We start from the raw sequence: 72,089 nt of genomic DNA, 5'->3' as shown, positions 1-72,089 counted from the left end.
AGAAGGGGTAGGACAAGAGCCAGGAAAGGGGATGGAAAAGGAGAGAGGAGGGAGCAGGGAGAAATTACCAGAATTCAGAGAAATTGATGTTCATTGATCAGGTTGGATGCTACTCAGACAGAATCAGAATTAGAATCACTTCATTGCCAGTATATGAAACATACCTCAATTGATTGATTGCTTGTGTCTTACTTTTAGCTCTTGTCATTAAAATTCTCAGAAGTATATCTTAGTGATATGACTCATTAAACTTATGGTCCTATGTAATTCACTTTCTATTGCTCCACGTTTCTTAGGAAGAGTGATAAATATTGATTTTTTCATCATTTCTGGTATTTTTCCAGTTTCATAAACATCATTGATTAAATCAGTAAGTTGTTCAATTCCATAATTTTCATGGGCGATAGTTTGTTCTATTACTAATTCATCAGGACATGCTGCCTTTCCTTTCTTCATCTTATTTATTGCATTACAAACTTCAGGTTTTAAAATACTTGGACCTTCAATGTTTTTCTTAATTTCTGGTTTTCAATCTCGATCATCTTCAAACAATTCCTGAATATATTCAGTCCTTCTGTTCATAATCTCATCTTTTTCTATGATAATGGTACTGTCCTATGCTTTCAAATATCCACCTGAAGAACAGAGGAGCTTTTTACCAGTGATATTCTTGATTTGATGATGTAACCTTTTTGGATCAGTAATAGGGATTCTTTCTATTTGCTCACATTCCTGGTTTAACCATTCTTCTTTGGCTTTTTGACATAAGCTTTTAACTTTTTTATCTAAGGACTTATATTTTTTAGGATTTTCTTTCTTCCGTATCCTTTCTTCCATTAGATTTTTAATTTCATCTGCCATCCATTTATTCTTTGTGTTTTTTTCTTTTTTAGGAATCACTGATTTTGCTGATTCTACCAAGGCATCCTTTAGAGAGTTAAGCTTCATTTCTACATGATTTCTATCATCTCCAACAGATTCCATTTCTAGACTTTGAAATCTATTCCTTACCTCAATTGTAAGTTTTTGTCTTAAGTTTTCTTCTTTAATTGATTGCGAGTAGTCAAGGGATTGTTCAGGTTTTTGCTTCTTTAGTTTTTTAAGTTTTACTTTTACATGACATATTAAATTATTTATATTATTATTATATTATATTATTATTTACATGACATTTTATATTATATGTCAATGATTTGGATGACAGAATTGATGGATTTTGTGGTCGTGTTTGCAGACAATATGAAGGTATGTGGAAGAGCAAATAGTGTTGAGGAAGCAGGGAAGAATTAGACAGATTAGGAGAAAATTAGGCAGCAATGTGGCTGACGGAATACAGTGCATGGTCATGCACTATAGTAGAAAGAATAAAGTCTTAGACTACTTTTAAATGGGGAGCAAAATCAGAGGTGCAAAGGGACTTCGGAGTTCTTGTGCAGGTGCGAAGGGACTTGGGAGTTCTTGTGCAGGATTCCCTAAGTATTAACTTGCTGGCCGAATGCAAGGTTAGCATTCATTTCAAGAGGACTGGAATATAAAAATAAGGATGCAATGCTGAGGCTTTATAAGCTATCGGTCCAACTGCACTAGGAGTATTGTGAGCAGTTTTGGGCCCCTAATCGAAGTAAAGGTGCATTGGCATTATAGAGGTTCAGAAGGATGATTCCATGTATGAAAAGTTTAACATATGACTCACTGGAGTTTAGAAGAATGAGGGTGGATCTCATTGAACTCAAGGAAGAGTGACAGAGTGGATGCCTCCTATGATGGATGAGCCTAGGACCAGAGGGCACAGCCTCAGAATAGAGTGAATCTGTGGAATTCATTGCCACAATCATTGGGTATATTTAAAGTGGAGGTTGATAGGTTCTTGATTGGTAAGGTCGTTAAAGGTTGCGGGGAAAAGGCATGAGAATGGGGTTGAGAGGGATAATAAATCAGCATGATGGAATGGCAGAACAGTCTCAATGGTCTGAATGACTTAATTCTGCTCCTGTGTCTAATGGTATTATTACAATTGGCCATCCCCATCATTGTGTCCCAATGAGGAAATCAGTGCTCGAGGTGAACTGGAATGAGGGTGATCGGGGAATGGATTTTCAGTATACAGCAATTTCTTAAAATTCATTCAGAATTAGATTTTTTGAATTATGGTTTAGATTGGTACAGATATTCACAAACATATATGCATTATAATGATTAAACATTTGAGTTTGCTTTATAATTAAGAGAACTAATTTTGTAAAATGTTTAACAATGATTTCAGAGCAATGTTTCAACCAGTGTGAGACATTTGGTAAAATATTATGTGATGAACACTATTTAAAGCATTTTGTAATACTGTCTTATGTACAGAATGAATAATAATAACAAAAATAGTTGAATAGCATCTCATCAAGTGATTGTGCTTACATACAAGAAGGAAAACACGGAGATTCTGCAGATGCTCGAAGTCCTGAGCAACACACACAAAATGGTGGAACTAGCGGGTCAGGCAGCATGTATGGAGAGGAATAAAGAGTAGACCTTTCAGGATGAGACCTTTTATCAGCATTGGAAAGGAAAGGGGAGGAAGCCAGAATAAGAAGGTGAGCAGAGGGAAAGGAGTACAAGCTGGAAGGTAATAAGTGAAACCATGTGAGGGGGAAGGCAGGTGGATGGGGGAGGGAGATGGTGAGAAGGGGGAGGGGGAATGAAGTGAGAAGGGGGAGGTAGTGAGAAGGGGGAGGGGGATGAAGTGAGAAGGGGGAGGTAGTGAGAAGGGGGAGGGGGAATGAAGTGAGAAGGGGGGAGGTAGTGAGAAGGGGGGAGGTGATGGGTGGAAAAGATAAAGGGCTGAAGAAGGATTTCAATAGCAGAGGAGAGTGGACCATGGGAAAAGGGAAGGAGAAGGAACATCAGAGGGTGATGATAGGAAACTGAGAAGGGGTAGGACAAGAGCCAGGAAAGGGGATGGAAAAGGAGAGAGGAGGGAGCAGGGAGAAATTACCAGAATTCAGAGAAATTGATGTTCATTGATCAGGTTGGATGCTACTCAGACAGAATCAGAATTAGAATCACTTCATTGCCAGTATATGAAACATACCTCAATTGATTGATTGCTTGTGTCTTACTTTTAGCTCTTGTCATTAAAATTCTCAGAAGTATATCTTAGTGATATGACTCATTAAACTTATGGTCCTATCTAATTCACATTCTATTGCCCCACGTTTCTTAGAAAGAGTGATAAATATTGATTTTTTTCACCTCTTCTGGTATTATTCCAGTGTCATAAATGTCATTGATTAAATCAGTAAGTTGTTCAATTCCATAATTTTCATGGGCGATAATTTGTTCTATTACTAATTCATCAGGACCTGCTGCCTTTCCTTTCTTCATCTTATTTATTGCATTACAAACTTCAGGTTTTAAAATACTTGGACCTTCAATATTTTTCTTAATTTCTGGTTTTTCACCTCGATCGTCTTCAAACAATTCCTGAATATACACAGACCTTCTGTTCATAATCTCATAGAAACCATAGAAACCATAGAAAAACTACAGCACAGAAACAGGCCTTTTGGCCCTTCTTGGCTGTGCCAAACCATTTTCTGCCTAGTCCCACTGACCTGCACACGGACCATATCCCTCCATACACCTCCCATCCATGTATCTGTCCAATTTATTCTTAAATGTTAAAAAAGAACCCGCATTTACCACCTCATCTGGCAGCTCATTCCATACTCCCACCACTCTCTGTGTGAAGAAGCCCCGCTAATGTTCCCTTTAAACTTTTCCTCCCTCACTCTTAACCCATGTTCTCTGGTTTTTTTCTCCCCTTCCCTCAGTGGAAAAAGCCCGCTTGCATTCACTCTATCTATACCCATCATAATTTTATATACCTCTATCAAATCTCCCCTCATTCTTCTACGCTCCAGGGAATAAAGTCCCAACCTATTCAACCTTTCTCTGTAACTGAGTTTCTCAAGTCCTGGCAACATCCTTGTAAACCTTCTCTGCACTCTTTCAACCTTATTTATATCCTTCCTGTAATTTGGTGACCAAAACTGAACACAATACTCCAGATTCGGCCTCACCAATGCCTTATACAACCTCATCATAACATTCCAGCTCTTATACTCAATACTTTGATTAATAAAGGCCAATGTACCAAAAGCTCTCTTTACGACCCTATCTACCTGTGATGCCACTTTTAGGGAATTTTGTATCCGTATTCCCAGATCCCTCTGTTCTACTGCACTCCTCAGTGCCTTACCATTAACCCTGTATGTTCTACCTTGGTTTGTCCTTCCAACGTGCAATACCTCACACTTGTCTGTATTAAACTCCATCTGCCATTTTTCAACCCATTTTTCCAGCTGGTCCAAGTCCCTCTGCAGGCTCTGAAAACCTTCCTCACTGTCTAGTATACCTCCAATCTTTGTATCATCAGCAAATTTGCTGATCCAATTTACCACATTATCATCCAGATCATTGATATAGATGACAAATAACAATGGACCCAGTGCTGATCCCTGTGGCACACCACTAGTCACAGGCCTCCACTCGGAGAAGCAATTCTCTACTACCACTCTTTGGCTTCTTCCATTGAGTCAATGTCTAATCCAATTTACCACCTCTCCATGTACACCCAGCGACTGAATCTCCCTAACTAACCTTCCATGCAGGACCTTGTCAAAGGCCTTACTGAAGTCCATGTAGACAATATCCACTGCCTTCCCTTCATCCACTTTCCTGGTAACCTCCTCGAAAAACTCCAATAGATTGGTCAAACATTACCTACCACGCACAAAGCCATGTTGACTCTCCCTAATAAGTCCCTGTCTATCCAAATGCTTGTAGATTCTGTCTCTTAGTACTCCCTCCAATAACTTACCTACTACCAACGTTAAACTTACTGGCCTATAATTTCCCGGATTACTTTTCGATCCTTTTTTAAACAATGGAACAACATGAGCCACTCGCCAATACTCCGGCACCTCACCTGTAGACAGCAACATTTTAAATATTTCTGCCAGGGCCCCTGCAATTTCAGCACTAGTCTCCTTCAAGGTCCGAGGGAACACCCTGTCAGGTCCCGGGGATTTATTCACTTTAATTTTCCTCAAGACAGCAAGCATGTCCTCCTTTTCAATCTGTACAGTTTCCATGATCTCACTACTTGTTTCCCTTAATTCCATAGACTTCATGGTAGTTTCCTTAGTAAATACAGATGCAGAAAAAACTATTTAAGATCTCCCCCATTTCCTTTGGTTCCGCACATAGATAACCACCCTGATCTTCAAGAGGACCAATTTTATCCAGTACAATCCTTTTGCTCTTAATATACCTGTAAAAGCTCTTTGGATTATCCTTCACTTTGACTGCCAAGGCAACCTCATGTCTTCTTTTAGCCCTCCTTATTTCTTTCTTGCACTTTCTTGCACTTCTTATACTCCTCAAGCACCTTATTTACACCGTTTCCTATACATGTTATACAACTCCCTCTTCTTCTTTATCAGAGTTGCAATATCCCTTGAGAACCAAGGTTCCTTATTCCTATTCACTTTGTCTTTAATCCTGACAGGAACATACAGACTCTGCACTCTCAAAATTTCTCCTTGGAAGGCTTCCCACCTACCGATCACAGCTTTGCCAGAGAACAACCTGTCCCAATCCACGCTTTTTAGATCCTTTCTCATTTCTTCAAATTTGGCCTTCTTCCAGTTCCTCAACCCTCGGACCAGGGACTATCATCTTTTTCCATGATAATGGTACTGTCCTATGCTTTCAAACATCCACCTGAAGAACAGAGGAGCTTTTTACCAGTGATATTCTTGATTTGTTGATGTAAGCTTTTTGGATCAGTAATATGGATACTTCCTATTTGCTCACATTCCTGGTTTAACCATTCTTCTTTGGCTTTTTGACATAAGCTTCTAACTTTTTTATCTGAAGAGTTATATTTTTTAGGATTTTCTTTCTTCCGTCTCCTTTCTTCCATTACATTTTTAATTTCATCTGTCATCCATTTATTCTCTGTTTTTTTTCTTTTTTAGGAATCACTGATTTTGATGATTCTACCAAGGCATCCTTTAGAGAGTTAAGCTTCATTTCTACATGAGTTCTATCATCTTCAACAGATTCTATTTCTAGACTTTGAAATCTATTCCTTACCTCAATTGTAAGTTTTTGTCTTAAGTTTTCTTCTTTAATTAATTGCGAATAGTCAAGAGATTGTTCAGGGATTTGCGTCTTTATTTTTTTAAGTTTTACTTTTACATGACATATTATATTATTTATATTATTATTATTATATTATATTATTTACATGACATTTTATATTATATGTTAATGATTTGGATGACAGAATTGATGGATTTTGTGGTCGTGTTTGCAGACAATATGAAGGTATGTGGAGGGGCAAATAGTGTTGAGGAAGCAGGGAAGAATCAGACAGATTAGGAGAAAATTAGGCAACAATGTGGCTGACGGAATACAGTGCATGGTCATGCACTATAGTAGAAAGAATAAAGTCTTAGACTACTTTTAAATGGGGAGCAAAATCAGAGGTGCAAAGGGACTTCGGAGTTCTTGTGCAGGTGCGAAGGGACTTGGGAGTTTTTGTGCAGGCTTCCCTCAATATTAACTTGCTGGCTGAGTCAGTGGTAAGGAAGCCAAATGCAAGGTTAGTATTCATTTCAAGAGGACTGGAATATAAAAATAAGGATGCAATGCTGAGGCTTTATAAGCTATCGGTCCAACTGCACTAGGAGTATTGTGAGCAGTTTTGGGCCCCTAATCGAAGTAAAGGTGCATTGGCATTGTAGAGGTTCAGAAGGATGATTCCATGTATGAAAAGTTTAACATATGACTTACTGGAGTTTAGAAGAATGAGGGTGGATCTCATTGAACTCAAGGAAGAGTGATAGAGTGGATACCTCCTATGATGGATGAGCCTAGGACCAGAGGGCACAGCCTCAGAATAGAGTGAATCTGTGGAATTCATTGCCACAATCATTGGGTATATTTAAAGTGGAGGATGATAGGTTCTTGATTAGTAAGGTCGTTAAAGGTTGCGGGGAAAAGGCATGAGAATGGGGTTGAGAGGGATAATAAATCAGCATGATGGAATGGCAGAACAGTCTCAATGGTCTGAATGACTTAATTCTGCTCCTGTGTCTAATGGTATTATTACAATTGGCCATCCCCATCATTGTGTCCCAATGAGGAAATCAGTGCTCGAGGTGAACTGGAATGAGGGTGATCGGGGAATGGATTTTCAGTATACAGCAATTTCTTAAAATTCATTCAGAATTAGATTTTTTGAATTATGGTTTAGATTGGTACAGATATTCACAAACATATATGCATTATAATGATTAAACATTTGAGTTTGCTTTATAATTAAGAGAACTAATTTTGTAAAATGTTTAACAATGATTTCAGAGCAATGTTTCAACCAGTGTGAGACATTTGGTAAAATATTATGTGATGAACACTATTTAAAGCATTTTGTAATACTGTCTTATGTACAGAATGAATAATAATAACAAAAATAGTTGAATAGCATCTCATCAAGTGATTGTGCTTACATACAAGAAGGAAAACACGGAGATTCTGCAGATGCTCGAAGTCCTGAGCAACACACACAAAATGGTGGAACTAGCGGGTCAGGCAGCATGTATGGAGAGGAATAAAGAGTAGACCTTTCAGGATGAGACCTTTTATCAGCATTGGAAAGGAAAGGGGAGGAAGCCAGAATAAGAAGGTGAGCAGAGGGAAAGGAGTACAAGCTGGAAGGTAATAAGTGAAACCATGTGAGGGGGAAGGCAGGTGGATGGGGGAGGGAGATGGTGAGAAGGGGGAGGGGGAATGAAGTGAGAAGGGGGAGGTAGTGAGAAGGGGGAGGGGGATGAAGTGAGAAGGGGGAGGTAGTGAGAAGGGGGAGGGGGAATGAAGTGAGAAGGGGGGAGGTAGTGAGAAGGGGGGAGGTGATGGGTGGAAAAGATAAAGGGCTGAAGAAGGATTTCAATAGCAGAGGAGAGTGGACCATGGGAAAAGGGAAGGAGAAGGAACATCAGAGGGTGATGATAGGAAACTGAGAAGGGGTAGGACAAGAGCCAGGAAAGGGGATGGAAAAGGAGAGAGGAGGGAGCAGGGAGAAATTACCAGAATTCAGAGAAATTGATGTTCATTGATCAGGTTGGATGCTACTCAGACAGAATCAGAATTAGAATCACTTCATTGCCAGTATATGAAACATACCTCAATTGATTGATTGCTTGTGTCTTACTTTTAGCTCTTGTCATTAAAATTCTCAGAAGTATATCTTAGTGATATGACTCATTAAACTTATGGTCCTATGTAATTCACTTTCTATTGCTCCACGTTTCTTAGGAAGAGTGATAAATATTGATTTTTTCATCATTTCTGGTATTTTTCCAGTTTCATAAACATCATTGATTAAATCAGTAAGTTGTTCAATTCCATAATTTTCATGGGCGATAGTTTGTTCTATTACTAATTCATCAGGACATGCTGCCTTTCCTTTCTTCATCTTATTTATTGCATTACAAACTTCAGGTTTTAAAATACTTGGACCTTCAATGTTTTTCTTAATTTCTGGTTTTCAATCTCGATCATCTTCAAACAATTCCTGAATATATTCAGTCCTTCTGTTCATAATCTCATCTTTTTCTATGATAATGGTACTGTCCTATGCTTTCAAATATCCACCTGAAGAACAGAGGAGCTTTTTACCAGTGATATTCTTGATTTGATGATGTAACCTTTTTGGATCAGTAATAGGGATTCTTTCTATTTGCTCACATTCCTGGTTTAACCATTCTTCTTTGGCTTTTTGACATAAGCTTTTAACTTTTTTATCTAAGGACTTATATTTTTTAGGATTTTCTTTCTTCCGTATCCTTTCTTCCATTAGATTTTTAATTTCATCTGCCATCCATTTATTCTTTGTGTTTTTTTCTTTTTTAGGAATCACTGATTTTGCTGATTCTACCAAGGCATCCTTTAGAGAGTTAAGCTTCATTTCTACATGATTTCTATCATCTCCAACAGATTCCATTTCTAGACTTTGAAATCTATTCCTTACCTCAATTGTAAGTTTTTGTCTTAAGTTTTCTTCTTTAATTGATTGCGAGTAGTCAAGGGATTGTTCAGGTTTTTGCTTCTTTAGTTTTTTAAGTTTTACTTTTACATGACATATTAAATTATTTATATTATTATTATATTATATTATTATTTACATGACATTTTATATTATATGTCAATGATTTGGATGACAGAATTGATGGATTTTGTGGTCGTGTTTGCAGACAATATGAAGGTATGTGGAAGAGCAAATAGTGTTGAGGAAGCAGGGAAGAATTAGACAGATTAGGAGAAAATTAGGCAGCAATGTGGCTGACGGAATACAGTGCATGGTCATGCACTATAGTAGAAAGAATAAAGTCTTAGACTACTTTTAAATGGGGAGCAAAATCAGAGGTGCAAAGGGACTTCGGAGTTCTTGTGCAGGTGCGAAGGGACTTGGGAGTTCTTGTGCAGGATTCCCTAAGTATTAACTTGCTGGCCGAATGCAAGGTTAGCATTCATTTCAAGAGGACTGGAATATAAAAATAAGGATGCAATGCTGAGGCTTTATAAGCTATCGGTCCAACTGCACTAGGAGTATTGTGAGCAGTTTTGGGCCCCTAATCGAAGTAAAGGTGCATTGGCATTATAGAGGTTCAGAAGGATGATTCCATGTATGAAAAGTTTAACATATGACTCACTGGAGTTTAGAAGAATGAGGGTGGATCTCATTGAACTCAAGGAAGAGTGACAGAGTGGATGCCTCCTATGATGGATGAGCCTAGGACCAGAGGGCACAGCCTCAGAATAGAGTGAATCTGTGGAATTCATTGCCACAATCATTGGGTATATTTAAAGTGGAGGTTGATAGGTTCTTGATTGGTAAGGTCGTTAAAGGTTGCGGGGAAAAGGCATGAGAATGGGGTTGAGAGGGATAATAAATCAGCATGATGGAATGGCAGAACAGTCTCAATGGTCTGAATGACTTAATTCTGCTCCTGTGTCTAATGGTATTATTACAATTGGCCATCCCCATCATTGTGTCCCAATGAGGAAATCAGTGCTCGAGGTGAACTGGAATGAGGGTGATCGGGGAATGGATTTTCAGTATACAGCAATTTCTTAAAATTCATTCAGAATTAGATTTTTTGAATTATGGTTTAGATTGGTACAGATATTCACAAACATATATGCATTATAATGATTAAACATTTGAGTTTGCTTTATAATTAAGAGAACTAATTTTGTAAAATGTTTAACAATGATTTCAGAGCAATGTTTCAACCAGTGTGAGACATTTGGTAAAATATTATGTGATGAACACTATTTAAAGCATTTTGTAATACTGTCTTATGTACAGAATGAATAATAATAACAAAAATAGTTGAATAGCATCTCATCAAGTGATTGTGCTTACATACAAGAAGGAAAACACGGAGATTCTGCAGATGCTCGAAGTCCTGAGCAACACACACAAAATGGTGGAACTAGCGGGTCAGGCAGCATGTATGGAGAGGAATAAAGAGTAGACCTTTCAGGATGAGACCTTTTATCAGCATTGGAAAGGAAAGGGGAGGAAGCCAGAATAAGAAGGTGAGCAGAGGGAAAGGAGTACAAGCTGGAAGGTAATAAGTGAAACCATGTGAGGGGGAAGGCAGGTGGATGGGGGAGGGAGATGGTGAGAAGGGGGAGGGGGAATGAAGTGAGAAGGGGGAGGTAGTGAGAAGGGGGAGGGGGATGAAGTGAGAAGGGGGAGGTAGTGAGAAGGGGGAGGGGGAATGAAGTGAGAAGGGGGGAGGTAGTGAGAAGGGGGGAGGTGATGGGTGGAAAAGATAAAGGGCTGAAGAAGGATTTCAATAGCAGAGGAGAGTGGACCATGGGAAAAGGGAAGGAGAAGGAACATCAGAGGGTGATGATAGGAAACTGAGAAGGGGTAGGACAAGAGCCAGGAAAGGGGATGGAAAAGGAGAGAGGAGGGAGCAGGGAGAAATTACCAGAATTCAGAGAAATTGATGTTCATTGATCAGGTTGGATGCTACTCAGACAGAATCAGAATTAGAATCACTTCATTGCCAGTATATGAAACATACCTCAATTGATTGATTGCTTGTGTCTTACTTTTAGCTCTTGTCATTAAAATTCTCAGAAGTATATCTTAGTGATATGACTCATTAAACTTATGGTCCTATCTAATTCACATTCTATTGCCCCACGTTTCTTAGAAAGAGTGATAAATATTGATTTTTTTCACCTCTTCTGGTATTATTCCAGTGTCATAAATGTCATTGATTAAATCAGTAAGTTGTTCAATTCCATAATTTTCATGGGCGATAATTTGTTCTATTACTAATTCATCAGGACCTGCTGCCTTTCCTTTCTTCATCTTATTTATTGCATTACAAACTTCAGGTTTTAAAATACTTGGACCTTCAATATTTTTCTTAATTTCTGGTTTTTCACCTCGATCGTCTTCAAACAATTCCTGAATATACACAGACCTTCTGTTCATAATCTCATAGAAACCATAGAAACCATAGAAAAACTACAGCACAGAAACAGGCCTTTTGGCCCTTCTTGGCTGTGCCAAACCATTTTCTGCCTAGTCCCACTGACCTGCACACGGACCATATCCCTCCATACACCTCCCATCCATGTATCTGTCCAATTTATTCTTAAATGTTAAAAAAGAACCCGCATTTACCACCTCATCTGGCAGCTCATTCCATACTCCCACCACTCTCTGTGTGAAGAAGCCCCACTAATGTTCCCTTTAAACTTTTCCTCCCTCACTCTTAACCCATGTTCTCTGGTTTTTTTCTCCCCTTCCCTCAGTGGAAAAAGCCCGCTTGCATTCACTCTATCTATACCCATCATAATTTTATATACCTCTATCAAATCTCCCCTCATTCTTCTACGCTCCAGGGAATAAAGTCCCAACCTATTCAACCTTTCTCTGTAACTGAGTTTCTCAAGTCCTGGCAACATCCTTGTAAACCTTCTCTGCACTCTTTCAACCTTATTTATATCCTTCCTGTAATTTGGTGACCAAAACTGAACACAATACTCCAGATTCGGCCTCACCAATGCCTTATACAACCTCATCATAACATTCCAGCTCTTATACTCAATACTTTGATTAATAAAGGCCAATGTACCAAAAGCTCTCTTTACGACCCTATCTACCTGTGATGCCACTTTTAGGGAATTTTGTATCCGTATTCCCAGATCCCTCTGTTCTACTGCACTCCTCAGTGCCTTACCATTAACCCTGTATGTTCTACCTTGGTTTGTCCTTCCAACGTGCAATACCTCACACTTGTCTGTATTAAACTCCATCTGCCATTTTTCAACCCATTTTTCCAGCTGGTCCAAGTCCCTCTGCAGGCTCTGAAAACCTTCCTCACTGTCTAGTATACCTCCAATCTTTGTATCATCAGCAAATTTGCTGATCCAATTTACCACATTATCATCCAGATCATTGATATAGATGACAAATAACAATGGACCCAGTGCTGATCCCTGTGGCACACCACTAGTCACAGGCCTCCACTCGGAGAAGCAATTCTCTACTACCACTCTTTGGCTTCTTCCATTGAGTCAATGTCTAATCCAATTTACCACCTCTCCATGTACACCCAGCGACTGAATCTCCCTAACTAACCTTCCATGCAGGACCTTGTCAAAGGCCTTACTGAAGTCCATGTAGACAATATCCACTGCCTTCCCTTCATCCACTTTCCTGGTAACCTCCTCGAAAAACTCCAATAGATTGGTCAAACATTACCTACCACGCACAAAGCCATGTTGACTCTCCCTAATAAGTCCCTGTCTATCCAAATGCTTGTAGATTCTGTCTCTTAGTACTCCCTCCAATAACTTACCTACTACCAACGTTAAACTTACTGGCCTATAATTTCCCGGATTACTTTTCGATCCTTTTTTAAACAATGGAACAACATGAGCCACTCGCCAATACTCCGGCACCTCACCTGTAGACAGCAACATTTTAAATATTTCTGCCAGGGCCCCTGCAATTTCAGCACTAGTCTCCTTCAAGGTCCGAGGGAACACCCTGTCAGGTCCCGGGGATTTATTCACTTTAATTTTCCTCAAGACAGCAAGCATGTCCTCCTTTTCAATCTGTACAGTTTCCATGATCTCACTACTTGTTTCCCTTAATTCCATAGACTTCATGCTAGTTTCCTTAGTAAATACAGATGCAGAAAAAACTATTTAAGATCTCCCCCATTTCCTTTGGTTCCGCACATAGATAACCACCCTGATCTTCAAGAGGACCAATTTTATCCAGTACAATCCTTTTGCTCTTAATATACCTGTAAAAGCTCTTTGGATTATCCTTCACTTTGACTGCCAAGGCAACCTCATGTCTTCTTTTAGCCCTCCTTATTTCTTTCTTGCACTTTCTTGCACTTCTTATACTCCTCAAGCACCTTATTTACACCGTTTCCTATACATGTTATACAACTCCCTCTTCTTCTTTATCAGAGTTGCAATATCCCTTGAGAACCAAGGTTCCTTATTCCTATTCACTTTGTCTTTAATCCTGACAGGAACATACAGACTCTGCACTCTCAAAATTTCTCCTTGGAAGGCTTCCCACCTACCGATCACAGCTTTGCCAGAGAACAACCTGTCCCAATCCACGCTTTTTAGATCCTTTCTCATTTCTTCAAATTTGGCCTTCTTCCAGTTCCTCAACCCTCGGACCAGGGACTATCATCTTTTTCCATGATAATGGTACTGTCCTATGCTTTCAAACATCCACCTGAAGAACAGAGGAGCTTTTTACCAGTGATATTCTTGATTTGTTGATGTAAGCTTTTTGGATCAGTAATATGGATACTTCCTATTTGCTCACATTCCTGGTTTAACCATTCTTCTTTGGCTTTTTGACATAAGCTTCTAACTTTTTTATCTGAAGAGTTATATTTTTTAGGATTTTCTTTCTTCCGTCTCCTTTCTTCCATTACATTTTTAATTTCATCTGTCATCCATTTATTCTCTGTTTTTTTTCTTTTTTAGGAATCACTGATTTTGATGATTCTACCAAGGCATCCTTTAGAGAGTTAAGCTTCATTTCTACATGAGTTCTATCATCTTCAACAGATTCTATTTCTAGACTTTGAAATCTATTCCTTACCTCAATTGTAAGTTTTTGTCTTAAGTTTTCTTCTTTAATTAATTGCGAATAGTCAAGAGATTGTTCAGGGATTTGCGTCTTTATTTTTTTAAGTTTTACTTTTACATGACATATTATATTATTTATATTATTATTATTATATTATATTATTTACATGACATTTTATATTATATGTTAATGATTTGGATGACAGAATTGATGGATTTTGTGGTCGTGTTTGCAGACAATATGAAGGTATGTGGAGGGGCAAATAGTGTTGAGGAAGCAGGGAAGAATCAGACAGATTAGGAGAAAATTAGGCAACAATGTGGCTGACGGAATACAGTGCATGGTCATGCACTATAGTAGAAAGAATAAAGTCTTAGACTACTTTTAAATGGGGAGCAAAATCAGAGGTGCAAAGGGACTTCGGAGTTCTTGTGCAGGTGCGAAGGGACTTGGGAGTTTTTGTGCAGGCTTCCCTCAATATTAACTTGCTGGCTGAGTCAGTGGTAAGGAAGCCAAATGCAAGGTTAGTATTCATTTCAAGAGGACTGGAATATAAAAATAAGGATGCAATGCTGAGGCTTTATAAGCTATCGGTCCAACTGCACTAGGAGTATTGTGAGCAGTTTTGGGCCCCTAATCGAAGTAAAGGTGCATTGGCATTGTAGAGGTTCAGAAGGATGATTCCATGTATGAAAAGTTTAACATATGACTTACTGGAGTTTAGAAGAATGAGGGTGGATCTCATTGAACTCAAGGAAGAGTGATAGAGTGGATACCTCCTATGATGGATGAGCCTAGGACCAGAGGGCACAGCCTCAGAATAGAGTGAATCTGTGGAATTCATTGCCACAATCATTGGGTATATTTAAAGTGGAGGATGATAGGTTCTTGATTAGTAAGGTCGTTAAAGGTTGCGGGGAAAAGGCATGAGAATGGGGTTGAGAGGGATAATAAATCAGCATGATGGAATGGCAGAACAGTCTCAATGGTCTGAATGACTTAATTCTGCTCCTGTGTCTAATGGTATTATTACAATTGGCCATCCCCATCATTGTGTCCCAATGAGGAAATCAGTGCTCGAGGTGAACTGGAATGAGGGTGATCGGGGAATGGATTTTCAGTATACAGCAATTTCTTAAAATTCATTCAGAATTAGATTTTTTGAATTATGGTTTAGATTGGTACAGATATTCACAAACATATATGCATTATAATGATTAAACATTTGAGTTTGCTTTATAATTAAGAGAACTAATTTTGTAAAATGTTTAACAATGATTTCAGAGCAATGTTTCAACCAGTGTGAGACATTTGGTAAAATATTATGTGATGAACACTATTTAAAGCATTTTGTAATACTGTCTTATGTACAGAATGAATAATAATAACAAAAATAGTTGAATAGCATCTCATCAAGTGATTGTGCTTACATACAAGAAGGAAAACACGGAGATTCTGCAGATGCTCGAAGTCCTGAGCAACACACACAAAATGGTGGAACTAGCGGGTCAGGCAGCATGTATGGAGAGGAATAAAGAGTAGACCTTTCAGGATGAGACCTTTTATCAGCATTGGAAAGGAAAGGGGAGGAAGCCAGAATAAGAAGGTGAGCAGAGGGAAAGGAGTACAAGCTGGAAGGTAATAAGTGAAACCATGTGAGGGGGAAGGCAGGTGGATGGGGGAGGGAGATGGTGAGAAGGGGGAGGGGGAATGAAGTGAGAAGGGGGAGGTAGTGAGAAGGGGGAGGGGGATGAAGTGAGAAGGGGGAGGTAGTGAGAAGGGGGAGGGGGAATGAAGTGAGAAGGGGGGAGGTAGTGAGAAGGGGGGAGGTGATGGGTGGAAAAGATAAAGGGCTGAAGAAGGATTTCAATAGCAGAGGAGAGTGGACCATGGGAAAAGGGAAGGAGAAGGAACATCAGAGGGTGATGATAGGAAACTGAGAAGGGGTAGGACAAGAGCCAGGAAAGGGGATGGAAAAGGAGAGAGGAGGGAGCAGGGAGAAATTACCAGAATTCAGAGAAATTGATGTTCATTGATCAGGTTGGATGCTACTCAGACAGAATCAGAATTAGAATCACTTCATTGCCAGTATATGAAACATACCTCAATTGATTGATTGCTTGTGTCTTACTTTTAGCTCTTGTCATTAAAATTCTCAGAAGTATATCTTAGTGATATGACTCATTAAACTTATGGTCCTATCTAATTCACATTCTATTGCCCCACGTTTCTTAGAAAGAGTGATAAATATTGATTTTTTTCATCTCTTCTGGTATTATTCCAGTCTTATAAATGTCATTGATTAAATCAGTAAGTTGTTCAATTCCATAATTTTCATGGGCGATAGTTTGTTCTATTACTAATTCATCAGGACCTGCTGCCTCTCCTTTCTTCATCTTATTTATTGCATTACAAACTTCAGATTTTAACATACTTGGACCTTCAATGTTTTTCTTAATTTCTGGTTTTTCACCTCGATCGTCCTCAAACAATTCCTGAATATAACTCAGTCCTTCTGTTCATAATCTCATCTTTTTCCATGATAATGGTACCGTCCTATGCTCTCGAACATCCACCTGAAGAACAGAGGAGCTTTTTACCAGTGATATTCTTGATTTGTTGATGTAACCTTTTTGGATCAGCAATAGGGATTCTTTCTATTTGCTTACATTCCTGGTTTAACCATTCTTCTTTGGCTTTTTGACATAAGCTTTTAACTTTTTTATCTGAAGACTTATATTTTTTAGGATTTTCTTTCTTCCGTCTCCTTTCTTCCATTAAATTTTTAATTTCATCTGTCATCCATTTATTCTTTGTGTTTTTTCTTTGGCACTGCTTCCTGCATGCATGCTGAGCTCATTGACTTCATTAACTTTGCCTCCAACTTTCACCCTGCCCTCAAGTTTACCTGGCCCATTTCCGACACCTCCCTCCCCTTTCTTGATCTTTCTGTCTCTATCTCTGGAGCCAGCTTATCTGCTGATGTCTACTATAAGCCTACTGACTCTCATAGCTACCTGGACGATTCCTCTTCTCACCCTGTCTCTTGTAAAAATGCCATCCCCTTCTTGTAGTTCCTCCGTCTCCGCCACATCTGCTCTCAGGATGAGGATTTTCATTCCAGGACGAAGGAGATGTCCTCCTTTTTTAAAGAAAGGGGCTTCCCTTCCTCCACCATCAACTCTGCTTTCAAACACATCTCCCATTTCACGTACATCTGCTCTCACCCCATCCTCCCGCCACCCCACTAGGAATAGGAATCCCCTTGTCCTCACCTACCACCCCACCAGCCTCTGGGTCCAACATATAATTCTCTTTAACTTCCCCCACCTCCAACGAGATCTCACCACTAAGCACACCTTTCCCTTCACCCCCCCCCCACTCTGCTTTCCGCAGGGATCATTCCCTAAGCGACTCTCTTGTCATTTCATCTCCCCCATCCCTTCCCACCAATCTCCCTCCCGGCACTTATCCTTGTAAGCGGAACAAGTGCTACACATACCCTTACACTTCCTCCCTTACCACCATTCAGGGCCCCAGACAGCCCTTCCAGGTGAGGCGACGCTTCACCTGTGAGTCGGCTGGGGTGATGTACTGCGTCCGGTGCTCCCGATGTGGCCTTCTATATATTGGCGAGACCCGACACAGGCTGGGAGACTATTTCGTTGAACACCTCCACTCTAACCGCCAGAGAAAGCAGGATCTCCCAGTGGCCACACATTTTAATTCCACATCCCATTCCCATTCTGATATGTTTATCCACGGCCTCCTCTACTGTAAAGATGAAGCCACACTCAGGTTGGAGGAACAACACCTTATTTTCCGTCTGGGTAGCCTCCAACCTGATGGCATAAACATTGACTTCTCTGATTTCTGTTAATGCCCCACCTCCCCCTCGTACCCCATCCATTATTTATTTGTCTTTTATTATTATTAACTTTTTCTCTCTCTCTCCCTTTTCTCCCTCTGTCCCTCTCAGTATACTCCTTGCCCATCCTCTGGGCCTCCCGCCTCCCCCCTTCTTTCTCCTTAGGACTCCTGTCCGTCCCATGATCCTCTCATATCCCTTTTACCAATCAACTTTCCAGCTCTTAGCTCCATCCCTCCCCCTCATCTTCTCCTATCATTTCGGATCTCTCCCTCCCCCTCCCACTTTCAAATCCCTTACTATCTCTTCTTTCAGTTAGTCCTGACGAAGGGTCTCGGCCCGAAACGTCAACTGTACCTCCTCCTATCGATGCTGCCTGGCCTGCTGCGTTCCACCAGCAATTTTTATGTGTGTTACAGTTGAATGAGAAGCTGGATAATGTTGTTCCTCCAACCTCATATGGCAGTAAAGGTTGCCATGGACTGACATAATGGAATGGAAATGGGCAGTGGAATTAAAATGTTGGGCCACCAGGAAATCCTCCCTAGTGTGGACAGAGCGAACGTACTTGATGAAGTGGTTGCCTAATCAACTTTGGATTTCACCAATGTAGAGGAGGCCACATTGGAGCCACGGGAATGTAAATTGTGACTACCTTGCAAACTACATGTACAAGAAACCTATTTATAATTCAAACTAGCGCTGCATGATTTTAAAATATCTCTGAAAGCAATCAGTGCTAGAGAACTAACATTCTTGACTTACATTTCAATATCTAATATTCAAAATAGCTTACCTGGCTCTTAAAGTGCAATTTGTTTTGTAAAATGGATGCCACAAGAATTGACAATGTCAAAAGTTAATCAAGAAGAATATATTTATTTTTCACCATCAAATAAATTAAATTATTCAGAATCACAAAGCTGTTGTAACATTAGAAGCACATAAACTTTATTTAGGGATCATAGAAGACATAGAAAAAGATATTATTTTAGGCTCAACTGGAAATATATTACCTCGATCATCTGTGCAAACATTTATAATTGTTTTAATACATCAGGTAAACACTTTAAGGTTTGTGCATATCAGATTTGTTTCTTCACACTGAGACTAACTAGAACTGTGCTCTTCAAGCACAGTCACGACAGTACCTACTGTTGTATTTGGATCAAGAAATGTCACTAATGGCAAATTGATATTTTTTTCCTGATAGATACGATTTTGCACTGTCATACTCAGCATGGAATCAAGACCAAAGCTGGAAAGGTAAGTTTCTTTTGTGAACTCTGTAGGATCAGCATTGCTGACTTCACTCAACAATTCAATTACATACTCCTCAGGGGTCTTTTGTGAATTATTGGGTAATTCTGCCATTGGATTGATTTGTGATTTACTGATTTCATCCTTCATAAGGGAATAAAATCGTGCTTTGATTGCTGGATTTTGAGAAACATTAGCATTCAAACTGGAGAAGTTAAATTTACAGATAGCAAGCTGTGGATTGTTTTGTACGAGAGACTGTTCAAGGCATTGGTTAATTTCTGAAATTTCCAAAATCATTATCCCCTTTGATTCCAGAAATCTTTGGATGCTATCCTTATTGAGTAATAGGCCAAGGTTCAGTGCACCCCAGTTGATAGACTGCCCTACTAGTCCCTGAGTTCTCCTGTAATGCACAAAAATGTCAAGAAAAGAGTTTGCTGCAGAATAGTTTGCCTGGGCAGAATTCCCAATGAATGATGCAACTGATGAGTAGCAGACAAAGTAATCCAGTGGAAAGGATTTTGTTGTACTGTGAAGATTCAGTACTCCTGCAATCTTTGGACCCAAAACTTTATCGAACAATGATTTATTTAGAGCTTGCATGAGGGCATCGTGTAAGACAACAGCACTGTGAAACACTCCTTTAATTGGGATCTTTGGGAAGGAATGAAGGAAACGACTGATGGCTAACTCAACATTTGACAAGTTTGAGATATCACAGGTAATGCTAAGCACAGTTGTCCCAAATTGTTTCCAGAGTTCTTTAAATTCTTCTTGCTTCTCAGTAGTTGGAATGCTTCGTGACAAGATAATGACATATCCTCCCCCATGTTTAGCAATAAAACTTACTGTCTCAAAGCCAAGCCCCGAAAGCCCCCCTGTCACGATATATGCTGCATCTCTATGAAAAAGTTGTTTGTGACTGTGGTACACAGGTATCTCTGAAATCTCATCATTTAATGTATTTGTATTCAGATCCACAACTGAGACAGCTTTGCAGGTGAAGTAGGAGTCTTCCCCAAATTCACCTACATCACAGGTCACTGAGTGAAAACTAATCGTTGGAAAATCAAGCTGTTTGCTCTGTAACCGCAACGATCTCATCCACTTATAAACATCATCAGCAGATTTTTTCAGATAACACTTTTTCAGTATGTTAGTTACCTTCAAGAAATGAATTTGAACATTTTCCTTTTCATAACCAAGAATGTTCTCACAAGCTTCAAATGCCTGGTTGTTGTCAAAGAGAACAACAACATACCCAGCGGAAGAGTTGCTAACAACCCTTGTGACCAGAGCTGCGTTAACAGGTGGCAGGAAAAGCAAAGCATCGGAATGAGGATATGCTTGTGAAAAGTCACCAGGTTCTGTTTGAACCTGTACTTTCCAGCCCAATGACTCAGCTGTCAGAGACAGCACCTTAGTGAGACAAGATTCTGGGCTGGAGGAGAGAATTGACAAGCATCTGTGGTGCTTAAGAGGAGGTAAGATGTTATGGAATATTTCCCAGGCAAGTATGAAGTATGAGACACAGGGTGTCTGCTTCAGGAATGGAATTTTGCTGCTTTGGAAACAAACGGTTGCAGGAACACTTACTGTTGAAAATGCAGCAACAGGGTAGCATATAACAACATGATCTCCTACTTTGCAGGACTTTACATCTTTGCTGACTGCTGTGACTGTACCACTGAAGTCCAGAGCAATTAACTCATGTCCTTTAGTTGCAGTTGTGTTCCAGTACAATGTCTGTCCAAAGTTCATAGCAGAGACACTGACTGGAAAATAATCTGAAGAATGAATGCACATTGCATCAATTTTAACATAAGCTGTTTGTTTTACAGGCTCAATCATTTTCCATTCTTGTGGCTTTGCGTGAAAATCTACAACTTTGTAAGGATTCATTGTCTGGAAAACTACATTTTCATAACCAGAATAAGGTACAACGCTGAAAATATTGTTGGAATTTATAGTAGCTGCTCGTTTGATATATGAAACATGTACCTTTCCCAGTCGAATCATTACTTCAGGGTAAGTATGAGGCAGGCTGATTACGTTAGCTAATACTGCAATATCTGCCTCATTAGTAGAGCATATGTCTATCAGCTGAAAAGCAATCTCCTGAAGTTCGACAAGGCATGATCTGGTCATGCCCCATAAGGCAAAACCTGCAGTGATTTGATCCACTGCATTTTCAGATGTCCTGTAGGTGATTGTTCTCACAGACTTCGAGGATTTTTCCCCTTGGACCAGTTGAAGGATTTGCCGATAAACCTCACAGCAGCTGCTGACATGGTCCACTACTTCTTTGCTGTTCCGGTTAGTTATGTTTTTCATGCCCCACAAGAACAACACTTCGTCAAAACTGTTCAAATCAGTCACATTGTACTGTCGCAAAATGTGTGTGACTTCTCTATCCATCAAGGTCTCTGGATCCTGGTAAGGTATATAAAAGGATTGCCTATGCAAGTGCTTTTGCAGACCTTTAGCAATCCCAATGTTATCGGCAAATACTAATGATTTGGGTGTAGAACGACTATCTACTTCTTTAGCAAGGTAATCAGTTTCCTCCCAAATATTTTCATAGGACATGTTATTAAAAACGGTGGAATTGCCTTGCCCAAGGAACGTAATTCTGACATTTTTTAATTCAGCAATTACTGTGCCCTTTCTATCTGTAAATGCCCCAGAAACTTCAAAAAATTCTGCAGCACTTTTACAGGTTCTCATGTATATTATCATTTCCTGTTGCATTGGTTGACATACTACCAAACTGCCAATGGAAGTTGGGAACCCTGCTCTCAGGTTTGACATTTTCATTGCCAGAATAGCAGCCATTTGCATGTAGTAATCTAAAATAACTGGATGAATGCATAACTCGTGCATCTGTGGAACAAGTTCATCTGGTACCGTAACATATGTTATAGCTTCCTGTAGTTCATCTGAGCAGAACACATCTCCAAGGTTTCTGAAGACTGAACTATATTGGAAGCCTAAATTCGAGATATTATCATAGATATTTTCTGCCCTTATTCTAACATTGTCTCTTTGCAAAATGTGGTCAACTGAAAGAATATTTTCTTCAACCATGTACTCCATGTTTTGTTGAACTTCTCCTTTTGCGTAAGAAACAGCTGATGCCATAACAGTAAATTCAGTCACTTTGTCTTTCCTGTTAAGTTGGACTTTGAGCTCTGTTGAGTTTGGTTGCACAATATAGGGTTTCAAGAAAGAAATACTCAATTGGCACAACCTGAGGGGTATCTTTGGCTTAATACTTTCCAAGGTCGATGCTAATGCAAGCTCAACGTGCATGGAGCCAGGTAATATTGGCACTCCATTGTTTTTGTGCTCCAACAGGTACGGTGCTTTTGTTAGTGTGAGGTTGTAGCTGTACTCCTTGCCATCTCTGCTTGAACTACTGAGAAGAGGATGAGTTATAGATGACACATTTTTGTCACCATGCCTGAAATCTTCAAAATCAATGCTAAGCTTAGTACGATCAAACTTATAACATGGATACAATGTTGGAACTATCTCACATTCCTCAAAGATATTTTGCCAATTAGGATTGTATCCCATTTGGAAAAGCCCTGACAAAACTGAAAGCAGGGTTTCATAATCTCTTTGTGGCTGCAGTGCAGGGAAAACCTGAGCCCCATTTCCTACAATTTCTTTAATGTATCTTTGTAAGGCCCTTCTAGGTCCTATTTCGATAAACACAGCATCATTTACCTCTGCAACAGCAGCTCTAATGGCTTGTTCAAAAAGAACAGGTTTTTCTATATTTCTGGACCAATACTTTCCTGTCACACAGTCATTTCCTGCAACCAACTTTCCAGTAACAGTAGAAATTACTTTAACTTTCGTTTCATGTTTCTGTAAATTGGTGATACTCTCTTCCACTTGGTTTAAAATTGGTTCCATCAAATGACTGTGATATGCTGCAGGGACATCCAGAAGGTGAAGGAATACATTTTTGTCACCAAATGAACTGTGCAAATCTGTATACAATCTGTCTATTGCATCGGCATCTCCTGACACTGTGCATGATGAGGGACTATTGAATGCAGCAATGCAGAGTCTTCCTGAATAAGAATCAAGCTTATCTGACACTTTCTTCACAGGCAAATTACTAACCACCAACATTTTCCCTCCTGTTACTGTTGATTGTAAAGCACTTCTGTGGTAAAGCACCTTTACAGCATCTTGTAATGAAAGTATTCCAGCACAATATACTGCAGCTACTTCTCCAACTGAGTGTCCAATGATAATGTCAGGCTCAATTCCCCAAAACTTCAGAAGAGTCACTATAGCAACTTGGATGCCAAAAAGTATCGGCTGTGCTATGTCTGGTTTTGTGAAGTCATCGCAGTCATTCTCTATTAACTCCATTAAGTCGATGTCTGTGTATTGTTGGATTATCCTGTCTATCTCATTGATCTGTGCCCTGAACCTTGGTTCTATTTGTAGAAGTTGTTTGCACATACCTTGATATAAAACACCATTGCCACAAAACACAAATATCAATTTAACATCAGCTTTGGTCTGAGCCACTTCACTATCTACAGCTGATCTAAGCTGCTGTTGGAGATGGTCAAGGGAAGGAGCAATAAATGCTTTCCTGTATCTGTAATTCTTATGGCTTCTCCTACATGCAGATGTGTACGCCAGGTTGTGAAGAATTATGTCTTCACTTTCCCTTATTTGGTTACTTGTATCCTTTATCATCATTCTAACTGAATTCTGGGAGACAGCGGAAAGCACAAATATTTCAAGTGGTTTTTGTACAGAGTTTTGACCAGAATCTTGCTCGAAATGCCTGACAACTACATGAGCATTTGTCCCTCCAAATCCAAATGAGTTGATCCCTGCCATCTTCCCTTTCTCCCCATTTCCTTCCCAGTTCATCACAGTGGTTGGAATCTGTAGGTTCAAAGCTTTTGCATTGATGCTGGAATTCTCCTTGGAGTAGTGGAGTGATGGTACAATTTTTCCATGATGCATCATGAGGAGAACTTTAATTAAACCTGCAGCTCCTGCAGCTGATTCAGTGTGACCAATGTTTCCTTTGACTGACCCCATTGTAAGTGGAGGAAAATCTGTATGTCTGGATTGTGCAATCACACTTGATATGCTGGCTGCTTCAGTCGGATCACCAGCTGGTGTTCCGGTTCCATGAGCCTCCATGTACTGAATCTGTGAAGGGTCAACACTTCTGGGGTAAATGCTCCTCAGTAATTCTTCTTGCTGCTTTTGGGAGGGTCTGGTGATAGGTGTGACTGTTCTGCCATCCTGATTGATTGCACTACGGACTATTACACCCCAAATATGGTCGTGGTCCTTCTGAGCCTGTTGGTAGGGTTAATGAGTATGTTAATATTAAAAGAATGGTTTTCCAATAAGCACCAATATTTAAATACACTTTGTCGACATAAAAAGAATCTGATAAAATGTGTTACCTTTGCTAGAGGCTTTAACAGCAAAATGCCACAACCTTCGCCTCTTCCGTATCCATTGGCTTTGTTGGAAAATGGTTTGCTCATTCCATCTGGAGATATCATTTTTGCTTTGCTGAGTGCTACATTGACTCTTGGCTCAATAATACAGCTCACACCCCCGCAAACTGCCATCTCACAATCACCTGAGGGACACAAGTGGGAATCAGAGTCTATGTGAATACAAATGTACAAGGAAAGGTTTGAATAAAATAATTCGTGATACAAAAAAAATTGTTGAAACAGTTCAGACCCTTAACAGTGTTGCTGAGCAGAGAGATCATGGGATCCAAGTTCATACCTCCTTGAAAGTGGCAACACAGGTGGACAGGGTGGGTCAAGAAGACTAATGGAATGCTTGCTTTTATCAGTTGAGACATTGAGTTCAAAAGCCAAGAGGTTATGTTGCAAGTATAACTCTCATTAATCCACATCTGGTGTATTGCGTACAGTTCTGGTTGACTGTAGGAAGGATGTTGAAGCTTTGGAGGGGTTGCAGAAGAGGTTAACTGGGATGCTGCCTGGTTGTTTGCTCTGGAGTGCCAGAGGGTGAGGTTTTATAAGATTATGAGAAGCATAGATATAGTAGACAGGGAGTATGTGTTTCCTGGTATTGACGTGTCTAATGTCAGATGGCTTGCACTGAAGGTGAGAAGGGGTAGGCTGAATGGGGATGTGTGTGGCAAGGTTTTTACTCAGAGAGCAGTGGATGCCTGAATGCACTGCCTGGTACAGCTGCAGAGGCAAATACATTCGAGGCTTTTAGCAGATGTTTTAGACAGGCATGTGTAAATGAGAAAGATTGAGGGATATGGGCATTGTTGAGGTAGGAGATATTAATTTTTGGGGGGGTTTTGATTTACATTTTCGCTGGTTTGACACACTATTGTAGGGCCTGTTCCTGTGCTGTGCTATGCTGTACTGTTCTATGTTCTAAGCTCTAGATGTAGCTGGAAGGAAGATAGAATGTTGTGGCTCAGTTTTGTTACTTTCTTGTGTGGCATTAAATTACAACTAAAGATCAGAGATTTGCTAAGCTAACTAATTATATTTCAGAGTACAACATATTCCTCTGAAGTATCTCATTCTTAGAAAAAAGGATCCATGTGGTGTTGCTCCTTTCCCACCATTTCCTTGCTAAGTTACTAATAGTGAATAATTAGCAGTGTAGAAAAGCAGGCCAGGAATTATAACAGGAGTATCTAAACGTGAGGTGTCAATTGACTGAAGCAGTTTCATAAGACTCCATTCAACTTTCTTCAGATGGAACTAAGTGAAGCTACAGTTTGAACAATCAAATTTAGTTCATGCATTAGCGACTCTCCCAACATAGGAAATACCCTCTCCATGTCCATTCAATCAGGACCTTACACCATTCAATAGGTTCCAATGAGGTCAACCCTCATTCTTCTGAATTCTAGTGAATACAAGCCCAGAGACATCAAGCACTCTTCATATGACAAGCCATCCTGGAATCTTTTTTGCGAATCTCCTTTGAACCCTCCCCAGTTACAGCATATCCTTTCTAAGATATGGGGCCCAGACCTGCTCACAATACTCTAAGTAAGGCCCCACCAGTGCTTTATAAAGGTCAACATTACATCCATGCATTTATATCCTAGTCCTCTTGAAATGAATGCTAACATTGCATTTGCCTTCCTCACCACAGACTCAATCTGCAAATTAACCTTCAGGGACTCCCAAGTCCCTTTCCATCTCTAAATGGAGAGAAAATACAAAAAGCTAAGGTGCAAAGCGACTTGAGGTTTGTGGCAATAGATGGGAGATTCCCAGAGCTAATAAGCTTGCTGATGGTGTGGGAGACAATGGCCTGGAGACAATTGACTGAAGCAGTTTCGTAAGACTCCATTCAACTTTCTTCAGATGGAGGTCAGTGAAGCTACAGTATGAACAATGAAATTTATTTCATGCATTATAGTAACAAGAGTAAAAGTAACTGAATAAAAAAAATCCTTGTACCTTGCTTGATAGCCTGAGCAGCATAATGCAAAGCAACAAGCGATGAAGAACATGCTGTATCAATAGCCAGTGATGGTCCAGTAAGGTTGAAAGCAAAAGAAATCCTATTTGCCGCAATACTCATTGCTGACCCTGTCCCATTATAATGGGTGATTTTGTTGGCGACACTATTTGAAATCCCCTCAAAATCACGATTCATGAGTCCTAAAGAGAAGGCAATGATGAAATGTCAAATGACAATTGTATATGCGTTTGCAGAGGTTATGCAATGTATCACACTGTGTAGAAATTCCAATACTCATTGGTAATCACTAATAAAGTTACTTCTAGAATCCTTTCTCTTCCAGCTCTACTTCCATTTGTCTTTATCCCTGATACGGAGGGAATGTCAAGTCAGACCATGAGAGGCCTGCGTCAGGCATTTTCATGCCTTACAAGGCACAGATTGGAAGTCTGTGTGGGGCGCCACTCCTCGCACAGACTGGAGCAATGTGTGATTAAGTGCCTTGCTCAAGGGCACAAACACGCTGCCACAACTGAGGCTCGAACTAGCGACCTTCAGATCACTACACGGACACCTTAACCACTTGGCCACATGCCCAACACATTATTATTAACTTGTGATAACACAGGTTATCCCTGACAACTTCACTTTAAGTCACTTATATTAAAATTTATAATTCCTATCTACCATCATTCACTCTCAAACATTTATACTTTATTAAGTAAGTTTTACTGTTGAAACATTAGTGGGGTTCACAGTTTTAATGTGTAATTAACACAACAATTTCCTGTGACTGCATGCACACAGTTAGATATGTAAATAAAGCAGCTGTTCTCCAAAAGATACATAAAATCTAAACATTTCACATTCAAATCCATGATGTATACAAACTAAACCTTCCAGACATAGTTAGGCTCCATCTTCACCAATGTAAATACCCACTTAATGCAATAATAAATCATACTGATTACCACATAGCATTTCTGTAACCAAAATTTTGTGGAGGTATCTAAGAGGATTGATGAGGGCAGGGCAATGGATGCTGTCTTCATGGAGTTTAACAAAGTCTTTGACAGAGGTTCTGCATGGACCAGGAGAGCAGCACATTGGACACAGAATTTGTTTGGTAGTACAGGCAGAGGATGGCAGTGGAGAATCGTTTTCCAGATCAGAGACCTGCATCAGTGCTGTGCCACAGATATCAGAGTGTAGTCCTTCCTTGCTCATCATTCAGCAATTTATGCAAGTGGCATGATCAGTTTGATTGTACATGACACCAAGATTGCTGGCATATTATCTGAGATTACAACAGTTTATAGACCAGCTGAGAAAATGGTCAATAGAATGATGATGGAATTGAAACAGATAAGTGCAAAGTGATGCAGTTTGGGAAGTTAAACCAGGCCAGAATATGCACTGGGAACGGCAGGATCCTGGAAAGTCCTATTGACGGAGAGACCCTATGGTACAAGTACGTTGTCCCTTAATACTGGCAACATGGGTAGACAGGTGATGACAAAAGCTTCCCCAGCTGTAGCACTGAGGAGAGGAGTTGGGACATCATGTTACAGTTGCTGTAAACATTGGTCAGGTTACACCAGTGTGCAATCTGGTCACCGCACTATAGGAAGGATATGATTCATCTTGAGTGACTGTGAAAAGAATTCACAGGAACGTTGCCTCAAATTGGAGAGCTTGAGTTGGTAGAGATGACTTTCCCTGCTGCAAAGGGGTGACCTTAGAGAGGTCCATGAACCATGAACACTACTTCGCTGTTTTTGCTCACTTTTTGCACTTATTGTTTTTTAAATACAGTCTATTCTTACTGTAGCTGATATACAAATGACAAAACAAGTTTGAGAGTGGAAACATCTTATGCTCATTCACATGGTCTGACAATGTCTACTCACCAATGAAAACACCTGTTTTACTCCCACTGATGTTTTCCATGGGCATCCCTGCATTCTCAAACACTTTGTATGTGCACTCCAACAGAAGTTTCTGTTGTGGGTCCATACTATTGGCCTCTGTTTGACTTATGTTAAAGAGCTTGTGATCAAATTCATTAAACCTATTAGGTAAATAAAAAGTCCGTGTTAACTGCAGGCCAGTGATATTCTGAGGTGCTCACTTGCTGACATACTGTAAATGCATCGGACGATTTCTAAACAAAACAAAATCATTCAGTTCACTTAAAAAGTAATTTTCCACAGTAATTCTCTTTCTTGTGCTAATGTGGATATTCTAGAAAAGTGTCACTTTCATTCAACAATAATTAATCTGCTTGAAAATTATTTTAATAGAGAAGTGTAAAGTCATGCATTCTTTTAGAAGTTTGATCAATGAGAAGCAATAAACTAAGGCTGGCATAATTTGAAGGCAAATGCCAGATCAGAGGTATTTGATTTTAGTGTCATTTATAGTCAGGCTGAAAATAACTTAAATTTGTTTCCAATACTGTTGATTCTCTAACTGTGCTGATGTAACCAAGCTTAACCAATTGTGTCATCCACTTTCTTACCTGTAGCTGGTACTGATGACTTTCACCTCTGATTCACTTTTAAATCTTTAAATAGCACTGTGATGGTGATTTATTTATGAATTCAAATAGACCTCAAGATTATCTATTACTCTAAATTGATCTATAATTATTAATACTTCGATCATTCAGTTTGACATTTTATGAAATGCTTTATACTTCATTACCCTTCGATTAAACTTGCTTGTTTTGTGATCATTTTTCCTGCTTTGTTGTCATCAGTGTCATGCCAGAACTTTGTATCGAAACGATTTGCTGGAATATCATCCACACAGTTTTTTCCCTCAAGGAGGACATTCCAGAAATTGTCAATGCCTTCTCCTGGAATATAAAGAAAAAACTTTTAGATAATAACCAGTTTGTAATTCTGCTATTCATCCCTGAGGAAGGTAACACTATCACGTGACTCTTCATTTATAATCATTCTAGAGATCTGGACCTTGCAGGCTAAGCAAGCATATAAACTGGTCAGGCTTTGGCGAGAAAGGGTGTAGTTTAAAGGTGCTTTAGGTCTTTTGGATCGGGACTACAGAGCGTCGTGGGAGCTGAATTCTGAAGGAAGGCAGTTTTTTAAAAAACTTCCTCGAGTGCAAGAAGGACGAGACTGCGCAGGCGCGTGACGTCAACAGGACAGCGGGGAGAGTTTAAAAAGGAGACCACCCTATACAGCGGGCAGCGGAGTGAGCGGTAGCAGAGTGTAGGGCTTTGGCTTCAATGGGCTTTGGCGGTAAACGGGAAGAGGCGAGAGCGAAGCACCAACTCTTTTTCTCTCCCCCCCACTTTCGCGAATCGGCCCGGACAGACAGGAACAGCAGGGCTCTCACAGCTAACAGTACGAGCTAACGGTTTAAAAAGTTCATTTGTTTGGCGAGGTAAGTGGGTGAGTAGACTTATTTTTCCTGTTTCATTCCTGTAGAATTAGATAGCATGCCTGCAGGGTTAGTGCTTTGTTCAGGGTATCAGATGTGGGAATCCTGGGAGACCTCCAGCCTCCCTGATGGCCACATCTGTGCAGCTTGATGACCTACTGCTTATCAGGGAAAGTGAAGAGGTGATAGACAGGAGCTACAGGGAGGTAGTCATCCCTAGGTTACAGGAGTCAGAAAACTGGGTCACTGTCAAGAGAGGGAAGGAAAATGCCCAGATAGTGGAGAAAGCACAGCTGTGGCTGTCCCCCTCGGCAAAAAATATCTTGTTCTGGATGCTGTTGAGGGGGATGACCTGACATGGGATGCCCACGGTGACCGGGTCTCTGGCACTGAGCCTGGCGCTGTTGTGCAGGAGAGAAGGAGGGAGAAGAGGAATGCAGTAGTCATAGGGGATTCCATAGTCAGGGAAATGGATAAGAGTTTCTGTGAGCCTGATAGAGATAACCGCATGGTGTGTTGCCTCCTAGGTGCCAGGGTACAAGATGTCTCGGATCGGGTCCTGAATATTCTGAAGGAGGAGTGTGAGCAGCCAGTTGTCTTGGTACATGTTGGTACCAATGACATAGATAGGACAAAAGAGGAGGTGCTGAAGAGAGATTTCCAGGAGTTAGGAAGGAAGATGAGAAGCAGGACCTCCAGGGTAGTAATCTCAGGACTGTTACCTGTGTCACGTGCTAGCAAGGGCAAGAATAGTAGGATCAGGCAGATGAATGCGTGGCTGAGAGGCTGGTGCAGGGGGCAGGGCTTCAGATTCTTGGATAATTGGGATCTCTTCTGGGCTGTTAGGGAGGGTTTAAACTAATTCGGCAGGGGGATGGGAACCGGAATGACAGAGCAGAGGAAGGGGAAAACAGAAATAAATCCAAGATAGTGAGCAGTAAAGATGTCAGGAAAGACAGGCAGGTGATGGGGCAAATTTGTAGCCATTGGGATGAGTTGCAGTGCAATAAAGTTGCAGTGAAATCAAAGCAAAAAGTACCAAATACTGGTCTTAAGGTGTTATACTTAAGTGCACGCAGCATAAGGAATAAGGTGGATGATCTTGTGGTTCAGCTACAGATTGGCAGGTATGATATTGTGGCCATCACTGAGACCTGGCTAAAGGATGCATGTCTCTGGGAGCTGAACGTCCAAGGATACACGGTGTATCGGAAGGATAGGAAGGTAGGCAGAGGGGGAGGCGTGGCTTTATTGGTAAGAAATGGTATTAAATTATTAGAAAGGGTGATATAGGATCGTAAGGTGCAGAATCTTTATGGGTTGAGCTAAGAAATCGCAGGGATAAAAGGAACCTGATGGCGGTTAATTATAGGCCTCCAAACAGCTGCAGGGATGTGGACTACAAAATACAACAGGAGATAGAAAAGGCTTGTCAGAAGGGCAGTGTTATGATAATTGTGGGGGATTTTAACATGCGAGTGGATTGGGAAAATCAGGTCGGCACTGGATCTCAAGAGAGAGAATTTGTAGAATGTTTGCGAGATGGCTTTTTAGAACAGCTTGTTGTCTAGGGGATCAGCTCTACTGGACTGGGTATTGTGTAATGAACCGGAGGTGATTAGAGAGATTGAGGTGAAGGAACCCTTAGGAGGCAGTGATCATAACATGATTGAGTTCACTGTGAAATTTGAAAAAGAGAAGCCGAAATCTGTTGTGTCGGTATTTCAGTGGAGTAAAGGAAATTACAGTGGCATGAGAGAGGAACTAGCCAAAGTTGACTGGAAAGGGACACTAGCAGAAAGGACGGCAGACCAGCAGTGGCTATAGTTTATGTGAGAAGTGAGGAAGGTGCAAGACAGATATATTCCAAAAAAGAAGAAATTTTCGAATGGAAAAAGGATGCAACTGTGGTTGACAAGAGAAGTCAAAGCCAAAGTTAAAGCAAAAGAGAGGGCATACAAGGAAGCAAAGATTAGTGGGAAGACAGAGGACTGGGAAGTTTTTAAAACCTTACAAAAGGAAACTAAGAAGGTCATTAAGAGGGAAAAGATTAACTATGAAAGGAAGCTAGCAAATAATATCAAAGAGGATACTAAAAGCTCTTTCAGGTATATAAAGAGTAAAAGACAGGTGAGAGTAGATATAGGACTGATAGAAAATGATACTGGAGAAATTGTAATGGGAGATAAGGAGATGGCAGAGGAACTGAACGAGTATTTTGCATCAGCCTTCACTGAGGAAGACAGCAGTATACCGGACACTCAAGGGTGGCAGGGAAGAGAAGTGTGCTCAGTCACAATTAGGACAGAGAAAGTACTCAGGAAGCTGAATAGTCTAAAAGTAGATAAATCTCCCGGACCAGATGGAATGCACCCATGTGTTCTGAAGAAAGTAGCTGTGGAGATTGCAGAGGCATTAGCGATGATCTTTCAAAAGTCGATAGATTCTGGCATGGTTCCGGAGGACTGGAAAATTGCAAATGTCACTCCGCTATTTAAGAAGGGGGCAAGGAAGCAAAAACAAAATTATAGACCTGTTAGCTTGACGTCAGTGGTTGGGAAGTTATTGGAGTCGATTGTCAAGGATGAGGTTACAGAGTACCTGGAATATGACAAGATAGGCAGAACTCAGCATGGATTCCTTAAAGGAAAATCCTGCCTGACAAACCTATTATAATTTTTTGAGGAAATTACCAGTAGGCTAGACAAGGGAGATGCAGTGGATGTTGTATATTTGGATTTTCAGAAGGCCTTTGACAAGGTGCCACACATGAGGCTACTTAACAAGATAAGAGCCCATGGAATTACGGGAAAGTTACATACGTGGATAGAGCATTGGCTGATTGGCAGGAAACAGAGAGTGGGAATAAAGGGATCCTATTCTGGTTGGCTGCCGGTTACCAGTGGTTTTCCACAAGGGTTCGTGTTGGGGCCGCTTCTTTTTACATTGTACATCAACGATTTGGATTATGGAATAGATGGCTTTGTGGCCAGGTTTGCTGACGATACGAAGATAGTTGGAGGGGCCGGTAGTGCTGAGGAAACGGAGAGTCTGCAGAGAGACTTGGATAGATTGGAAGAATGGGCAAAGAAGTGGCAAATGAAGTAAGATGTTGGAAAGTGTATGGTTATGCACTTTAGCAGAAGAAATAAACTGGCAGACTATTATCTAAATGGGGAAAGAATTCAAAGTTCTGAGATGCAATTTGACTTGGGAGTCCTCGTACAGGATACCCTTAAGGTTAACCTCCAGGTTAAGTCGGTAATGAAGAAGGCGAATGCAATGTTGGCATTCATTTCTAGAGGAATAGAGTATAGGAACAGGGATGTGATGTTGAGGCTCTATAAGGCGCTGGTGAGACCTCACTTGGAGTACTGTGGGCAGTTTTGGTCTCCTTTTTTAAGAAAGGATGTGCTGACGTTGGAGAGGGTACAGAGAAGATTCACTAGAATAATTCTGGGAATGAGAGGGTTAACATATGAGGAACGTTTGTCTGCTCTTGGACTGTATTCCTTGGAGTTTAGAAGAATGAGGGGAGACCTCATAGAAACGTTTCGAATGTTGAAAGACATGGACAGAGTGGATGTGGCAAAGTTGTTTCCCATGATGGGGGAGTCTAGTATGAGAGGGCATGACTTAAGGATTGAAGGGCACCCATTCAGAACGAAGAAATTTTTTTAGCCAGAGGGTGGTGAATCTATGGAATTTGTTGCCATGGGCAGGAGTGGAGGCCAAGGCACTGGGTGTATTTAAGGCAGAGATTGATAGGTATCTGTGTAGCCAGGGCATCAAAGGTTATGGTGAGAAGGCGGAGGAGTGGGACTAAATGGGAGAATGGATCAGCTCATGATGAAATGGCTGAGCAGACTCGATGGGCCGAATGGCCGACTTCTTCTCCTTTGTCTTATGGTACTAATCTTTTGGAGTCATTGGGTTGATTGCAGAATTTAAGCTTAAGAAATTGGAGTCAGAGTATAACAATTGTAGGCAGGATGGTAGTTAAGCCAGTGGATAGCTCTTTCTGTAGGATGTGAGATTACGGGGTACCCAATGGTCTCCTGATTTCTACATCTGCAGGAAGTACTTCCAACTTCAGCTCCTGACTGACAAGGTTAATAAAATAGAGCTAGAGCTGGATATTCTCAGGACCATTCGGTCAGGTTTGCAAGAACTGTTGGGGAGGGTTTATCTAATTCGGCAGGGGATAGGAACTGGAATGATGGACTGAGGATGGGGCAGTTGCCATACAATTAGAAGCAGTAGGTATTGATGCTGTGAAGCAGGACAGACAGATGATAGGGTAGAATTGAAGTTAGTAGGAGTGTTGATGAGTAACATGGAGGCAAAATAGAAAAGGGTGAGGAATACAGGACAGGTGTAATATTTGAATGCATGCAGTATGCAGAATAAGGTGGATGATATTGTAGTGCATTTACAAATTGATGGAATAACGATGTGGACATCACTGAGTTGTGGCTTTAACAAAATCATAGCTGAGAGCTTAACATCTAAGGATACACATTGTATCAAAAAGACAGACAGGGGGTCTGTGGTGGCTCTGTTGGTTAAAAATAAAATCAAATCTGCAAAAAGAGGTGACATAAGATTGGGAGATGTAGAATCTATGTGGGTTGATTTAAGAAACTGCAAAAGTAATAGGTGTTGTATAGGTGTTATATACAGGCCTCTGAACAGTATCCTGGATGTGGGATATAAGTTACAATGGGAGATAGAAAAAGCTTCTGAAAAGGCCTCCTCTATATTGGTGAGACCTGAGGTAAACTGAGAAACCTCTTTGGCAAGCTCCATGAACCTAAAGCAGGATTTCCCAGTGGTGAACCATTTTAATTCCTATCCCCTTTCCTGTTCCAACATGTCAGTCCATCACCTTCCCCTCTGCCATGCTTAGGCTCCTCTCATATTCATTCTGGGTAGTCTCCAACCTGATGGCATGATTATTGATTTCTCCTTTCAGAAATTCTTTTCCCATTCCACTTCCCCGTTCCATTCTTCTGTTTTCCATTCTGGCTTCTTAACTCTTCTCCTCACCTGCCTATCATTTCCCATTGGTACTTCTCCTTTCTCCCTTTCTCCCATGGTCTACATTTGGCTCCTCTCAGATTCCTTCTCCCGCCCTTTACCTTACTCAGACACTTGGCTTCACCTATCACCTTCTAGTTTGACTCACATCCACATCACCAGTTTTTTGTTCTGATATTTTCCCCTTCCTTTTCAGTTCTGAAGAAGGGTCTCAGACTGAAGAATCAACTGTTTATTCATTTCCACCAATGCTGCCTGACCAGCTGAGTTCCTTCAGTATTTCATCTGTGTTGTTAAAAAGAGCAATGTTATGATAGTCATGGGAGATTCTAATATGCAGATAGACTAGGAAAATGGAGTTGCTGCTGGTTTCCAAGAGAGGGAGCTTGTAGAATGCTGACAAGATGGCTTTGTAGAGCAGCTTATGGTTGAGCCCACTTGGCAAGAGGCAATTCTGGATTGGCTGTTGCGTACTGACCCAGATTTAATTGTGGAGCCTAAGGCAAAAGAACCCTCAGGAGTCAATGACCTTAATATGATAGAATTCACCCCACAGGTTGAGAGGGAGAAGATAAAGTCAGATGTATCCGAATTACAGTGCAGTACAGGGAATTACAGAGGGCTTGGGAGAGGAGCTGGCCAATATTAATTTGAAGGGAACACTATCAGGAATAAAGACAGAACAGTAATGGCGGGATTTTCTGGGTTCAGTTTGGAAGGTGCACAATAGGTACATCCCAAAGATGAAGAAGTATTCTAGAGGGAGGATGAGGCAACCATGACTGATAAGGGCAGTCAAAAGCAGTATAAAAGCCAAAGACAGGGCATACAAGATAGCAAAAAGTAGTAGGAAGTTAGAGGTTTGGGAAGCATTTAAAAACCAACAGAAAGCAGCTAAAAAGCCATAAGGAGAAAAAAAGTTGAAATATGAAGGTAAGCTAGCCAATAATATAAACAAGGATACCAAAAGTATTTTCAGATATATAAAGAGTAAGAAAGAGACTAGAGTGGATACTGGACTGCTGGAAAATGATACTGTAGAGGTACTAATAGGGAACAGAAAACAGCAGACAAATGTAATGAGAATTTTGTAGCCAACTTTACTGTGGAAGACCCTAGCAGTATATCAGAAATTTGAGAGTGTCCAGGGCAGAAGTGAGTCTGGTTAGGTCTGAAGGTAGAAAGGTCACCAGGTACAGATGGACTATACCCCATGGTTCTGTACAACATAGCTAACGAAACTGTGGAGACATTAGTAATGAACTTTCAAGAATCACTGGATACTGGTATGGTTTTGGAGTACTGAAAAATTCTGAATATCACTCCACTCTTTAAGAAAGAGGGAGGCAGAACAAAAAAAATTATATGCCAGTTAGCCTGACTTCAGTGGTTGGGAAAATTATTAAGGATAAGGTTTCAGGGAACTTTGAGGCACAAGATGAAATAGGTCAGAGTCAGCATGGTTACCCTGAGCGGAAGTCTTGCCTAACAAATCTGTTGGAATTCTCTGAGGAAATAACAGGCAGGCAGTATAGTCAAACAGGAGTCAATGGATGTTGTTTACTTTGATTTTCAGAAGGTCTGTGACAAAGTGCTGCATGTGAGGCTAATTAACAAGATAAGAGCCCATAGTATTATAGGAAAGATACTAGCATGGGTAGAGTATTGACTGAGTGGTAGCATGTACAGGGTAGGAATAAAGGGGCCTTTTCTGATCTACTGCCAGTGATTAGAGGTGTTCCGCAGGGGTCGGTATTGGGACCATTTCGAATCGCATTGTATGTCAATGATTTGGATGATGGAATTGATGGCTTTGTGACTATGTGTAGGAAGCAGGGAGTCTGCAGAAGGACTTAAAAAGATTGGGAGAATGGGCAAATAAATGGTAACTGGAATATAGTGAATGGAAGTGCATGGTCGTGCACTTTGGTAGAAGGAATAAAAGTGTAGGCTCTTTTCTAAACAGAGAGAAAATCGAGAACTTAGATGTGCAAAGGGACCTGGGAGTCCTTGTGCAGGATTCCCTAAAGGTTAACTTGTAGGTTGAATTGGCGGTTAGGAAGGCAAATGCATTATTCATTTTGAGAAATAGTTTTGAGAGAACTGGAATATAAGACCAAGGATGTAATGTTGAGTATTTGTCAAGCATTGGTTAGGTCACACTTGTATTATGAGCAGTTTTGGGCCCATAATCGGAGAAAAGATGAGCTGGCCAGAGGAAGTCCATAAGAATGAATCCGGAAATAAAATGGTTAACTTATGAGGAATATTTGATGGCTCTGTGTCAATACAGAGCCCAAACAGTTCGATCACTCATACCAACAATAAGAGAAAGACAACTCAGATTCCTAGGACACATCATGCAGAAAGATGAACTAGAAAAACTCATACTCTCTGGAAAGATTGAGGGGAGCAAACCTAGAGGAAGACCTCAGCTTATGTACATCAAAAGCAAAGCTACGTGGCTACCCATCGAGGAAATGGAAGTCATCCAAAAAACGAAGGATAGATCTATATGTAAAACCATGGTCACCAAAGTCCACATCGGATATAGTACCTAGACAGACAGACAGACAGTGTCTATACTCTCTGGAATTCAGAAGAATGAGGTGGGATGACGTTGAAACCTATTGAATATTGAAAGGCCCAGATAGGGTGGATATGGAGAGGATGTTTCAATAGTGGAAGAGTCTAGGACCAGAGGCCACAGCCTCAGGATAGAGGGATGCTCATGGTGAAATGGCAGAGCAGACTTGGTGGGCTGAGTGGCCTCATTCTGCTCCTACATCCTATGGTCTTACAGTTCTGTCAGGGAGAGATTAGTCAGTATGTGTCTGGGCAATAAACACTGAGAACCCTTTCATTATCAATTTATCACACTTGGACTCAAAATTCCATGACATTTCTGTATTTCTTATGTTTAAACCTAATGCACTCTCAGCTCTCTAAACTTCCATGAGTTTCTCAACAATGAACGCTAGTTAATGTGAAACCTTCTGTGAGCAAGCTTTCTAAAACTTGTAAACTTGGACAGCCAAGTGCAGGCATAATGCAGCCAGCTGAGAATTATGGGTAGTTTTCTGGGCCTGCCCAGTCGCAGCCCATACTGCACAGATCCCTGCCCACGTGCAGATCCATTCAGAAATAGTGGATGCATTAGTGATAATTTTTCAAAACTCGTTAGATTCTGGACTAGTTCCTGAGGATTGGAGGGTGGCTAATGTAACCCCACTTTTTAAAAAAGGAGGGAGAGAGAAACCGGGGAATTATAGGCCGGTTAGCCTAACGTCGGTGGTGGGGAAACTGCTGGAGTCAGTTATCAAGGATGTGATAACAGCACATTTGGAAAGCGGTGAAATGATCGGACAAAGTCAGCATGGATTTGTGAAAGGAAAATCATGTCTGACGAATCTCATAGAATTTTTTGAGGATGTAACTAGTAGAGTGGATAGGGGAGAACCAGTGGATGTGGTATATTTGGATTTTCAAAAGGCTTTTGACAAGGTCCCACACAGGAGATTAGTGTGCAAACTTAAAGCACACGGTATTGGGGGTAAGGTATTGGTGTGGGTGGAGAATTGGTTAGCAGACAGGAAGCAAAGAGTGGGAATAAACGGGACCTTTTCAGAATGGCAGGCGGTGACTAGTGGGGTACCGCAAGGCTCAGTGCTGGGACCCCAGTTGTTTACAATATATATTAATGACTTGGATGAGGGAATTAAATGCAGCATCTCCAAGTTTGCGGATGACACAAAGCTGGGTGGCAGTGTTAGCAGTGAGGAGGATGCTAAGAGGATGCAGGGTGACTTGGATAGGTTGGGTGAGTGGGCAAACTCATGGCAGATGCAATTTAATGTGGATAAATGTGAAGTTATCCACTTTGGTGGCAAAAATAGGAAAACAGATTATTATCTGAATGGTGGCCGATTAGGAAAAGGGGAGGTGCAACGAGACCTGGGTGTCATTATACACCAGTCATTGAAAGTGGGCATGCAGGTACAGCAGGCGGTGAAAAAGGCGAACGGTATGCTGGCATTTATAGCGAGAGGATTCGAATACAGGAGCAGGGAGGTACTACTGCCGTTGTACAAGGCCTTGGTGAGACCACACCTGGAGTATTGTGTGCAGTTTTGGTCCCCTAATCTGAGGAAAGACATCTTTGCCATAGAGGGAGTACAAAGAAGGTTCACCAGATTGATTCCTGGGATGGCAGGTCTTTCATATGAAGAAAGACTGGATGAACTGGGCTTGTACTCGTTGGAATTTAGAAGATTGAGGGGGGATCTGATTGAAACGTATAAGATCCTAAAGGGATTGGACAGGCTAGATGCGGGAAGATTGTTCCCGATGTTGGGGAGGTCTAGAACGAGGGGTCACAGTTTGAGGATAGAGGGGAAGCCTTTTAGGACCGAGGTTAGGAAAAACTTCTTCACACAGAGAGTGGTGAATCTGTGGAATTCTCTGCCACAGCAAACTGTTGAGGCCAGTTCATTAGCTATGTTTAAAAGGAAGTTAGATATGGCCCCTGTGGCTACAGGGGTCAGGGGGTATGGAGGGAAGGCTGGGTTCTGAGTTGGATGATCAGCCATGATCATAATAAATGGTGGTGCAGGCTCGAAGGGCCGAATAGCCTACTCCTGCACCTATTTTCTATGTTTCTATGTTTCTATGAATTACGGGAGCAAATCCAGACACGTGAATCAAGTACTTGACACGTATGTCTTGTTGCTGGCAGTAAGCTCTGCCTCATTCACTTTGACATAACAGCAAGGCAACAATGAAATAGGAATATTCATTTTTACAGGACCAGAGGCATCTCAGGGTGGTAAGGGGTCAAATGTGTCACTTAACCTCTAACTTAAAGTCAGCAAAACCACACAGCGGATTATTGACCACAGGAGGAAGAAGCCGGAGGTCCATGAACCAGTCCTCATTAGGGAATCGGAGTTCCCTCGGAGAGGTGCAGTAGCTATAAATTCCTTGGCATTAATATATCAGAGGATCAGTCTTGGAATCGACATTGAAATGTTTTCACAAAGAAGGCACGGAAGTGTCTCTACTATTTTAGAAGTTTGTGCAGATTCAGAATGTCATCTAAACATTTAAAAACTTCTATAGATGCACAGAGGACAGTATCCTGACTGGTCGCATCATGGCCTGTTATGGAACAGAAAAGACAGCAGAAAGTGGCCGTCACAGCCCGGTCCATCACAGACAAAGCCCACCCTAGAAATGAATACATTTACAAAGAACGCTGTCCTAAGAACACAGTGAAGATCATTGAAGACCCCCACCATCCAGTCCATGCCCTCTTCTCACTGCTACTGTCAAGCTGGATATACAGAAGCCTTAGGGCCCACATCAACAGTTATTACCCTACAAGCATCAGGCTCATGAACTGGCACGGATAACTTCAATCACCACCACTCTGACCCTACAGTCTCATTTTCAAAACTCTTTACAATTCATGTTCGCAGTATTAGTTTATATTTGCACAGTTTGTCTTCTTTTGCACATTGGTTCTTTGTCAGTCTTTGTTTTCCCCTGTTAATGCATACAAGGAAGTTAATCTCAAGGTAATATATGATAATCTGTACATAATAATAAATTTTCTTTGAACTTTGTAAATTGAAATGGAAGCAGGGTGTTCATTGATAGTGCTCTGGTCTTTGCCTGACGATTTCAGTTTCTGGTTTCACTTCAGCTGATTGAGGACGAAAGTCTCAGCGAACAGTTCCAGGAAATATCACAGCATTGGGAATATTGTTTTGGGATATGATGTTAAATTTAGGTCCCATTTGCTCTCTCAATCAGCCACAAAATGTCATGTAATTTAAGAATAGTGCAATTATCCCGTGTCCTCCCTTAACATTACCCTATATACAGATGATTTGACCATTTCGTCCTGCTGGTTGTGAGTATATTGTGTACAACTTTATTACTCTATTCCCTACATTACAAAAGTTACTTTATTTCCAAATGTATTTCATTGGCTGCAAATCTTCATTTTCTTTAAAAAAACACCTGTGCTTCCTTGAAGATCCTGTTGTGAACGCAATCAACCTCCACTTCTTGGAAGCAAATCCACTCCCTGATAGTGCAGCAACACACACAAAGTGCTGGAGGAACTCAGCAGGCCAGGCAGCATCAATGGAAAAGAATAAAGAGTCGAGTACTGATGAAGAGTCTCAGTTTGAAAAGTTAACTGTTTACTCTTTTCCATCAATGCTGTCTGACCTGCTGAGTTTCTCCAGCATTTTGTGTGTGTTGCTTTGGATTTCCAGTATCTACAGAATTTCTTGAGCTCCTGAATGTACAGATTATGTGTGACAAAATATGGATCTTGCATACGAATATGGAGGTGCTGCTACTTGCCACAATGCATTATGATTTAAAAACCCAGCTGTCCATGATCTCATGAATGAAAGAATGAAAATTGCTTTGATATACGTTCATGTGAAAATAGCAAACAACCACCTTTATTAATAATAGCCCAACCAAGAGTTTTCCGATGAAAGCGGGGATCGATATGGTAACTACTCTGCCCGCGGACACAAGAGAGTTTTGGACACAGCTCAGTAGATCATGAAAAACAACCTCCCCTCCATGTCTAAACTTGTTCATTACCCTATGGAAGCCAACAGAATAAAAGATCCCTCCCACCCCAGATATTCTCTCCTCTCCTCTTCCAATGGGCAAAAGATATAAATCTTTTTTTAAAGATATAAATGTTTGACAACACGTCCCACCAGCCTGAAGTACATCTGTACCACTGGTTTAAGATTATTGAACAGACTTTTTGTATGAGATTGACCTCACAATCTACCCCATCATGGCCCTTGCACCTTACTGTCTCTGTGACTGTAACACTTTAACTAAGAGCATTCTGTTATTGCCTTTCTGCCCCCTGTGCACGTTCTCTCTGTGATTGTGTGGGTTTTATCAACATGCTTCAGTTTTTGTCTTAAACGTGTGGGGTGGTCAGTTCATTAGCTTAAGTGGGAGAATATGGAATAATGGAGGAAAGGGTCTGGTCTATGAACCAATATGGATTTGACAGGCCAAATGGCCTCCTTCTATGGGAGGAAATATTTGAACATTGTGGTGCCTATCTTATTTTCAACATATAGAGAGGCCCAGGCTTGGATATAGCTGGAGCGATGGGCGGAGCAATAAACTAAAGCGACAGTAAATAGACGTCCCATTGTCGATGTATAATTTATATTTGAGTTTTTTTTACAGTTTTCTGTGAGTGGACAAATCTTTTATTTTCAAACATAATAAAGAGGAAGGTTAACCTTATTTGTCAATCTTGTACAGACGTTTTGCTGAAAAGTTTAGTTTTCAATCTTTATTGGTCTTACCTCCGGGAAAGTTACATCCTATTCCAACAATAGCTATATCCTCACCGTTGTTTTCCATTTTTAGCATTCAAGCCTGTTATTAAAATAAGAATGAAACAAAATGATAATTATTTCATATTTGTTTATCAGATTCAGATGCTGCTCTTAGTTTTTTGGAAACAAATAACATTGTCAGAGAGACAACATATCTTTTTTTTTAATCATTAGTTTACCAAAGTCAGAATTATAAATGCAAATGATTGTTTATACACTACCTGGTTATGTCAAAAATCTGTTGACTGCTCCACTAATGATGAGAGAAAGAAATCTTCTGTCCTTTTGTAATGATTTCAGATAAAAATCCCAGCCAGTTCTTTTGTCACTGGAAATCAATCATTTAACATTTTTATATTTGTGTCATAAGCAATTATTATTTATATGACCAATAGACATCTAAAATGGAAAGTATTTGAAAGACTGAGGTAAATTAAAAAATATTAAATTCTTAATTTCTATTCATATGGAAAAAATAAACAAAATTAGTGCATTTCCTATTGTGTACATGTGAAGTGTTTACAATTTATAAATTAAAACAACTTGGGTATTAGCTTCAAAATTGTGTTGCTTACAAGAAAATGGAAACAATTTATGTCAAGAATTGCATAGAATAAATACTGGTTTTTATTGGTCATTTTTAAAAGCAAAAGACGCCCTTCATGTAAAGTCACTTGGTCAGACTAAAGAATATACGGAATTAGATATGAAATATTATTTTTTTTTCTTCACTTGACAATAATCTGGAGTAACAGCCAATTGCAGAAGCCAACTAATTTATAGAATCCAGAAGCCACTGTTCAACAGGATCTGTGACATCTGAACCTGATCAACAATGGTTTAATTTATCATGTAGCTCAACGTATAAAACAATTCACACCTCCAGTAAAGGATTCACTGTAGTTCATACCCTGTCAGCTATAAAATAGTGCAAGCTGTTTTGAGCCAAAAGTCACAATAACCTAAGCAGGTTGGTATAAATGCACTGGAATTTATGTAATTTTCTCGGTTGGTGATTCATCATCTAGGTTTAAACCATCATTATTTGTTGGTTATAAAATCATTAAAATTAATACAACTTTTATTTGAAGTTACGAAAATGAAGTTATTTTATTTACTCTGCACTCACGAGAAAGGCCCTTGGACAAACCAATCAGGCAGATCATTGCTCATCTGACAAAGCTGAAAATTCAAGCATTCAGTCACCAATAACTTCAAACAAGTTCTTTCAAAATTATTTAATATAAATTTGATGAGGCAATCTTTACAGAAACTTTTGTTGGAAATATTTTCAAATAATAAAATAAGAAATGTTTTACTTTCAAGTGAGAATTGTTACTTACCTCATTTCTATCTATTGTTTCTCTCATTCATTTTGAGAAAATTTGGGGGATTTCCCTCATAACATTAGAAATTAATCAATTTATCATGAGTAAGTAAATCATTTTACATTGAATTAAATCACTTTTCCCTGTTATCAACAGGGAACAATGGAATGGTTTAATTCATCATTTGGATTAATTTTTAAAACTGCTACAAAATATTGCAAGGTTGCTTACAGCCAAAAATCACAATAACCTTATCAGATTGGTGTAAATGTGCCTGAATATGCAGGAGGTTTAACACCTGAGTTTAAAGTCAAAGTAAAAATTGTATTTATTGTCATAAGCAAAAATTTGTATATGCCGAGGCGCGAGGAAAACCTTAACTACAGCAACATCAGAGGAACATTGCATTAGATATGCAGCAGACACGAAAAATGTAAACATAAATTATAATTTTTACAGGAAAGGACAAAATTAAAACTGTCATGAATTGATAGATATCAAGCTATTTTAAATTAAGGTGACTTACATTTCCAGCCACAAGAAATACATGATTTTAATTCACTATGCACAATGGATAAAAAAGTCAAAATAGTTTTAACACTCAGGTTTGGAAAAGACCCACTAATTTACTGAAATTTGCCACTTTGCTTTTTTGTTCAAAGATAACATTTGAAAATCTCGAATACTTAGGTCTCACTCAACACCATTCACTTTTAAACATAGAACATAGAACAAAGAATAGTACAGAACATTACAGGCCCTTCGGCCCACAATATTGTGCTGACCCTCAAACCCTGCCTCTCATATAACCCCCCACCTTAAATTCCTCCATATACCTGTCTAGTAGTCTCTTAAACTTCACTAGTGTATCTGCCTCCACCACTGACTCAGGCAGTGCATTCCACGCACCAACCACTCTCTGAGTAAAAAACCTTCCTCTAATATCCCCCCTTAAACTTCCCACCCCTTACCTTAAAGCCATGTCCTCTTATATTGAGCAGTGGTGCCCTGGGGAAGAGGCACTGGCTATCCACTCTATCTATTACTCTTAATATCTTGTACATCTCTACCATGTCTCCTCTTATCCTCCTTCTCTCCAAAGAGTAAAGCCCTAGCTCCCTTAATCTCTGATCATAATCCATACTCTCTAAACCAGGCAGCATCCTGGTAAATCTCTGCTGTACCCCTTCCAATGCTTCCACATCCCTCCTATAGTGAGGCGACCAGAACTGGACACAGTACTCCAAGTGTGGCCTAACTAGAGGTTTATAGAGCTACATCATTACATCACGACTCTTAAACTCTATCCCCCGACTTATGAAAGCTAACACCCCATAAGCTTTCTTAACTACCCTATCTACCTGTGAGGCAACTTTCAGTGATCTGTGGACATGTACCCCCAGATCCCTCTGCTCCTCCACACTACCAAGTATCCTGCCATTTATCTTGTACCCTGCCTTGGAGTTTATCTTTCCAAAGTGTACCACCTCACACTTCTCCAGGTTGAAGTCCACCTGCCACTTCTAAGCTCACTTCTGCATCCTATCAATGTCTCTCTGCAATCTTCGACAATCCTCTACACTATCTACAACACCACCAACATTTGTGTCGTCTACAAACTTGCCAACCCGCCCTTCTACCCCAACATCCAGATCATTAATAAAAATCACAAAGAGGAGAGGTCCCAGAACAGATCCTTGTGGGACACCACTAGTCACAACCCTCCAATCTGAATGTACTCCCTCCACCACGACCCTCTGCCTTCTGCAGGCAAGCCAATTCTGATTCCACCTGGCCAAACATCCCTGGATCCCATGCCTTCTGACTTTCTGAATAATCCTACCGTGGGGAACCATGTCAAATGCCTTACTAAAATCCATGTAGATCATATCCACTGCACTACCCTCATCTATATGCCTGGTCACCTCCTCAAAGAACTCTATCAGGCTTGTTAGACACGATCTGCCCTTCACAAAGCCATGCTGACTGTCCCTGATCAGACCATGATTCTCTAAATGCCCATAGATCCTCCCCAAGAATCTTTTCCAACAGCTCTCCTACCACTGACGTAAGGCTCACTGGTCTATAATTACCCGGACTATCCCTACTACCTTTTTTGAACAAGGGGACAGCATTCGCCTCCCTCCAATCCTCTGGTACCATTCCTGTAGACAACACGGACATAAAGATCCTAGCCAGTGGCTCAGCAATCTCTTCCCTCGTCTCATGGAGCAGCCTGGGGAATATTCTGTCAGGCCCCGGGGACTTATCCATCCTAATGTATTTTAACAACTCCAACACCTCCTCTCCCTTAAATTGTAATACTTCGTGCTAAACTGACATGATGGTTTAGGCAGCTGATACGAGGAAAAGAATTCTGAATTATGAAAATTTAAAACAAATAAGCTATGAAGATAAATCACTGGCCAAGTCAAAGGTCAAAATACACTAAACTTACTTTTTGCTCTTTACAAGATAGGCAATAATGTATAACAGGATTGTCCATTGTAAAGCCTGCCAATTCTTAGTCTATTGAATCAGTGTACAGGAAATTGAGTATTTTATTAAAATATGCTTTGGTAGATTAGTATTCAATTGGTAAAGGTGGAAACATATTCCTTTCATTCATCACAACTCTATAATTTAGAAATTTTTAATAATTGAATAATTCAGAAATAAAATGCCTTCATAATAAAAGTATGAAAATTAACTTATGGAAACTAGGACCACACTAATTCCAAATTTAAAATAATAACTCTACTGATAGCAAATTCAATCAGAAATTATGGTTCTTACCATATATTTCATTCCAGCTCTGCTTTCTGCAGTTCATATTGAGAGTCTCGAATGAAGCCCGTAGAGCTTCATGTGTTATTTGACAAGAAGACGGAAAACTTATATAACATATCAGCCAAGGAAGTGGTTGGGATTATTGTCAATTTAGTTTAATAATTAATTGATACCTTAATTCCAGTTATAAAATCATGCTACTAAAGCCAGTCAGTGAACTTCATACTGTCACAAAGTCCAAGAAAGAATTGAAAATATTGCAGTAAATCAAAAACAGAAAACTATCAAAATACTGTGTGGGTGAAGTAGAATCTATGGAATAATAAGTGGATTTAATGTGTTAAGTAAAGATCTCTCATCAGAACCCCATAAAAAGTGGTTTTCAACTAAAACTCGCAGTTTACAAAATTATGACTTTTGCTAATTGTCAGAAGCCATGTAACAGTGAATTGGTCGCAGAACTTCCTTTATTTAATCAGTAATCAATATGTATCTCTACTGATTTTTCCATAATCAGTATGTAGAAGTGCCAATGAGATACTTGATCTGCTATTTGAGACTGAGACTGACTAGGTGTCAGAAGTTTATGTAAATGAACACTTTGCTCTAGTGATCACAATACCATTAGTTTCAATGTTAATATGCAAATAGATCTCGTCTACAGGGTGAGATTCTAAATTGGAGAAAGGCCAGTTTTGATGGTATCAGAAATGACCTGGCAAGTGTGGATTGGAACAGGCTGTTTTCTGGCAAAGGTTTACTTGGAAAGTGGGAGGCCTTCATAAATAAAATTTTGAGAGTACAAAACTTGTATGTGTCTGTCAGGATAAAATGTAAAGATAACAAGAGCAGGGAACTTTGTTTTTAAACAGATAGTGAGGCCCTCGTTAAGGAAAAAAAAGAGCTGCATAGCAGGTATGAACTAGTGGTAACAAATGAGATGCTTATGGAGTATAAAGCCTCACTAGAAGGGTTCTCCAGTCTGAGCACTGCCTTGATACTTTCCCTGACTAGTAATGCCACCCCTCCCCCTTTAATCCCTCCTGCTCTGTCTCTTCTAAAACAACGGAACTCCAGAATCGCAACCATGAGGAATTCTGCAGTTGCTGGAAATGAGCTGCCAGTCCTGCCCATCCTGCAAACAAGTCTCACTAATGGCTACAATATCATAATTCCATGTGATGATCCTGCCTTTCCTGCAATACTTCTTGTATTGAAATAGACACAGCTCAGGTATTAGTTGCACCATGCTCAACCTTTCGATTCCTGATTTTGTTTGAGGTCCTAACAACATCAGTCTCTACAATGTCTCCATTAACTGGTCAGGCACTCTGCTTCCATACACCCTCAACCCTCGTTTAATCTGTCCTCCCCACCCCGCCTGCAGCACGAGCAAACCTTCCCATCAGTTCAGGTGCAAACAATCTCTTCTGTGCAGGTCCCACCTTCCCTGAAAGAGAGCCCCATGGTCCAAAAATCTGACCTTCCCCCCCCCACCCACTACATCAACTCCTTAGTCATGTGTTAAACTGTAGGATCTTCCTATTTCTGGCCTCACTAGTACGTGCCACAGGTAGCAATCATGAGATCACAACCCAGGAGATCATGCCCTTTTACTTAGCACCTAACTCCCTGAACTCACTTTGCAGAACCTCCTCACCCTTCCTACCTGGCACCTGAGAGGCAACATGCCATCCAAGAATCTTGGTCTCATCTACAGAACCTCCTTACTGTTACCCTAAGTAATGAATCCCTTGTCACCACAGCTCACCCCTTCTTCCCTCTTCCTTTCTTAGTCACAGAGCCAGACTCAGGGCCAGAGATCTGATGGCTGTAACTTCCCTCTGCTAGGATATCCCGTCTCCCCCTGCAACAGTACCCTAAGTGGTATACCTGTTGTTTGGGGGAGATGGCCACATTGGTACTCTTCACAGGCTGTTTAACCCCTTTCCCATTCCTGACTATCACCCAGTCTCCTGTGCCCTGCACCTTGTGTGCATCTACCTCTCTATGTGTCCTAGCTATCACCACCTCAGCCGTCCAAATGATCAACAGCTCATTCATTTCCAGCTCCAGGTTGCTCCGCTTGCTCCTGCCATATTTTAATTTGCCTTTGCCAATGAATCAATGCCTTCTATACTCAGTCTGCAAACCTGAGTGAGCTACATCTTCTTAAGCTCGGTTTGCTGACTGGCTACTACTCAAAAATGGATTTAATATAGAAAAATAAACCTACTACTCACTGTGATTGAGATCCTCATAAAGCCACAAATGTAGCAGCATTTAAAAACATGTTTGCAGGATTTTTGTATTCTTGGAATGTACTTTGAATTTAGTCTTTTGCTACACACTTTGGCCGTGCCAGATGTGTACAGGTTATGGAATTACATGCATTCACTAAAATCTTCAGCAGAACTCCAGGGTTCCAAACATGGAAGCTTTGCTGACATTTTCTCAAGAGTGCAGAAGGAACAAGAGAATGCAGAAATAGTGCACAAGGCTGGCAATCTACCAGCCAAAGGAGGAAACAGAGAAAAGATCCCATCAGGAAGGTGCATCCAAAATCATTCAGGAAGTACTCTTCCACATGCACCTCAGTGGCGATGAATGTATGACGAATCTGTGGCCTGTGGAACACTTATGTTCTGTCTGCAGTTAATCTACCACTCTATAATCACCAAATATTTGAGGGTGCTGCATCATTAGAGTTTTTGATGTAGTCAAGCCCAATTTTTTTGATTATATAGATCATGCCTCTCAACTTTTTGGTGTAGGTTCTTGGTCACTCCAGAGTAGAATCTCAGCTCTTTCAGGTCTTCAAAATTGGTGATAAAGTGTGCGAGGGCTTGGGTCTTCCACCTGTCTAAAGTCATGCTCTAGCAACACAGCCTCAGAGCATTTAGAGTCTTTGCCTCCATGAGTGCAGGTCTGGTGGAAGCAAGTACAGATATTCTACCAACAAAACAGACACTGGTAGCAGTTTGTACAATTTACTCCTTCCAGACCCATGACCTCTTCCAGCTAGAAAGACAGGTCAGCATAAGCCTGTAGAACCATCACTGGAAGCTGCCCTCTACGTCAAATATCACCCTAACTTTGAAATATATCTTGGAATTCTCTCTGTGATGGCATTTTGGGTCTGCTCACACCTCAAGGACCTCAGCATTTCAAGAAGACAACTCATGATCCCATTCTCAAGTGCAACTAGGGCAATTAAATGCTCCTCTGCCTCCAAAGGTCATACCAATTGAATGAATATATTAAAAAGAGAATAAATTGTATTCCTCTCACCAGCTTTCAAGCTGTGGTTGCAATAATTCTCTCTTTCTTTCAAAGCTTTGGGAATATATTATGAGCTGACCTAAAAAGTAGAAGAGTATGATTTTTCCCAGTAGTATAAGCTTCCTCACCTTGTTTACTTCAAGCATTGTTATATGCAGTCGATATACTTTAAAATTATGTGGAATAAACATTGTAGACCACAATAACTCAAATGATAGAAACCAAGAGACACACGAGACCACAGATGTTGGAATCAGGACCAAAAACCAAACTACTGGAGGAGTTCACGGGTCAGACAGCATCTGTGGAGATAATTGGGCAGTAAGTGTTTTGAGTTAAGACCCTTCACCTGGGCAGTTTGAGGCCAAAAGCTCTCCTCTCTTTCCCAATCTTAGCCTCTCCAAAATCCATTTCCATTCCAAATCTGAAACAAAGAATCCCAGTGCCATTGGGAGCTTTGGAGAAAATATACTCCTTCACTTATTCTAAGAAACCACCGGGCACATTTCCCCTTTTCTAACCTCATTGAGGTTACAAGACACAACAATTTCTTTCTCACAAACAAGAGAAAATCTGCAGAGGCTGGAAATCCAAGCAATACACACAAATTGCTGGTGGAACTCAGCAGGCCAGGCAGCATCTATGGAAAAGAGTGCAGTAAGTCAGTCATGCTGAAGGGTTTCGGCCCGAAACATCAACCGTACTTTTTCTATAGATGCTACCAGGCCTGCTGACTTCCTCCAGCATTTTGTTTGTGTTGCTGCAACTTCTTTGTGGAAGATTAACCAATATTCCGCAATATTTCAATTAATTTAATAATTTATGTAACACGGCCGGATGATATACGACAATAGCAGACTCAATAGGGAGGTGGAGACACAAGGGACTCCAAAACGCTGGAATCTGGAGCACAAACTAAACCACGTGGCTGAACTGAGTGGCTCAGGTCATATCAGTCAATTCAAAAAGAATGGTCAATGTTTCAGGTTGAGACCCTGCATCAGGACTGAAAGTATAGAGGGATGATTGAGAGTGTAGATGGAATATAGTGAGGGGCATATATAGAGGTAATACTAAAAATTAATAAGATTATTTCTGATGCAGATGTCATAAAAATGTCAATCCAAATTTTCAACACCTGTAATACTTGTTCATTTACCTTCTTACAATTTCAGATATCCTTTGAATCGAGGTGTCACTCCTCCAGATTTGACCAGTCAACACCCATCCATTTTGCACGTCCACTCTTCCTCCTCCATGATCCTAAGCATCTGGACTTACACCTCATTGACTGATATTGATTACATTATCTGTGTTACATTGCCTAATATCTGTACAAAGATTGTGATCTATGAGTAACCCATGACAATACAGGTGTTTGTACTGTCAACACAGTGTTGTAATTTACTTGCGCTGACAGAAATCAGAAATCATGGGCTGTTAATAAGGTGCAGGCTCCAGCAGGCAGCATAGTATCATGACTTCCCAGCACTGCTAAATGCTAGTTCTGTACTACTTAACATCAGTGCTAAAGATGCTGAGCTCATTGAAAGTAGTAGACCACTAAATGGGCAAAGATTAAAAGTAAATATGAAAATCAAAGAAAAAACTGTAGACGATGGAAATCTGACATAAAACCAGAAAATGTTGAGACACTCAGCAGCTTAGACAGCACCCTTGGAAAGAGGAACAGGCAGTTTATCAGAATTGGAAAAAAGAGAAAGCAAGTTATTTTTCAGTGGCAGAGAAGATGGAGGAGGGATGGGTAGAATGGGGGCAATATCTCCGATAGGGCAAAACCAAATGACTTAATGCAACAGTTAAAAGATATTATGCTTCTGTGTCTGCCTCGTGTGGGATGGGGATTTAAGGGTCGGTGTGTGGGTGGGGGAAACCACTTCAAACATTTTGAAGGCCTCCCCATATCAGGCGGTAATGCAGTCAGACAGAATGCGCGCCACGAGCATTCTGTAGAAATTTGCAAATATCTTTGCTGACATACCAATTCTCCAAGGCATGAAACCAAGGAATGGTAAGTTGTGAGGTGGTCCCCTCTGGAAGCTTCCCAGCTGTTTGTTCAGTAGACTCTGGATGGATAATATGCAGTGATTAATGCCTGAATTATTGCCGCAGCAACCTATGGCATGTATCATGTAGGGAGGTTATTATTTAGAGAAATACACACAAAAATGGAACTAGAAGGGTGGGGGGAGAGGGGATGAAGTAAGAAGCTGGGAGGTGATGGGGAAAAGGCAAAGGGCTGGAGAAAATGGAATCTGATAGGAGAGGAGAGGAGATCATGGGAGAAAGGGAAGGAGGAGGGCCACCAGGGGGAGGTGATAGGCATGTGAGGAGAAGAGGTAAAAGGGCAGAGTGGGGAAATAAGGGGCAAGAGGTAAAGGAAAAGAATGACTAGAAGTTGGAGAAATTGATGTTTGTGGTTGGAGGCTACCTAGATGGAATATGAGGTGTTTCTCCTCCAACCTGAGAGTGGCTTCATCGTGGCAAAAGAGGAGGCAATGGACCATCATGTCAGAATAGGAATGTGGATAAGAATTGAAATGGTTGGCCACCAGGAAAATTTACTTTTGTGGATGGAGCTGAGGTTCTTGACAAAGCAGCTCCCCAATCTGCATCGGATCTCACCAATGTAGAGGAAGCTGCATCAGGTGCTCCAGATACAAAAGACGACCCCAACAGATTCACAGGTGAAACATTGCCTCACCTGGAAGGACTGTCTGGAGACCTGAATGGAGGTGAGGAAGGAGGTGAATAGACAGGTGTAGCACACCTGCTGCTTGCAGGGAAAAGTGCCAGGAAGGAGATCAGTGGGGTGTGACGAATTGGAATGGAAATCACAATTGGAAGGGAGGGATCCATGAAGAAATTGGAGAGTGGGGGGAGGTAAATATGTGTTTAGTGGTAGGGTCTCTTTGGAGATTGTGTAAGTTGTGGAAAATGATGTGTTGGCTGCAGAGTCTCATGGGGTGGTAGGTAAAGACAAGAGGAACCCTATCACTGTTAAGGATTATTATTAAGTTAATTATAATATTAATATTAAATATAGTTAAGGTAAAAATTTAGTCTGACTCCACTCACCAAAATAGGCTTCTTGTGTTTAAGTATAGTTAGTCAAACACAATCTTTGATCCGTCACTGTCTTTTTTGTCTCCCCTTCCAAAAAGATATACAACTGAAGAGCAGCTAATTCATGACAACTCAAGTTCACAGACTGGCTGCACTGTCCTCAAATGGCAAAAGTAATTAAACAAACTCCCAAAATATGAGAGAATTACATGTGATGTATACATTTTTAAAAATCATTTCTTCGCTTCTCTTGCTGTTTGCAGCCTTGCTGGCAAAACTTGCATTCAATGCCTGTCCATAATTGTCCCTGAGCAGATGGTGACAAGTTTGAACAGCAGCAGTGCTTCTGCTCAGCGGGCGTACAGGAGCAAGATATATCAACTAGTTGAGTTGTGTCGCAGCAACTAGCTTGTATTCAACATCACTAAGACCAAAGAGCTAATTGTGGACTTCAGAAAGGGTCAGATGAGGGAACACACACCAGTCCTCATTGAGGAATCAGAAGTGGAAAGAGTGAACAATTTCATGATCCTAGATGTCAACATTTTTGAGGATCTGTCCTGGGCTCAACATATTGATGCAGCTACAAAGACAGTGGCTATACTTCTTCAGGAGTTTGAGGAGATTTGATAAGTCACCAAAGAAACTCACAAGTTTCCACACATGTACCATGGACAGCGTTCTAACTGGCTGCCCGTAGGGGCGGTGAGGCGGGGGGGGGGGGTGGTGGTTTTTACAGCACAGGATCGAAATACGGTGAGAGAGTTGTAAACAACGTCAGCTCCAATATGGGCAATAACCTCCATAGTATCCAGGACATCTTCAAGGAGTGACACCTCGAAAAGGTGGAATCCATCATTAGGGATACCCATCAGCCAGGACATGCCCTACGTAAAGTGCATGATAATAGACAATAGAAACAGGGAGTTTTGATAGTGTTTCACAATATCCAAACCAAGCTATAATACTTTATACCTTATTATCGCCAAACAATTGATACTGGAACATACAATTATCACAGCGATATTTGATTCTGCGCTTCCCGCTCCCTGGATTACAAATATTAAATATTAAAAATAGTAAAAATTAGTAAATATTAAAAGTTTAAATTATATATCATAAATAGAAAATAGAAAAATGGAAAGTAAGATAGTGCAAAAAAACCGAGACGCAGATCCGGATATTTGGAGGGTACGGCTCAGATCCGGGTCAGGATCCGTTCGGCAGCCTTATCACAGTTGGAAAGAAGCTGTTCCTAAATCTGGCCGTACGAGTCTCCAAGCTCCTGAGACTTGTCCCGGAGGGAAGAGGGATGAAAAGCGTTTTGGCTGGGTGGGTTGTATCCTTGATTATCCTGACAGCACTGCTCCGACAGCGTGCAGTGTAAAGTGAGTCCAAGGACAGAACATTGGTTTGTATGATGTGCTGCGCCATGTTCACGATCTTCTGCAGCTTCTTCCGGTCTTGGACAGGACAACTTCCATTCCAGGTTGTGCAGCACCCTAGAAGAATGCTTTCTACGGTGCATCTATAAAAATTAGTGAGGGTTTTAGGGGACAGGCCAAATTTCTTTAGTTTTCTCAGGAAGTAAAGGTGCTGGTGGGCCTTCTTGGCAGTGAACTCTGCTTGGTTGGACCAAGTCAGCTCATTTGTGATATTGACCCCGAGGAACTTAAAGCTTTTGACCTGTTCCACTTGCGCACCACCGATGTAAATGGGGTCATGCGGTCCGCTACTCCTTCTGAAGTCAACAACCAATTCCTTCATCTTGCTGACGTTGAGGGATAGGTTATTGTCTTCGCTCCATGCCACCAGGTTCTTAATTTCCTCTCTGTACTCAAACTCATCATTACCCAAGATATGGCCTACAATTGTTGTGTCATCAGCAAACTTATATATTGAGTTTGATGGATACCTGGCTACACAATCATGGGTGTACAGTGAGTACAGCAGGGGGCTGAGTACACAGCCTTGTGGGGCACCGGTGCTCAGAGTGATTGCAGAGGAGAGTTTGTCCCCTATTTTTACAGCCTGGGTCCTGTCTGTGAGGAAGTTGAAGATCCAGCTGTAGATCTGAGTGCTAAGGCCCAGGTCCTGGAGCTTAGCAATCAGTTTATTTGGAATGATGGTATTAAAGGCAGAGCTGTAGTCAATGAAAAGGAACCTTACATAGGCGTCTTTATTCTCCAGGTGTTCTAAGGAGGAATATAGGGCCAGAGAGATGGCATCTGCCGTTGACCTGTTGCTCCGGTAGGCGAATTGCAGTGTCGAGGTTGATCGGTAGGCTGTGGTTGATGTGTGCCATAACCAATCTCTCGAAGCACTTCATAGCAATTGATGTCAGAGCCGCAGGTCAATAGTCATTCAGGCATACCACCTTGCTCTTTTTTGGCACTGAGATTATTGTTGCCTTCTTAAAACACGAAGGGATCTTAGACTGAAGCAAGGAACAGTTGAAGATGTCAGCAAACACTCCAGCTAGCTCTCTTGCACAGCCCGGAGAAACTGTCCTGGGACGCCATCTGGGCCCGTCGCCTTACTTAGATTTATCTTCAGGAAGACCCTTCTAACGTCAATAATAATAATCATTGAAGAACCAAAGGGTATGAGGTCAAACAGATGTCATCAGGGAGGGAACCTCTGGGCCTGCTCAGAGGAGATAATAAATGTGATTAAACCTAGTAGAGGGTTTATGCATTATAACAAATACAATCTGATGAATTAAAGATTAGCACCAGGGCTACGATTGTTGCTCTATCACAGGGAAAGTGCCACGTTATCACATCAGCGAAATGGTGTCATAAGAATGACCAGGAATGAGGTAATTCGGGGCCTCAGGAGGCCCATCACAGTGGGATACAAGGAATTGACAATACCAGTGGCAGGAAATTTTACTGTACAGCAGAATGATTCAGGTAGGACTTTGAGGAGATTCACCAGGACTGAGATGTCACAAACTCCACACCTCCATGTAGATTAGAGAGCTCTGCAGAAGGAAGGTGGGAAGGTGGTTCATGAATGCTTTGAGAACACAACAACAATTTGGAAGCATGGCACTGAAGGAGATGATATTCTCAAAAGATAGAGTTGGTGAAAAAGGTGAGGATTTGGGGACTGAATGATCATGTGCATCTGTGGATTAAGATTATTATTTTTTTTTACTTTTTTCGAGATACAATGTGGAACAGGCCCTTCCAGTCCACTGAGCCACACCACCCACAACCCACCAATTAACCCTCGCCTCATCACAGGACAACCTACAATGACCAATTAACCTAATTAACTTAGCCTACTATCCTGCATATTAACCTAGCTCGGGGGACTTCGGGGTTCTTACGTTTAACTGTCGTTCATTCTCTGGGGCACTCCTCTGTTTCTGTGGCTGTTTGCGAAGAAAATGAAGAAAATGAATTTCAGGATGTAAATTGTATACATTTCTCTGACATTAAATGGAACCTTTGAACCTTTGAACAATGTTGTAACTTGAAGGCAACATTAGTATAATTAGCAAAGGGATGTGTATTTAATATTTCATTTCAGTAATATATGTTACATTGAAAACATATTGTTTGATTAAAAATTCTTTGTTGCTTATTTTGGAATCAGTTCCTTGTGATATCTTTTAATAAGGTACTAGTTGAATTAATGAAAGAAAAAATTGTAGTTTTTACTAACATTTTAAACTGGTATTTGTCACATTATGTAGTGTTTGACTCCAACTACTGGTGCCAATGAAGTATAACATTTACAGAATGGTTTCATTTTCCATTGGCTAAATGTTCACAAATGACACACGTGCTATGACTCTGTATCTTTTAATTGGCCCTTTGCTCATCTGAGGAATTTGCCTTAACTCAGTACAAAAGTGTCAGTCTCTGCAAAAAAATCTCCATCTTGTCTTTATCTTTTCCTCAGTTTCAATTCTGTATGCTCTGTATCTGTTCCTTTGTTCAAACTTCAAACAATCACAAATCAACAAGTTTTCACTTATTTTTGTACTACTAAAAGAAGCTGTTCATCAAAAAGTCACCAGATCCCACATTTACACAATGCATTGCTGGTCATCTGTAAAAGTATGTAAATGGCATATGTCATCACGTCACCATGTGTTACATGCACATCTCAGTTCAAGTAAAAAGAAGGTCGGACTTGCATTCCCAGCTCTCTTGTTTTCCTTTCAATTCGTTTTTAGGTCCTGGACTTACAAAACATAACAGTGGTGATGTATTCTTAAAATGAACCCAGGATGACTACCTGCACAGCCCGTGCTCTTCAGAAAAGGAGACAGACACTCAAAAATGGCAAAGAATGGAAGAATTCAGAATAACTAGCGATAATAATTATTTTTAAAAGAGCAGAAATGGCAGGCTATATACCAGCCATCTTCCTTTGATTACACACGGGTAACTGGATATTGTATGTGGAGTGAATTGGACAGTATTTTAAAGCAACTGAAATAGCCGATGAGAAGAGTATCAATTTTGCTGAGTGCATTGGATTAAAGGCATACAGCTTTCTTAGAAACCAGCTCCAACCAAACCAGCTGAAGTGAGCTTTGCTGATACCATGAAAGTAATGCAGGAACATTTAGAACCAAATGCTTTAGGTTTCATAAGTGGAATCAAAAGGAGGGGAGTCCATTTCAGCATTCGTGTCTGCATTGAAGGGATTGTCAGAGCATTGTCAGTTAAGTGATGGGCCTAGTGATGCATTGGGAGATCGTTCTGTTTTGTGGAATCTTACAAGAAAGCATTCAAAAATAGCTCCTCGTTGAAGCACAGTTTACACTTTAAAGAGCAATTGAAATTGCTGTATCAATGAAAACAGCAGACAAAAACGCATTTGAGTTGCGATCAGGAATGAAAACGAGCGTGAACAAGATTAGAGCATTGAAACAGAAACCCGCCTGGCTGAATAAGTTGTGTTACCACTGTGGCAGGGGCTCACATACACAGACTAATGCAGGTTTAGAAGTGGAATTTTCAGTAAATTTTCACAGTAGGACACAGGCAAAGGGCATGCCGGACAGACAAAAATAAATGGACTGCACAGAGAAGAGAAAAAGATAAAGCACCAAGTTGCAGTTTCAGAAAGAAACTGCCTGTTGTTAATGAAAAATCTGATAATTCAAATATTCAAAGTACATTTATTATCGATGTGTGCAGTATACAGCCTTGAGAGTTGTCTTCACCACAGACAGTCATGAAACAAAGAACAATGGAACCATCTCATTCGAAGGAAAACATCTAACATCAAGCTCCCCTCTCACACACCACATGCAGAACAATCAGCGAAATTGCAACAAAATAATGAGTGAAAACACAGAATATGAAACAGAAAATCAAAAGACGTACTTCAATGCAGTTCAGCTCAGTGTTCATTATCTGCAGGCTGCCCTGATTCAAAAATTGCCAAAAAGTAGTAACAAAAAAGAGTGACCAGAAATAAAACTAGAAACTAGAACACATCATAAACCTGAATTTGAGTCCAAATATACGATCCCTGTTGATTATACCTTGCTCTGGGCCCAACCGCTGACAGGATCAAGGGACAGAGAGATCATTCGAAAGCAAGGACCTACAGTTGGGAGCAGGGAGTGAGAGACCGCCATACGCAGACACTTTCTCTGGCATCAGTGAGCAAGAGATTGGTAGACGGTGCTGAATAGTTGTTAACCTTCTGCACCTCGATGATGCCAGTCTTCCTTGGGGCTTTAATCAGCAGGAATCAAAATCAGAATCAGGCTTATTATCACCGGCATGTGACATGAAATTTGTTAACTTAGCAGCTGCAGTCAATGCAATACATAATCTAGCAGAGAGAGATAAAAAAAAGTAGTAATAATAATAAATAAAACAAAACATAATAATAAATAAACAAGTAAATCGATTATGTATATTGAATAGATTTTTTTAATGTGCAAAAACAGAAATGCTGTATATTAAAAAAGTGAGGTAGTGTCCAAAGCTTCAATGTCCAATAAGGAATCAGATGGCAGAGGGGAAGAAGCTGTTCCTGAATCGCTGAGTGTGTGCCTTCAGGCTTTTGTACCTCCTACCTGATGGTAGCAGTGAGAAAAGGGCATGCCCTGGGTGCTGGAGGTCCTTAATAATGGATGCTGCTTTTCTGAGACACTGCTCCCTAAAGATGTCCTGGGTACTTTGTAGGTTAGTGCCCAAGATGGAGCTGACTAGATTTACAACCTTCCACAACTTCTTTCGGTCCTGTGCAGTTGCCCCTCCATACCAGACAATGATGCAGCCTGTCAGCCTGTCAGTACAACTGTAGAAGTTTTTGAGTGTATTTGTTGACATGCCAAATCGCTTCAAACTCCTAATAAAGTATAGCCACTGTCTTGCCTTTTTTATGACAACATCGATATGTTGGGACCAGGTTAGATCCTCAGAGATCTTGACACCCAGGAACTTGAAACTGCTCAGTTTCTCCACTTCGATGGAGTCAATCTTGGGCCCATGCCCCGTCTCCAGACTTGAGACTTTCAATGTTAAAACTAACAATAGACAAACAATATGGCTTACACCAGAAGTGAATGATATATTAATTAAAATGAAATTTGACACTGGTTCGGCTGTTTCAGTCATTCTTCAAAATGCGTTTGAATGGCATTTGAAAGATATTAAATTGAAGATATCCAAATAAGATCTTCTACTGGAGAAAAGATAACTCCGTAAGTCCATAAGATGTAGGAGCAGAATTAGACCATTTCACCCATGAGTCTGCTCCACTATTTCAACATGGCTGATCCCTTTTCCCTCTCAGCCCCAATCTCATGCCTTCTCACCATATTCCTTCTTGCTCTGACCAATCAAGAATCTATCAAGCACTGCCTTAAATATACATAAAGATTTGGTCTCCACAGCTGGCTGTGGTAACAAATCCTACAGATTCACCATACTCTATCTAAAAAAGTTCCTCCTTATCTCCTTTCTAAAGTACACCCCTCTATTCAGAGGCTGTGTCCTCTGGTCTTAGACTCTCATTCCATTAAGAACACCCTCTCCACATCCACTCTATCAAGGCTTTTGGCCATCTGATAGGTTTCAATTAGGTCAACCCTCATTCTTCTGAATTCTAGAGAATACAGGCCCAGAGCCATCAAATGTTCTTCATATGGCAAAAGGTTCAATCTTGGAATTTTTTTTGTGAAAATCCTTTGAACTCTGTCCAATTTCAACACATCCTTTCAAAGATAAGGGGCCTAAAACTACCCACAATATTCCAAATGAGTTCTCACCAGTACTTTGTAACTGCTCACATTTGCCTTCCTCACCACAGACTCAACCTGCAAACTAACCTTTAAGGAATCCTGCACAAGTACTTCCAAGTTGCTTTGCGTCTCAGCATTATGTATATTTTCCCCATTTATAAAATAGTCCACCCTTTAATTTCTTCTAACAAAGTGCATGACCATACACTTCCTGGCACTGTATTCCATTTGACACTTCTTTGACCGTTCTCCTAATCTGTCTAAGTCCTTCTGTGACCTCTTTACTTCCTCAAAAATACTTGCTTCTCCACCTAACTTTGTTTCCTCTACAAACTTTGCAACAAAACCATGAATTCCATCATCCAAATCATTAACGTATAATGTAAAAAGAATCGGTCCCAACACAGACCCCTGTGGAACACCACTAGTCACCGGCAGCCAATCAGAATGGGCTCCCTTTATTCCAACACATCACTTCCTAACAATCTACCACTGCTTTATCCATGCTAGAATCTTTCCTGTAACACCATGGACTTGCAAATTGTTATGCAGCCACATGAGTGGCATCTTGTCAAAGGCTTACTGAAAATCCAAGTACACAACATCCACTGACTCTCCTTTGTCTATCCTGCTTTTTATTTAGAAACATAGAAACATAGAAAACCTACAGCACAATACAGGCCCTTCGGCCCACAAAGTTGTGCCGAACATATCCCTACCTTAGAAATTGCTAGGGTTACACATAGCCCTCTATTTTACTAAGCTCCATGTACATATCCAAAAGTTTCTTAAAAGACCCTATCGTATCCCCCTCCACCAACATTGCCGGCAGCCCATTCCACACACTCACCACTCTCTGGGTAAAAAACTTACCCCTGACATCTCCTCTGTACATACTTCCCAGCACCTTAAACCTGTGTCCTCTTGTAGCAACCATTTCGGTCCTGGGAAAAAAGCCTCTGACTATCAACACGAGCAATGCCTGTCATCATCTTAAACACCTCTATCAGGTCACCTCTCATCCTCCGAAACTCCAAGGAGAAAAGGCCAGTCAACTCAACCTATTTTCATAAGGCATGCTCCCCACTCCAGGCAATATCCTTGTAAATCTGCTTTGCACTCTTTCTATGGGAGATTGCAGGGAACCAGAGGCCTTCCTGTCTGCTCTAACAAAAGCATTCTTTGAAATGCCAAGAATGGACATGGCTGAAGACCAGCATTTGTGGTTCATTGGGCCAAGTGGATAATTGGTCAATTTATGAAAGGAAACTCACGTTTGACAAATTTTCTACAATATTTGAAATAGATTAGGGCAAACCTGTTGAGATAGAGATGTTGATTAAATAAAATTTAGAAAATAAAAAGCAAAATATTGGTTATACTGACTTGGTTAATCATGATGAAGGAAAGCAAAAATGAACCAGTCATTTTTGGGTTGAATAACTGCGGTTTAAGATATCACAGCGATCAGTTCAGATAAGAGGATTAATTGCAATATATTGACATTTGCTGATCCTGCAGAATAAATGCCAGTGTAGGCTGTGCAAAGGATGCTGGGAAGTTTCAGAAGAATATACTCAGGTTCAGTCAATGACCAAAGACATGTAAGGTTTGAATAGAATGCAGAAAATTGTGAAGTTATCCATATTGGCAGTTTAATTTTTAAAAAATGGGAGATCAAAAGATATTGGTATTCATTGAAAACTGGGTGCCTTTCTGCACAAATCACTGATTATGAAACTGCAGGCAAAGCAGGTGATTAACAATGCAAACCAGTATGATGGCCTTTCACACACAAAACATGACTCTTCATCTCCCAATGTAACTTGTTGCAACTACTCTTCCACTTTATTTGTCCACAGTTTTTCAATACCTGTAACACTATATCTGAATTTTATTTTCATTCTGAACATCTCGAAGTACATAGATATGGAATGATCTGTCTGGATTACAAACAAACAAAAAACTCTCCACCGGATCTGGTTGGGACTTTTTTCCAGAAATGGAGCACATATGCTCCATTTCTAGATGAAGTAAGTCTGACAGAGTCATTAACTATATCCAGTGTTCCTCTGTGAGACCCACCATAGATTGGGAGGTCTGCTTTGTTGAGCATCTTCACTCTGTACACCACGTTATGGGAGGAGGCAAGAGGAGGCGATAGCAGCACGCCGCGCGCACGCAGCTCTCCGGTGAAAATGATATCGTATCCGTTAAATAGGGGTCGTGGACAATTCTGATTTGATGGAGACAGACGTGAAAGCACAGAGGAACATCTGGAGAAATTTCTGGAACGCCGGTTCACTGCTGTTGTTACTGCACGATCAAGAATCTTTCGGAGGGAAGGCCTTAAAATCCCCAGCTTTGCCTGCTGCTGGCGACCGAGATTGAGGTCGAATCGTTCGGATAGAGATGGTGCTCGGTACTCGGTGTCGGAGGGCTGATTGGAGGCTTGAAGTTTTCGGATGACTCAGAATCGGACTGTGGTCGGGCATGGCTGGGAGAGTTTTCTTCTTTCTCCTGTCTGCGTGAGATGTGGGACTTCCGAGAAACTCTGAACTCTTTTACTGTGCCATGGACTGTTCTTCAGCAAGTTATGGTATTGTTGCACTGTTGTAACTATATGCTATAATTATGTGGTTTTGTTAGTTTTTTCAGTCTTGGTCTGTCCTGTGTTTTGTTATATCACACCGGAGGAATATTGTATCATTTCTTAATGCATGCATTACTAAATGACAATAAAAGAGGACTGTATGTCCTCATAATCTAATCTAATCTAACATTAGATTAAAAGTTCCCAGTGGTCACCCATTTTAATTCCATTTCCCATTCCCATTCACTCCTACCCTTCTTACTTTTTCTATTCCCCATTTTGGCTTTCCTCTTACCCTTTCTCCTCTCCTCACCTGCCCATCACCTCCTTCCCTTTCTTATACAGTCCACTCTCCTCTCCTACCTCTTCCACCTATCACCTCACACATTTTCACTTCATCCCACCTCCTTCACCCATTTACCTTCCCCCTCATTTGGTTTCACCTATTACTTCCTAACTGCTGATCGTCTGAGTTCTTCCAGCATTGTGTTTGTTGTTCTGGATTTCAAGTATCTGCAGGATCTTGTGTGTTTGTGATATGCTGAATTACATATGGTCCCGCTGAGATTGCATCTCCAAAATTGTGTATTACTCTGGTCTCCTTACCTAATGAAGGTCATGTTTGTGTTACAGAAAGTACGGTGAAGATTCTGGGAAAGCTGGGTTTGTTGCATAAGGTGACATTAACCGGACATGATTTATATTCTCCAGGATTTAGCAGAAAGAGAAATAATTACAGTAGAATACATTAAACTCAAGTGGAACTATACAAGTTCAGTGCCAGAATTGTGTTTTTCTGACTGGAGTGCCTAAAACTAGGGAGTTATGGTTTTAAAATAAGGAGTCAAACATTCAGTGATATGGAGTTAGTTGAAGAAATTGGCACTGATGTAAAAGATCAGTCATGGCCTAATGGAGCAGGGCAAAGAGCCCTAATGCCCTGTCCCTGCTTATATTTTAAATGGACCAAGCAGGTATTTGTCATAGACATGGAGTTACAGAGAACCCCTGCGCAGAAACTGGCCTTTCAGCCCATCTAGTCCATATCAAACTGTTAATTCCGTTTAGTCCTATCAACCCTGGACCATTACCCTCCATACCCCTCACATCCATGTGCTTATCTAAATTTCTCTTAAAAATTTAAATTGTACCTGCATCCACCATTTCTGCTAGCACATCATTTCACACTACCCTCTGAAAGAAGAAGTTCCACCTAAGGTTCCCCTTATATATTTCACCTTTCACCCTTAGCCTATGATCTCTCAATCTAATCTCACGCAACCTAAGTGGAAAAAGCCTGCCTGCATTTGCCCTATCTATACCCCTTACAATTTTGCACATCTCTATCAAATGTCCTCTTATCCTCCTGGACTCCAGCAAATAAAACCATAACCTATTCAACCTTTCTCTGTAACTCAGTTCTTCAAGTCCTGGAAACATCCTCATAAATTTTCCCTCCACCCTTTCAATCTTATTAATATCTCTCTTGTGGACAGGCAAACAGAACTGCACACAATACTCTAAGTTCAGCCTCTCGTAAGTCTTACACAACATAAACACAGTGTTCCAACTCTTATACTCAATACTCTAATTTATGTACATCCATGTGCCAAAAGTTTATGACCCTTTCGACTTGTGGCATGACTTTCAAGGAATTATGGATTTGTATTCCCAGATCCCTCTTTTCTCCCACACTCCTCAGTGCCTACCATTCACTGTGTAAGTAGAACCCTGGTTTGTTTTCCCAAAGTGCAACACCTCACACTTGTCTGCATTAAATTACATCTGCCATTTTTCACTCCATCTTTCCAACTGGTCCAGATCCCACTGCAAGCTTTGATAGTCTTCCTCATTGTCCATTGTGCCAGTAGATTTGGTGTAATCCACAAATCTGCAGATCCAGTTAACCTCATTATCATCCAGGTCATAATTAGACATAAATGATAAATCACAACGCACCCAGCACCAATTCACTGTGGCACACCACTAGACACTGGCCTCCAGTCAGGAGGGGAAACATCTACTACCACTCTTTGGCTTCTCCTCCAAATCACATTCAAGATGAGAAACAAAAGTTAAACGTAGAATAGTACAGCACAGTACAGGCCCTTTGGCCCACAATGTTGTGCTGACTCTCAAACCCTGCCTCCCATATAAGCCCCCACCTTAAATTCCTCCATATACCTGTCTAGTAGTCTCTTAAACTTCACTAGTGTATCTGCCTCCACCACTGACTCAGGCAGTGCATTCCACACATCAACCACTCTCTGAGTAAAAAACCTTCCTCTAATATCCCCCTTGAACTTCCCACCCCTTACCTTAAAGCCATGTCCTCCTGTATTGAGCAGTGGTGCCCTGGGGAAGAGGCATTGGCTATCCACTCTATCTATTCCTGTTATTACCTTGTACACCTCTGTCATGTCTCCTCTCATCCTCCTTCTCTCCAAAGAGTAAAGCCCTAGCTCCCTTAATCTCTGATCATAATGCATACTTTCTAAACCAGGCAGCATCCTGGTAAATCTCCTCTGTACCCTTTCTAATGTTTCCACATCTTTCCAGAACTGGACACAATACTCCAAGGGTGGCCGAACCAGAGTTTTATAGAGCTGCATCATTACATCGCGACTCTTAAACTCTATCCCTCGACTTATGAAAGCTAACACCCAATAAGCTTTCTTAACTACCCTATCCACCTGTGAGGCAACATTCAGGGATCTGTGGACTTGTATCCCCAGATCCCTCTGCTCCTCCACACTACCAAGTATCCTGCTATTTACTTTGTACTCTGCCTTGGAGTTTGTCCTTCCAAAGTGTACCACCTCACACTTCTCCAGGTTGAACTCCATCTGCCACTTCTCAGCCCACTCCTGCATCCTATCAATGTCCCTCTGCAATCTTTGACAATCCTCTGCACTATCTACAACACTACCAACATTTGTGTCGTCTGCAAATATGCCAACCCACCCTTCTACCCCAACATCCAGGTCATTAATAAAAATCACGAAAAGTAGAGGTCCCAGAACAGATCCTTGTGGGACACCACTAGTCACAATCCCCCAATCTGAATGTACTCCCTCCACCACCACCCTCTGCCTTCTGCAGGCAAGCCAATTCTGAATCCACCTGGCCAAACTTCCCTGGATCCCATGCCTTCTAACTTTCCGATAAGCCTACCGTGTGGAACCTTGTCAAATGCCTTACTAAAATCCATATAGATCACATCCATTGCACTACCCTCATCTATATGCCTGGTCACCTCCTCAAAGAACTCCATCAGGCTTGTTAGACACGATTTGCCCTTCACAAAGCCATGCTGACTGTCCCTGATCAGACCATGATTCTCTAAATGCCCAGAGATCCTATCTCTAAGAATCTTTTCCAACAGCTTTCCCACCACAGACGTAAGGCTCACTGGTCTATAATTACCCGAACTATCCCTATTACCTTTTTTGAACAGGGGGACAACATTCGCCTCCCTCCAATCCTCCGGTACCATTCCCGTGGACAATGAGGACATAAAGATCCTAGCCAGAGGCTCAGCAATCTTTTCTCTCACCTCGTGAAGCAGCCTGGGGAATATTCCGTGAGGCCCCTGGGACTTATCTGTCCTAATGTATTTTAACAACTCCAACACCTCCTCTCCCTTAATATCAACATGCTCCAGAACATCAACCTCACTCATATTGTCCTCACCATCATCAAGTTCCCTCTCATTGCTGAATACTGAAGAGAAGTATTCGTTGAGGACCTCTCTCACTTCCACAGCCTCCAGGCACATCTTCCCACCTTTATCTCTAATCAGACCTACCTTCACTCCTGTCATCCTTTTTTTCTTCACATAATTGAAGAATGCCTTGGGGTTTTCCTTTACCCTACTCGCCAAGGCCTTCTCATGCTCCCTTCTTGCTCTTCTCAGCCCCTTCTTAAGCTTCTTTCTTGCTTCCCTATATTCCTCAATAGACCCGTCTGATCCTTGCTTCCTAAACCTCATGTATGCTGCCTTCTTCCACCTGACTAGATTTTCCACCTCACTTGTCACCCATGGGTCCTTCACCCTACCATTCTTTATCTTCCTCACCGGGACAAATTTATCCCTAACATCCCGCAAGAGATCTCAAAACATCGACCACATGTCCATAGTACACTTCCTTGCAAAAACATCATCCCAATTCACACCCGTAAGTTCTATCCTTATAGCCTCAGAAATTGCCTTTCCCCAATTAAAAATTTTCCTGTCCTCTCTGATTCTATCCTTTTCCATGATAATGCTAAAGGCCAGGGAGCAGCGGTCACTGTCCCCCAGATGCTCTCCCACTGAGAGATCTGTGACCTGAACCGATTCATTACCTAGTACTAGATCTAGTATGGCATTCCCCCAGTCGGCCTGTCCACATACTGTGACAGGAATCCGTCCTGGACACACTTAACAAACTCTGCCCCATCTCAACCCTTGGAACTAATCAGGTGCCAATCAATATTAGGGAAGTTAAAGTCACCCATGATAACAACCCTGTTATAGAAACATAGATAGAAACATAGAAAATAGGTGCAGGAGTAGGCCATTCGGCCCTTCGAGCCTGCACCGCCATTTATTATGATCATGGCTGATCATCCAACTCAGAACCCAGCCTTCCCTCCATACCCCCTGACCCCTGTAGCCACAAGGGCCATATCTAACTTCCTTTTAAACATAGCTAATGAACTGGCCTCAACAGTTTGCTGTGGCAGAGAATTCCACAGATTCACCACTCTCTGTGTGAAGAAGTTTTTCCTAAACTCGGTCCTAAAAGGCTTCCCCTCTATCCTCAAACTGTGACCCCTCGTTCTAGACCTCCCCAACATCGGGAACAATCTTCCTGCATCTAGCCTGTCCAATCCCTTTAGGATCTTATACGTTTCAATCAGATCCCCCCTCAATCTTCTAAATTCCAACGAGTACAAGCCCAGTTCATCCAGTCTTTCTTCATATGAAAGACCTGCCATCCCAGGAATCAATCTGGTGAACCTTCTTTGTACTCCCTCTATGGCAAAGATGTCTTTCCTCAGATTAGGGGACCAAAACTGCACACAATACTCCACCTCCAAAATCTGCCTCCCAATCTGCTCCTCTGTATCTCTGCTGCTACCAGGGGGCCTATAGAATACCCCCAACAGAGTAACTGCTCCCTTCCTGTTCCTGACTTCCACCCATATTGACTCAAAAGAGGATCCTGCTACATTACCCACCCTTTCTGTCGCTGTAATAGTATCCCTGACCAGTAATGCCACCCCTCCTCCCCTTTTTCTGCCCTCTCTATCTCTTTTAAAGCACTGAAATCCAGGAATATTGAGAATCCATTCCTGCCTTGGTGCCAGTCAAGTATCTGTAATGGCCACTACATCATAATTCCATGTATGTATCCAAGCTCTCAAGATATAAAAAGAGTGAAAAAGGTGGTTTCATGATCTATCTAGAAGATGTTGAACAAAGGAGTGCTGTACACAGGTGCCATCTTTACCTTCTTAATAAATTTCAGTTGCTTTTTATTGGTATTTGAATGTTTCCCAATCCTCTAACTTTCCACTCATTTTTGCTCTATTTTATGCCCTCTCTTTAGTTTTAATGTTGGCTTTGAATTCTCTTGTTAGCTGCAGTTGTGTCTTCTTGCCTTTAGAATACCTTTTCACTCTTTGTGATATATACATACTGTGCCTTCTGAATAGCTTCCAGAAAGTTCAGCCATTACTGTTCTGCTATCATCTCTGCCAGTGTTCTTTTCCAGTCAATTCTGGCCAACTCTGCCCTCATGCCTCTATAATTCCCTTTACTCCACTGTAATACTGATACATCTGACTTTAGCTTCCTCTTCTCAAAATTCAGGGTGAATTCGATCAAATTATGATCACTTGCCCCCCCACACAACTTACCAAACACCTCTTTGCTAGAAAGCAACATGTCCCACTACACATCTGCCAGTCATTTCTCATGCCATCAAAACGACCCTTTCTTCAATCTAGAATATGAACTGGAGGACCAGTCCTATCTTTCTCCACAATCATCTTGAAACTAACAGAATTTTGATCATATTGGAAAATATTGTAACACTCTGTTTTCTAAGTGTTTATTTTAGTGTGCTTTTATTGCGCATCAAGTGTTTATTCAGGTGTTTACTATGCATAAGTGTCTGTTATTGAGTGTGTAGGGATTACTATGGTATTTTGCTATGTAACCATTGATTCATTAGTTAGAATGAAACCTGTGTACTTTTAACCCCATGAGAAAGGAATGTAGCCAAGTAAGAGAGATAAGAGTAATTGATTTATCAGCTAGAGTGAAACTTACAGTGGTATGCTAATGCGAGAAGCGGGGTTATAAAGAATGCTGTGTGAAAAAATAGGCAGGCATTCAGTGGCAGGCATTCAGAGGCTAGCCCACTGACTGTCTCAGCTTTGGTTTGCAAATTAAAGTTAAAAATTTCTTGGAGAATCTTCGGCATCTCCTTTGTCATTTGTAAAACCACAACAAAACTGGCGTAGTTGGGCAGGATCAGCAAAAGACCCGTGGAAGAAGGAAAAGGCAGATTGAGGGCACTTCCCGGTCCCTGGGGGACCTCCACAGAACTAACAGAATTCATAGTGCACCCAAAGAAAGGTAAGCACTTTTTAGCGACAACTTGGACAAAGAATTCTGTTGGTTTTTCGGGAGATCTTGGGGACTCAGAAGTGTGAAACAACTGCCGAAGGGTCTCTCTGATTCAAAGGATCTGGTAGAATTAAGGGTTAAAAGGAGGCTCGGAGGATTAATCAAGAACACTGCAGTGGGGGTGAGTATGAATAAGGTAATGAGAAGTTAAGTAAGAAAAATTCTATGTGGTGTTGGTAAGTCCCTGTGGATAATGCTTTGTACGAGATGAAGGTCTGAACGGGCAGGGAAAGAAAGAAAAGAAGGGAAAAATCCTCGTGAATATCGCCTTAAGAAAAGTAAGGGTCTGAATAGATGAGGTGCAAAAAGAAGGTTCTGCGGATACCGCCCGAGAAGGGGGTCTGCACGGGCAGAACAGAATAGAAGATGAGGACAGCTTAAGTAGATAATTTAGACACGGGTGAGAAGAAACCTTAAAGCTAGATAGAGAAATAGGTTACAGAAAATAGTATTACCGAGGTGTGAGGTGTTAAGGATACCTTAAAAAGGGGAAGAACAATATGACAGGGAAAGGAACAGCAGTAGAAATACTGAGTAAAATATTCCCAGTGTGTCAAGGTAAGATCGCGGAAATTTCAGAAAAATGGGGAAAAAAGAACCAAAAATTTGGTCACAAAGTGGCCGAAAGAAGGAACATTTGATGTAAGTTTATGTGAGGAAATGGAGGTGCTGATTAAAAATCACAAACCAAGAGATAAATCCAAGAAAAGAGAGAAAAAAAGAAAACATGAGATAGAAGTGTTAAAACTCTTTAGGATGGAGGGAGAAAGATTGAGAAAGAAAGGAAGATTATCAGTGGCAAGTAAAGAAGACACTGAGAAACAAGAAAAGCAGTCTGGTAAACCACAGGAGAAACAGAATAAGGAGTCGACTCTATACCCAGACCTGAGAAATGTCGAAACCCCTCCCCCTTATTACAAGAAGGAGACTCTTAAACAGTGCCCTGTATTATCAGGAGAACTAGAACTGGAGGGAAAGTTTAAAGTCTGGGAGACCGAGGAGGAAAGAAGAAAATATGAGGAGAGAGAGGCACTGTGGAAGGAGATGCAGGAAGACAAGAAAAAAGTAGAACGAGAAAGTGAGATAATAAGAGAATGTATCAAAGAGTTGCGGGAATTGAGACTGAGGAAAAGTCAGGAGGAATTCCTGTTACAGGAACGTGACACTGAACAGGCTAGAAGAGAAGATGATTTATCAGAATAGCAAGAGTCAAGTAATGAGTGTGAGGGTATAAGAGAGTGTAGACAGGGGATAGAAGAGGAGATCCTTGAAGGGGAAAAAGGAAGACTGGAAAGGGAGATAAGAGAAGCGGAGAAAGCACATTAGCAAATTTGCCGATGACACAAAGCTGGGTGACAGTGTGAAATGTGAGGAGGATGTTATGAGAATGCAGGGTGACTTGGACAGGCTGGGTGAGTGGGCAGATGCATGGCAGCTGCAGTTTAATGTGGATAAATGTGAGGTTATCCACTTTGGTGGTAAGAACAGGAAGGCAGATTATTATCTAAATGGAGTCAAGTTAGGAAAAGGGGAAGCACAATGAGATCTAGGTGTTCTTGTGCATCAGTCACTGAAAACAAGCATGCAAGTACAGCAGGCAGTGAAGAAAGCTAATGGCATGCTGGCCTTCCTAACAAGGGGAATTGCGTATAAGAGCAAAGAGGTCCTTCTGCAGCTGTACAGGGCCCTGGTGAGACCACACCTGGAGTACTGTGTGCAGTTTTGGTCTCCAAATTTGAGGAAGGACATTCTTGCTATTGAGGGAGTGCAGCGTAGGTTCTCAAGGTTAATTCCCAGGATGGCAGGACTGTCAAATGTCGAAAGATTGGAGCGACTGGGCTTGTATACACTGGAATTTAGAAGGATGAGAGGGGATCTGATTGAAACATATAAGATTATTAAGGGATTGGACATGCTGGAGGCAGGAAGCATGTTCCCGCTGATGGGTGAGTCCAGAACCAGAGGCCACAGTTTAAGAATTAGGGGTAGGCCATTTAGAACGGAGTTGAGGAAAAACTTTTTCAGCCAGAGAGTTGTGGATATGTGGAATGCTCTGCCCCAGAAGGCTGTGGAGGCCAACTATCTGGATGCTTTCAAAAAAGAGATGGATAGAGCTCTTAAAGATAGCGGAATCAAAGGTTATGGGGATAGGGCAGGAACTGGATACTGATAGTGGATGATCAGCCATGATCCAGTGAATGGCGGTGCTGGATCGAAGGGCTGAATGGCCTACTCCTGCACCTATTGTCTATTGTCTATTATGATACTCCTTGCATTAAAATAGATACATCTCAAACCATCTAGCTGAGTGAATCTTTGCACTATCATCCGCTTATCCTTCTTCACAAACTCCCTAAAAGCTGTCTATACTTGAGCACCACTGCCCCATCCTCTACCTCTTCACTTCCGTTCCCAGCCCCCAG

General features: G+C 41.0%; 1 protein-coding gene across 1 annotated transcript; it reads right to left on the bottom strand.

Annotated features, from left to right (window-relative positions):
- Positions 1 to 19,199: 19,199 nt before the first annotated feature.
- LOC134343637 (uncharacterized) lies at positions 19,200 to 42,710 on the bottom strand. The gene is made up of 6 exons (XM_063042401.1): positions 42,644 to 42,710; positions 29,538 to 29,691; positions 28,742 to 28,902; positions 26,828 to 27,031; positions 24,812 to 24,993; positions 19,200 to 24,701 (listed from the first exon to the last, which is right to left on the bottom strand). Exons 1-6 carry the CDS (start codon positions 42,708 to 42,710, stop codon positions 19,200 to 19,202), a joined length of 6,270 nt encoding a protein of 2,089 aa, XP_062898471.1.
- Between the last annotated feature and the right edge of the window lie 29,379 nt (positions 42,711 to 72,089).

The sequence above is a fragment of the Mobula hypostoma genome, chromosome 3 (assembly GCF_963921235.1).
Source record: "Mobula hypostoma chromosome 3, sMobHyp1.1, whole genome shotgun sequence".
Classification (NCBI taxonomy): domain Eukaryota; kingdom Metazoa; phylum Chordata; class Chondrichthyes; order Myliobatiformes; family Myliobatidae; genus Mobula; species Mobula hypostoma.
Note: the sequence above shows the minus strand (reverse complement) of the source record. Positions and strands in the feature narration are given on the sequence as shown.

Bases quoted from the DNA above. Each gene is read 5' to 3' on its own strand.
- LOC134343637 (XM_063042401.1), bottom strand. From the start codon at position 42,710: ATGCTAAAAATGGAAAACAACGGTGAGGATATAGCTATTGTTGGAATA. The intron at 28,903-29,537 runs GTAATGAAGTAT...TTTACCTAATAG, and splicing joins CAAGCAAGTTTAATCGAAGG to GTTTAATGAATTTGATCACA. The intron at 24,994-26,827 runs GTACAAGGATTT...TGTGTCCCTCAG, and splicing joins TGCTCAGGCTATCAAGCAAG to GTGATTGTGAGATGGCAGTT.